This window comes from Podarcis muralis, chromosome 14 (assembly GCF_964188315.1).
Source record: "Podarcis muralis chromosome 14, rPodMur119.hap1.1, whole genome shotgun sequence".
In the NCBI taxonomy this organism is placed as follows: Eukaryota; Metazoa; Chordata; class Lepidosauria; order Squamata; family Lacertidae; genus Podarcis; species Podarcis muralis.
Window position 1 is genome coordinate 8,909,807 of NC_135668.1, and position 72,089 is coordinate 8,981,895.

Here is a 72,089-nt window from a genome sequence, read left to right on the forward strand (position 1 = left end):
TTTTGTCTGCGTCACTTTGCTGCTGCTGCAGCCGCCCCACATCTTTCTGAACGACAATCTACGGGACCTTGATGTTGACAGCGCACACCGAGAGACGTCCCTCAACCGTCCCTGCGCACACAGCTCTGATCAGCATCTGATAGGAAGATCACATTTGAGATGACGATAAAGGAGGGAGAACTGAGAACACGCCACTCAGCACGGCAGCTGAAAGGGAAAGCAAGATCAGTTTCCCTGCACCGTCGAGCTTTAGAAAAGAAACTTACGAGGAAAAGACAAACAAGACTCCGTTTCAGTGCAGGTGGGAGTAAGAAGGGATAAAACGGTAAAGGAATGGAACTACATCTGACGGGCTGTGACCTCTACAGGAAGGATGCTTTGATAGCATCCGTGCTACAGGTGTGCTTTCTTTCTCTCCCTTCCAACAAAGGGGGCCTTGAAGCACAGTTTGTTTGTTTGTTTGTTTCTTTGTTTGTTTGTTTGTTTGTTTTCATTTAGGGATAATGGGATCTGGAGTCCAATGGCATCAGAAGAACCACAGGTGACCCACCCCTGTGATCAGGAACACTGTGTTTTCTCATCCACACTTCAGTAACCACACTATGGTTACCAGATTTTTTCAATGAATCCAGGGACACTTTTTTTTTTTTAAGCTGAGAAGCAAGAGGGATGTATGTAGTGGTGATGGTGAGGCAAAAGATCCTGGGCCCAAGCATACATGCATATTGTATAAAGGTGCAAACCCCTTCTTTCACACCCTGTGAAACATAAATGCACAGAGTTGTTAAAAAACTGGGCAACGGCCACCCGTCAGCAACTCCCGAGCCTCCCCCAGTCAGTCAAAACAAAGGGGGAAGGGGGCAGAAGATCATACAAGACACATCATATGCGCACAAGGCACATCATATGGGGACTTCCAGCGAGGAAAAATGGTGGGAGCCACGGCAGAGAGCAGCTCCTGAAGCCAGCCATCTGTATCTATTCACTGTTCATACAGGGAGCTTTGTCCACAACAAGGATAGAACCTATTAGGACTGGAGATGGTTCACATTTTTTACATAATCTTCTAAAATATCATGTCTTAAATAAATACAAGAAAAGAATAGACCAATGCCTTATTATACAAAAAGAAGTCAGGGTAGAAATTTGGTCCAGTTCACATTTTAATGTGAATTTACCCAGTTGTCACTTTTTGAAACAATACAGGAACCAAAATGCAGATATCATGTCAACTTCACATTACTCTGAAATTTGCAATAAAATTCTTCAATCAAAAAAAAGTGTGCAGAACTTTGAGGGGAGAGGATATGTTGAAAAAAAATGCTCATGTTACTGAAAGTATTGTACAAAATTGCATTATATTCAAGAAAGTTGCTTGCAAAAATGTGTGTATTAGGAGAACTGCCCACTAAAAGGCTTGCATTTAAAAAATAAATAAATTGTGAAAGTGATGGAGAAATGTGGTGAGCTGAACTTATGACTGGGGGAAAAATGAGAAACAGAGGGGGAAAATTGGCAGCTTCTTTCATCCCTAGAGACAACCTTACCCTTTGGCAAAGTGTAAGTGTTTGCATGCTTGCACACGTAATTTGCACTCTTGGTCAACATTGGCATGATGTACCAACATATCAGAAGGACATAAGTAGCCATATAAACTTTAGAAAACATCTGAAGGCAGCCCTGTATAGGGAAGCTTTTTAACACTTAATGTCTTATTACGTTTTTATAGAAGCTGCCCAGAGTGGCTGGGGCAACCCGGTCAGACGGGTGGGGTACAAATATTAAAAGTGTTGTTGTTGTTGTTGTTGTTGTTGTTGTTGTTGTTGTTGTTGTTGTTGTTGTTGTTGTTGTTATTTCAGTTCCAGGACAATTATTTCTCCCCCTGAAAGAGGCAGGGACTCCAAACCCAAGCTTCCCATTCTTTGGCACTGTCAATAACACAGCTTGGATCCCTAGGCAAATCACTTCTGCCTTCTGTGCTTCAGTTTCTTCCTTAGAAGGTAGATATGAAAATACTTTTGAGATACTCCAGATGAAAAGTGCTGTCAAAATGTACATGAATTATTATTGTTATTTACTCATTAATCTTGGATGAAAAGCAAGCTGCCCCGTTTCTAGGAAAACGTGTCCCTGGGTTTAGGAATCAAAGATCTGAAGAAGTAGATCAAGACAAAGTCTGTTTCTTTCACCACCAGGTTGTCCCCAATGGCATGAAAGCAAGAGTGCGCTCAAACTCTGCTTGTGGGCTTCCCAGAGGCATCTGTTTGGCCATCATAAGAACAGGATGCTAGACTAAATGGACCATTGGTCTGATCCAACAGGACTTGAAGGTCTTTGTGGTCAGGATGTAAGATAAGAGCCAGACGCGTCATCCCTGCTCTACTGGAACTGGCAAGGCCACTCATTGCCGTCATGGACTGATAAGGGAGAGAGCTTTGAGCACTTGTTTATACAGCTGGGTTTTGGCTCAAACTGTGCAGTCAGTTTGAAACTGACCCCAAATCCCCATTTTCCCTGCTCCAAGTGAGCATTTCTTAAATGCTCTAACTTGAGCTCTTGAGCCAAAACCCAGCTGTAGAGCAGGGATGACGCGTCTGGCTCTTATCTTACATCCTGACCACAAAGACGCACAAACCTTGTCAAGTCTGACAAGAGACCCGGGAACCGCGCCAGGAGTTGGTGACCTCCTGCCCCAATATAAGAGTATAGGAACAGGATTATGGTCAAGAGTACAGAAAGAGGAAAACCCTTTTATGGTTAAGAGTACCAGAGCAGGAACATATGTGATGTCAACCTGCATGTATAAGCTGATGTGGCTGGATTCCTGGGGAAGGGGGGAGAGGGTGCCTGGAGGATATATATACTGCATGAAATTTCTCATTTCTTTGGACTTGCTGTGGACTGACCACGCAAGTGCCTTCTGCTATCCGGAGAGCAGAATAAACTCTTTCTCTGAATCAACCTCGGTGTCATTTGACTTCCTTCCTCCCTCCCGGGAGCAACACAGACCCCACCAGTCGGTAAAGGCTAATAAGGCTACAGACTCTTCTCATGTTCTTGGTATGGTCAGAGTGTTGGATTGAGACCAGAGAGGCAGTGGTGCAGAATTTTGCTCTGCTGAAAAGCTTATGGATAAAGAACCTGAGAATAACCCTCTGGGTCAGGCCAATGGCCCTTCTAGTCCAGCATTCTGTTCTCACAGAGGCCAACCATATGCTAATAATAATAATAATAATAATAATAATAATAATAATAATAATAATAATTTATTATTTGTACCCCGCCCATCTGGCTGGGTTTCCCCAGCCACTCTGGGCGGCTTCCAACAAAGATAAAAAATACACTAAAATGTCACATATTAAAAACTTCCCTGAACAGGGCTGCCTTCAGATGTCTTCTGAATGTCAGGTAGTTGTTTATCGCTTTGACATCTGATGGGAGGGCGTTCCACAGGACGGGCGCCACTACCGAGAAGGCCCTCTGCCTGGTTCCCTGTAACTTGGCTTCTCGCAGTGAGGGAACCGCCAGAAGGCCCTCGGAGCTGGACCTCAGTGTCCGGGCAGAACGATGGGGGTGGAGACGCTCCTTCAGATATACTGGACCAAGGCCGTTTAGGGCTTTAAAGGTCAGCACCAACACTTTGAATTGTGCTCAGAAACATACTGGGAGCCAATGTAGGTCTCTCAAGATCGGTGTTATATGGTCTCGGCGGCCGCTCCCAGTCACCAGTCTAGCTGCCGCATTCTGGATTAGTTGTAGTTTCCGGGTCACCTTCCAAGGTAGCCCCACGTAGAGCACATTGCAGTAGTCCAAGCGGGAGATAACCAGAGCATGCACCACTCTGGTGAGACAGTCTGCAGGCAGATAGGGTCTCAGCCTACGTACCAGATGGAGCTGGTAAACAGCTGCCCTGGATACAGATTTGACCTGTGCCTCCATGGACAGCTGTGAGTCCAAAATGACTCCCAGGCTGCGCACCTGGTCCTTCAGGGGCACAGTTACCCCATTCAGGACCAGGGAATCCTCCACACCTGCCCGCCTCCTGTCCCCCAAAAACAGTACTTCTGTCTTGTCAGGATTCAACCTCAATCTGTTAGCCGCCATCCATCCTCCAACCGCCTCCAGGCACTCACACAGGACCTTCACCGCCTTCACTGGTTCTGATTTAAAAGAGAGGTAGAGCTGGGTATCATCTGCATACTGATGAACACCCAGCCCAAACCTCCCAGTGGCTGCATGTAAATGTTGAAAAGCATGGGGGAGAGGACAGAACCCTGAGGCACCCCACAAGTGAGAGCCCAGGGGTCTGAACACTCATCCCCCACCACCACTTTCTGAACACGGCCCAGGAGGAAGGAGCGGAACCACTGTATGACAGTGCCCCCAGCTCCCAGCCCCTCAAGACGGTCCAGAAGGATGTTATGGTCGATGGTATCAAATGCTGCTGAGAGATCCAGCAGAACTAGGAAACAGCTCTCACCTTTGTCCCTAGCCCGCCGGAGATCATCAACCAGTGCGACCAAGGCAGTTTCAGTCCCATGATGAGGCCTGAATCCCGACTGGAAGGGATCCAAATGGTCCGCTTCTTCCAGGCGTGCCTGGAGTTGTTCAGCAACCACTCGCTCAATCACCTTGCCCAAGAATGGAAGATGGAATGCTGCCAGGGACTGGGCAGAAGACGAATGGTGGAGACCACCTCCCTAGCCTGACCCTTCCAGAGAAGAAGACAGTTCAGAATTACAACAGGGGTTGGAGGGAGGTCACAGCTCAGAGGCAGATGAGGAGAAAAGCTGGGAAATAATGGGAGAGGAGGAGGAGGAGGAGGAGGAGGAGGAGGAAGAAGAAGAAGAAGAAGAAGAAGAAGAAGAAGAAGAAGAAGAAGAAGAAGAAGAAGAAGAAGAAGAAGAAGAAGAAGAAGAACCAGTAGGGCAACAGCTGACAGACACAGTGTCTTTAGAAAGCATCCCAGACACACACACACCCGAACCCGGCGAGCCTTGAAAGTAGTAGAGCAAAGGGCTCAGAAGCAAAGGGCCCTTAGCACCACCCACAGGGGAGATGATGACCAATGAGGAAGTGGGAGGAAAAGGGGAGTCACTCGAGACAATGCCATTATTCCAAGAGGAATAACCCTCTCTCTGTAAATATTGAATAAAAAGCAGGTGGTAAGGACCTTTCCTTGTCTTATCTGTTCCTGGCAACCTGCTGTGGGAGCTGCTTCCTCTGCCAGCTGACAGATGCCTGTGGGAAGCCCACAAGCGGAACAGGAACACAAGAGCACTCTCCACTGCTGCGGTTTCCAGCAGCTGTCATCCAGAAAGATATTGACTCCAACAGTGGAGACAGAGCATAGCCATCATGACTTGAAGCCATTGATAGCCATATCTCCCATCAATCTGTCTAATCCTCTTTTGATGATGGTGGCCAAGTTGGTGGCCATCACGGCCTTGTGTGGCAGTGAGTTCCATAGCTTAACTATGCACTAGGACAGGATAGTAGCCTCAGGTGAGCCCCTCTCTCCTTCCACCTAAATGACATCACAGGTGTGTTGGTAAAGTTCCTGGAGGAAGAACTGTGAGGGGAGAGACTCCATCAGGCAAGGCCTCCTTCCATCTGCCTTGCTCCACCCTCTAGTCTCTGCTTCCCAATTTGTATTGTATTATTTTATGTACAGTGGCTTGCCATTGTTTTATTGATTATAGTTTAGAAATTATTTATTGTAACTGTTGAGAGAATTTCCATTTAACTTTTATATGTTGAAATTATTATTATTTTATACTATCCTAATGATTCATGAATGTTACTTTTGTGATGTAGGTTGCTTATTTTAAAGTTATATTTTGTGTTGTTTTTATGAAGTTAACCGCTCTGAGCCCAGCCTCGGCTGGGGAGGGTGGGATACAAATAAAAAAATATTATTATTATTATTATTATTATTATTATTATTATTAAAGATGTGAGTTGATCTACAGTGGCTATCCATGAAACTAAATAGGAATGTGGCCTTCATTCAAAACCCACCAATGAATCATATCAATCAAGGGGGGGGGGATTTTAGACTACAGTTGATTGACCTATTGCTTGAATAATATTTTTTTTTAAAGCTTGCTGCGCAAAGAGCAGTATTTCAAACGTTATTTTTGGTGCAGCCTCAGGAGATAAATGTACAGCCATCTCAACGTCCAGCTCGATCCAAAAGCAAGTTTCTTGATGCTACAGCATTGGGAAAAAAGTAGGTTGCTGATGTCAGGAAGAAAAGGTCTCATTTAGAGCTTCCTCTCGGAGCCTTGGCTCAATCTGGCCACTAGACCCCTTCAAGTCTTTCAACATGACTGATGCCGAAGCAGCAATTTGAGAAGCTCAACGTTTATTATTTTTGTAAAAAAAAAAAAAAAAAAATCAATGGGGGAAAAATAATCCTCCCTCTTGATTTTCATCTCTTGTGTTTCTTAACTTTTTGGGCCACATCCAACAGCTCCCTTAGAAGGTTAACTGAGGGCGACCTTCTTCTTTTAACTACAGGAATTTTATGGAAATGAAGCCCACATTGATGGGAAATGCTGCAAAAATGGAGAAAAACGTGGAGGATAATTTAGAGATTATAATCTGACTATGCGATGGTGGTGGCTGGGGGTTATTGGAAATGCAGGTGGAGCCAGAGCTGATGATTATTGGCACTGTTGACTACCGTATTTTTCGCTCTATAAGATACACTTTTTCCCGCTTAAAAAGTAAGGGGAAATGTGTGTGCGTCTTATGGAGCAAATGTAGGTTGTGCAGCTATCCCCGAAGCCAGAAGAGCAAGAGGGATTGGTGCGCACCGATCCCTCTTGCTCTTCTGGCTTCGGGGATAGCCACGCAAAGCCTCTTGAGCGCAGCGGGAGCGCTCCTGCCTCTTCACTCAAGAGGCTTTGCGTTGCTTTCTTGTTTCTTGTTTTCCTCCTTTAAAAACTAGGTGCATCTTATGGTCGGGCGCGTCTTATAGAGCGAAAAATACGGTAATTCTAGCTTTGTCTCCATCCTCCTTGGTGGAGCCTGTGAGGGCAAAGATGAGACAATGGGAGATGGAGCTGATCTCTCCACTCTTGGTCTGGTTGTAAGAAAGCAGATAGAGGCAGGCACACCAACTCTATATTTGTTTGAAGGGGGCCCAGCCCAATATTGAGGGGGCCTGGAGCAACATCGTGCATCCCCTGACACTGGGGGACTGGCGCAGCTAGCTGAAGGTTGCAACCGCCTGCGCCATGTCTCCCATCACCTCACAGGCCTTTGCAGCCTTCCGATGGACTGCACCAGTCCCCGCTGCGTTTCCCAATGCTGCCGAGACTGGTGTGGCCTCACAGAAGGCTGAACCAGCCTGCATGGTGCCGGGCAACATGACACGTCACTCACTGTCTGTCTGATGTCACATACGTGTGCCACGCACCAACCCCTCCAGTCTTGGGGGCAACCCGGAGCCACTGGACAGAGGTTGGTGGACTAGTGCCTCATTCACTTGAATGGGCAAGCCTCCACAGCTATTTGATAATTGAATTCTACCAAACACTGGGAAAAGGCAAAAACTATATTTATTACACCATCCTTTTCTGTCTCTAGCCCTCTCTGTGACTGGCATGCAGCCCCCAGAAGCTTGCCCAGAAGGAAATATGGCCCTTAGGATGAAAAGCTTTCCCCACCCCAGTTTTAGCAATATAAGAAGATGCGGGGATACATAATCACTGCTCTTGCATCCCACATCGCATCAACTCTGACCCCAATTTTAGGAGGTTATCAGTGTATATCCTACAAGCAGAAGCGAACCTCAAGAAATGACAAAACTTCAGCAAACTCACTCCCCGCCCGTTTTTGGCTCTTGCACAAGGTTCCCTGCTGCTGCATCTCTCACCGTGGTCAAAACTGCTCGGAAAAGCAAGTTTCTTCAAGGCTTAATGTGCCAAATCAGCAACAGGGAAAGTGGAAAAACTTAAAATTCTGGAACAGCCTAATTTCCAGTCTTTGGACACAAAGCTCCATTAATCTTTCATATTCTCTCTCAAACTTGCCACCAGCTTGTTCAGGTGTTACTAGGAAATGTGCAGAAATGGGGGTGAGGGAGGCTGGGAGAGAGTATAGAATAGAGGAACAAACTTAGCAAGAGTAGATAATGCTGATCTGCCCCCACAACACCCGCTCTACTTTAGATAGTGATAGCAAAAAAAGTTTTTGTGGTTTTTTAATTAAAATAACCTTTGTTGTTGTTGTTTAGTGGTTTAGTCATGTCCGACTCTTCGTGACCCCATAGACCAGAGCATGCCAGGCACTCCTGTCTTCCACTGCCTCCCGCAGTTTGGTCAAACTCATGCTGGTAGCTTCGAGAACACTGTCCAACCATCTCGTCCTCTGTCATCCCCTTCTCCTTGTGCCCTCCATCTTTCCCAACACCAGGGTCTTTTCCAGGAAGTCTTCTCTTCTCATGAGGTGGCCAAAGTATTGGAGCCTCAGCTTCAGGATCTGTCCTTCCAGTGAGCACTCAGGGCTGATTTCCTTCAGAATGGAGAGGTTTGATCTTCTTGCAGTCCATGGGACTCTCAAGAGTCTCCTCCAGCACCATAATTCAAAAGCATCAACTCTTTGGCAATCAGCCTTCTTTATAGTCCAGCTCTCACTTCCATACATCACTACTGGGAAAACCATAGCTTTAACTATACGAAAATAACCTTAATGTGGACCTAAGGGCCAAAATGCCTTGGGCAGTTCAGGGTGTGGGGGAGGCAAGGATCCAGCCCCAAATCAAGACCTCTCTTTGTGCAGTAGGCTGGCTTCTGCACACACATTCACACACCCCTCTCGAGCCTCTACCCAGGCAGGCAAGTGGTATTATCAGAGTTCAAAGATACCTTTCAGTCAGCCAAAACGCTCGAGGAGATTTTGAAGCAGCTCTGATGGGGGGCGGCGTGCCTTGAGGAGAGGAGGTAAGGAGTGCGTGGGGAGTTTTGAGGGCCGGGGGGGGGCAGATCAGCCCCGTGCTTTAACCAACCGAGCTATCCCTGGTCTTAGAGAGGACCACTTTTGGCTCCCATGTCCAGGGCCAGATTTAGGTTTGATGAGGCCCTAAGCTACTGAAGGTAATGGGGCCCTTTATAAAGCAGTACCTATTTATCTACTTGCACTTTGACGTGCTTTCGACCTGCTAGGTTGGCAGGAGCAGGGACCGAGCAACGGGAGCTCACCCTGTCGTGGGGATTCGAACCGCCAACCTTCTGATCGGCAAGCCCTAGGCTCTGTGCTTTAACCCACAGTGCCACCCATGTCCCTTGGAGTATTTATTAATTAGCTATAAAAAGATGGTCCACAAGGACACAAAGGACACCAGGAAATCTGCATTTTAGTAGCTACATTGAAATGTATTAATATAATATGTTATATCATATTATTCTTTTTAACAGCAGGGTAATATGGGGCCCTCTAGGTGCTGCTGGACTCCAACTCACAGCATAACCAATAGCCAGCAAAAGATGGGAGTTGTAGACCAGAAACATATCTATTTGGACCACAGGTTAGCCATCCGCATTCTACAAAGACTCCTGGGCTATAGACCGAACAAAGGTCAACAGCAATGTTGCCCACTGTTTGTTGACTTTCATCCCTATCAACCTGAAAATTTTAGGCACTTTCTCCAGCGTAGTCACATTGATAGCACCCTAATTACTCTAAAGGAGCTTCCATTTTTGTTTCTGGAAAGCTTGCGTGTGTCCCCAGCCAAAACAAAACAAAACAGCCCCCCAAACTGAAAGGTGTGAAGAATTCACTTGGATTTGACTTTTTTACTGCACGGATATAAAACTCTGGCTTTACCTTTGCTTCTTTTATAAATGTAAGGAAATTGACTTGGGTGCTGATGGAGAAATAACTAAATAAAAAGGCTTTTAAACAATTTATGGGCCCATAAAAGGGTATGACAAAGGAGCAGAGATATCTCAGGGAAGGTTCGCTTTGTGCTTCAGCTAAAGGTGACCAAGGGGATTCAGAAGCCAAGGAGACAGATAAGAATGTAAGAAGAACTCTGCCAAGTCAGGTCCAAGGTCCATCTAGTCCAGCATCTTCTTCTCACAGGGGCTAAACCAGTTGCCATGTATGGGAAAGCTGCAAGCAGGACCTTCAAGCAACAGTGTTCTCTCCACCTGAGAGTCCTCCACACCAGCCCGCCCCCTGTCCTAGGACTGCTAGAAAATAGTTAATGGGAAGATAAATGACACTTGCACCTCAACTGTTATGTTAGTGAACATTCCATGACATAGCAGCAGTCAAGCCAATGAGGTCGCAGGTAACGGGCAATGAGAACATAGCATATATTACAGACAAAATATGCTTTCTGATTCTCCCACATCTGATCTTTCTGAACTGTTCTCTGGTAAACCACACCAGAAGTGCAGGCCCATTCTGCCATTGTTTGTGGATGACACATCAACTGCATTATCATCACTTTGACATGATTAGAGCATCTCTCCACTACAAATGAAGTCGGGTAGTTGCACCTGTGCCTCTGATTTGGGGCTTTTCAGGACTTGGGATTGCCCCCCATTCCTTTGTCATAGGCAGGGATGGGGGAACTTTTTCAGCTCAAAGACCACGTTCCAATATGGACAACCTTCGGGGGGGGGACGACACATAACATTGGTGTGTGAGGCCAGAGGCAAAAGCGGGAAGAGCAATGGATGTGAATCAGACTTCATGTAAAGGGCTGCAGCTCCTCCAAACACATTTCACTATTGTTGATCCAGAAGCATCAGTGCCCTTTGAGGACACATTCCAGCCAGTGGAGCAGACACAGTGAGGGGTGTGGCCCGGAGAGAGTGGGTGCATCTTCTGGGATGGGGGTGTAGCTAGGCAGAGTCCTGAGGGCCATGCCTGGGGGGTTGCATTCAGCCTCTAGACCTGAGGTCCTTCAGCCCCGTAATAAAGTACAGCCTCGTTCTTCTTTACACATGTTAAGAGGATGCTTGGCATTCCCATCTGTCTTGTCTCATCTGCTGCGATCACTACCGTTGATGTCTACTGCTGCAGGTGTTGCAGCTGTTGTTTCTTATGGATCCTCCTCCTCCTTTTCCTTTTCTGTACCTTAAATCAAAAATGAGATGTAACAGGCATGGGCACATCTCTTCTGAAGAGCATGCCCGTCCCTCGACAGCTGCAGCATCAGTAGGCACCTGTGATGCATTTGCTGGTCTGGTGACTGAAGGGATTTCCCTTTGGATTCCTCCGCCGTGGATGGCAAATGAGCAAGCAGTTGGGGGCTTTGCAGGAGTTGGGGATGGGAAAGGGGGGACACAAAGAATCCATCGGAGAACATTCACCCGGAGAGACTGCATGTCAGCCTTTGTAACAATGACAGCTTTATTACAAAGAAAAAGCGGGCTCCCCCCCCCCCCCCACTCTTCATATTCCTTCAAGTCTGCTTCGAAGAAATAAGCTCAATGACTCACTGCCAGGATTTTCAACTCAACGGAACCCCAACCGACAGCAAAGCCACTGGTCGCACCCACACCGTATATTTATTTTTTAATTTTAAAATTTATTTTTCTTACCTTTTACATGACAAATTTAAATTCAAACAAATCATTCACCTCTTCATCTCAGATTCTCTGAATCTTTTGGCTTCCCTCCGCCCTTCCATAGTTACCATTATCAATCTTTTTTTCATCTGCTTTTCTTCTTTTCTCTAATTTGTTAAAGAAATAATAATCAATTTTTCCATAGTTTTATGTATATTACAAGCATTACTCAAATTGTGCCAAAGTTTTTAGTTGTTTACAGTGTTCTCTTAAGTGCATTGTAATTTTTCCCCATTCCTTCTTGAAATTCTTTTCTTTCTGGTTTCTGATTTTCCCAGTCAGTTTCATCATTTCGGCATAGTCCATCATCTTCATTGGCCATTCCTGTCTGGTTGGAACTTTGTCTTCTTTCCGTCTCTGGGCTAGTACAGTGGTACCTCAGGTTATATATGCTTCAGGTTACAGACTCCGCTAACCCAGAAATAGTACCTCAGGTTAAGAACTTTGCTTCAGGATGAGAACAGAAATCGTGCTCTGGCGGCGTGGGAGCAACAGGAGGCCCCATTAGCTAAAGTAGTGCTTCAGGTTAAGAACAGTTTGAGGTTAAGAACAGACCTCCAGAAAAAATTGGGTACTTAACCCGAGGTACCACTGTAGTATCCTCGCTGCTGTCATCGCTTACATGAATAGTCTTCTGCTCCCTCGAAATCTCTGAACCTAAAATACCTAGCAAAAAAGCCTCTGTTTTTCCCCACAAATGTCATTTTAAACATTTTTTTCAACTCATTGTAAATCATTCCCCAGAATGCATTTCTACCACATATGGTAAGAGGTGCCTTCTTTCTCCTTACATTTCCAGCAAACATTGGAAGCAGCTCTATACATTCTTGCTAGTTTTACAGGTGTCATATACCACTGATACATCATTTTCATATAGTTTTCCTTCAACGCACAGCAGGCTGTAAATTTTAAGTCTTCCCTCCATAATTTTTCCCAGGATGAAAATTGAATATTGTGCCCAATGTCTTGTACCCATTTTATCATTACTGATTTGACTTCTTCGTCCTTAGTATGCACACCGTACATTTAAAGCACATGGCATCCCCACCCAAGAACCATTGGAATTGTTGCTTGTTAAAGGTTCTGAGAATTGGGTTGCTGCGATGGGGCAAACTACAGTTCCCATAATTCTTTGGAGGGAGCCATGTGCATTAAATGTGTTTCAAGTGGATGTGACTTCAAGGGGAATCATATTAATGTGATGAGTTTCTATGGTTTTGCTAGAATTGAATAAGACCAGCGGACAAACATGGCACAAAAATGCCATCTCTCTCTGAGCCACATTTAGGCCAAAGTTAGGGAGTAGTGAATTTGTCAAGCTTTGGTTCTCTCCATTTTTCATTTTCCCAGTCTTCAGTTCAGTTAGCCATATCTCTGCATCCGCTGTCATTTTCCCAGCCACTCTGGGCGGCTTCCAACAAAACACTAAAATACAATAACCTATTAAACATTAAAAGCTTCCCTAAACAGGGCTGCCTTCAGATGTCTTCTAAAAGTTTGGTAGTTATTTTTCTCTTTGACATCTGGTGGGAGGGCGTTCCACAGGGTGGGTGCCACTACCGAGAAGGCCCTGTGCCTGGTTGGGATTTTAGTGCATATTCTCTCACCCAGTGGTCTCAGGGTGTCCTTCAGCCATCAAACACCCAGGTAAACAGGGGTGTTTTCAAATTCCTCCTGAAAGTCATTAATAATAGAGACAGACGACTCACCAGGGAGGGCATTCCAACAAACAACGGACCACCATCAAAAAGACCCCGTCATGAGTCAACGCCAACCAGGCACGTCCATTAATTTCCATGGGTTTAATCTGAGTAGGATTAACACCGGCTACAATCTGAATGTCAGTGTTAGGCTTCAAAATAAATATTGAGAGGAACCTGGAACTCTATTTACAATGCTTGAACCAAAATCAGAGCATCGCTTGGGAAGAACATTAGGATAAAAACGGTCAAAACAGAAGGAAATCAGATTTGTGCCAAATCCTTCAGCGGGCTTTTCTTTAGGACACTTTTTGCAGGCAGGCAGCAAATGAATTGCTTATCAGTTTTGCAGCAGCAAAGCTGTGCATTGATAGCAGCGGTTAGCTGCTTGGCCCTCAGTGCCTGGATGAAGCGCACAAGTCCCTCCCCATTCCACTCGCCTCTTGCCGGCACTAAATAACCAAACAATTCTCTCAAGCATTTAAAAGTGGAAGGAGAAGAATTACGAGAGAACATTAAATTTTGTTAACTGGGGAACATTAAACTTTGATGGCTCCGTGTTCGCTCTGTGCAAACCTGTGGGCAGAGACTTCTTTGGCAATTTCCCATTAATGCATCTTCCAGAGTGTTGCCGGGTGTGTAAACTTTAAATAGATGGCTCAGCAGCTGAGAACTGAGCCTTTCATAGATCTCTTTGATAGAGCAGTTTTTTTGTTTTGTTTTTTAAGGATAAGAGGTTTTTGAAAATACAGGCAGGGAAAGGAATACTCACCGCCTTCCATCCATTCGAGATGGACGAGGCTGTCAGAGAAGCTAAAAGAGTTATTGTGAATATGCTGGATCCATGAACTTGCAATAAGAAACTCACCAGCACCACCTCCCCTTTTACCTGGTGGCAAGATTCTGCTTGGTCCATGGCTTCACTGTTTTCATGACATCTGGGTAGCTAGTTCCTTTGCAAGCTGTTTTCTTTGGTCAGACATTGAATCCTGCAAGACTGGGAGCTGGGTACATTGGAAGCTGCCTTAAATTGGCCCATTTTGCTCAGTGTTGACTGAGACTGACAGCAGCTCTTCAGGAATTCAGGCAAGGGATATTCCCAACCCTACTTGATGTCAGGGAAGCACAATTTGCACCATCATATGTAATGCATGCCCCCATATCTATTTCACTGTACCTACATTAGGAAGTCATAGCCAATTGCAAGCTGCCATAAGTTTATCAATCTCTGTGATTTTTCCCCTTGTCCTAACAGGTCTCACCAAAGATGAACTGGAAAGTCTTAAATGAAGTGCTTTGGATTTAGTTGACAGCTGTCTACTCTGATTTTGTCAGGTGCTGTTTATGAAGTCTAACATGCCACCAACCATCAAATAGTGTCCATACCATTGTGTGGATCAAACCTGAGCATTAAATGCTATTTCATGTCTGCTATCAAAGACAGGCAGGTCCTAATTGCCCTTCAAGTCATATATCAACCTCAAATGAAAGCTCATGTACATCTGTTATTGAGGATTTGGGATATATTCACGTCAAATATTTGAATATTCAGAGAATTCCCAGTGACTATATGAAATCAGGGATCCTGGTGAAAAACTGAAGGGAGACCTTTGGGAGCAAATTGGGTGTTTAGTTTTAGAAAGAAGACTGAAGCCCTACTGGAAAGGGTGTGTTTGGGGTGAAGATGGTCCCAAATTCAATCCCTGGCATCTCCAGGCAGGACTGAAAACCCTAGAGTGCTGCTGTTAGTCAAATGAATAGAGTACTGAGCTAGATGGACAAATGACCCAACTCAATTAGAGGACAATGAGCTATCACCATGATTTCCTTGATGTTTTCCCTTGCCTGAATCAGCAAGCATATTGCTAATTTCTGTTTCTTCATCATCGCCCCCCCCATGTTGTTTGCAACCCAGTGATCGAAGCGCCAGTGGAGCCTGTGGAGGTCTAGTATCCTCTCCCATTTTGCTTTCTTGAAATGAACATTACTAGCAAAGTGCATTATTTTTCCATTAAAAATTCATTTTCTAGTGTATCACTTTCAGGGCAGGTAATTAACCAACAAGCAACACTGCCGTCTCCATTAACTGTCTCCAGAGTTTAAAGAGGTCCTCTGCTTCTGCTGTTTTTCCTCTTTTCTTCTTCATTTCCTCTTCATTTCATACTCTTCCAACCCATTTGCAATTTCTTTCAGCTTCTATGGCAAGAGTATCAGCAAGACTTCACCACTGAAGCTTCCTGAAGCCCTAAAAGCTTCACTGGTGATGGCATCATCATCTAATCTGATGGGTTTGGGGCACATCAGATGCATCCATAAGCATCAATGAACCATTATCAACCTCCTTTTAGGGCTCCCTCAAATAAACCACTTATTATTTATTTCATTTATGAGCATTTATTGAGCAATCATCCTAATTTGCTTCCACAAAGTTTATGCACAAGTTACATTATATTGAGCATTCATTCTGCTTCATTATGCACTCATCCTGATTTGCTTGTGAGGTATTTATGCATCTACCTGTATAAATACCTATCATTCCTTCCGTACTCCTCGAAGCATTTCCCCATGGCTTCCCTAACCACAGAGTCAGGCAGCAGAGGATCCAACCCCCACAGCAGCTTGCCAGGAGCAGATAAGACAAGGAAAAGCCCTTGGCATCTGCTCTTTATTCAATATTCACAGAGAGAGGCTTGAGAATGCAGCCTCTTGGAATAATAGTGTTGTCCTGAGTGAGTTTCCACCCTCCTGTCTTTCCCACTTCCTCATGCGTCATCAATATGGGTGCTGAAAAGTTCCCTCTGCCTTTGAGCTCTTTGCTCTCCTTCAATGCTTGATGGGTTCTGGGAGATGGAGGGTCTGGAATGCTTTCTAAAGACACTGTGTCCATCAGCTGTTGCCCTCCAGGTGCTTCGTCCTCCTCCTCCTCCTGTCCCATTATTTCCCTGCTTTCCCCCTCATCTGCCTCTGAGCTGTGATCTCCCTCAAACCCCTGCTGTAATTCTGAACTGTCTTCTTCTTCTCTGGAAGGGTCAGGCTGGGGAGGTGGTCTCCACCATTCCTCCTCTGCCCAGTCCCTGACACACAAAAGGTTGGTTGTGCTTGGATGAGGTAAAGGTAAAGGGACCCCTGACCATTAGGTCCAGTTATGGCCGACTCTGGGGTTGCAGCGTTCATCTCGCTTTATTGGCCGAGGGAGCCGGCGTACAGCTTCCAGGTCATGTGGCCAGCATGACTAAGCCGCTTCTGGTGAACCAGAGCAGCGCACGGAAATGCCATTTACCTTCCCGTCGGAGCGGTACCTATTTATCTACTTGCACTTTGACGTGCTTTCAAACTGCTAGGTTGGCAGGAGCAGGGACTGAGCAACAGGAGCTCACGCTGCCGTGGGGATTCAAACCGCTAACCTTCTGATCGGCAAGTCCTAGGCTCTGTGGTTTAACCCACAGCGCCGACAAGACTTCAATTGCACTAATCTAAATTTCCTGCTTTGCACTTGAATCCCTTTTGCAAAGTATTAACTAATTTACCTTTGTGTCAGTATCCTCAATAGACGTGGCAACCAAAGGGCACACAAATAGGGATGTGTGGGCCACAACTCATGCACAATTTGTACTTATCTATGTTGCCATTTTTACCAGTTTCCAAAGGAAGCGAGTCACTATAGACTATTCTGTGATCCATAAGAACATAAGATGACTCTGCTGGATTAAGCCAATGGCCCATCTAGTGACCAACCAGGTTCTTGTGGGAGGCATGTGATCAGGACCTGAGTGCAGTGGCTGCTATTCTCAACAACTTATATTCAGCGGCATACTGCCTCTCACACGTGCATATATGCCGGAATATCTATTGATATCTACATCCAGGAGACTCACAAGGATCCAGCAGCAATGAACCCGATCTCAGAGCAAAGACAGGATTCTAAAACATACTCAGGTGGAGAGTGGCAAGAAGATTATGGGCGAAACTGAAAAACAAAAGGCTACAAACCAAATCTGTGTGATTGTAGGGTGTGGAGCCTCAATGTTTGCAGAAGTATGGAAACAATTTTAGGAGAGAAAACCTAAAGGGAACTCCATTAAAAGACAAGAAAGAAAGCAGATTCATGAAGACCGAGCATTCTTGGTTGCCATGCAATGCTGTGTGTGTGTTGGGGGGAGGGAATCTTGGAAGATGACATGGCAAGCTGGGACAGGAACCCTCTAACATTTTGTTGCAGGGCCCACTTGTACAACTCAACATGCCCAAGATACACACTCTCTGTATGTGCAAGAGCATCAGTCACCACCAACCAAGTAAAGCAAGCCTGCAGAAGACTTTGTCCCTGGTGGAGGTAGGGTTGATGTTACACCAGCTAGTTTGTCTTAAGGACAGTGACCCACCTCATCCCACCAGTAAGCCACTTCTGCCCATTTTCTAGAGCAGAGATGGATAACCTGTGGCCATCCAGGTGTTATTGGACTCCATTTCCCATCAGCCCCAGCTAACATAGTCAGTGGTCAGGGATGATGAGAGTTGAAGTCAAGCAACATGAGGAGGCCACAGGTTTCCCAACCCTATTCTAGAAATATAGAAACATCTCTCACACTAAGTATCTCCAAATGCCCTTGCCCCTTGAGAGAACATCCATTCTGCAAATCCTTTCTTCATCCAGTGACCTCATGCCTCTGTGACCTCATGCTACTATGGTAACCACTTTCAGTTCTGCAGGGGAGAACAGTTGACTTCATCTCCATGAGTCTCATTCATTTGATGGAAAGACAAAGGAGAAGATCAAGGGAGCCTTTGGCTTCTCTAAGAAGTGTAAAGGGAATTCAGATCTGATCAGAGTGATATAAGACTATTTTTTGTGGGACAATGCAGAAAGGGATTTCTACAGAAAAGGTTGAAGGCCCAACGTCCTCTGAAGAAAATATTGTAGGACTCAGGGCTTCTATCTCAACTCTACTGGTGAGTTCCCCTCCATTAGCATAATGAGGACCAATTGGGAGAGCTGGTGAAGGGGAAATCATGATAAGGCATGATAACAGTCTTCAAATATCTGAAGGGGTGTCATGCAAGAAGATGGATCAAGCTGTGTTCTGTGGTGCTGCAGATGGAACCAAGGGGTGGGAATGGCATGGAAGCATATTTTGGGTAAACATCAAGAGAAACTTCCCTGACAATTGGCCAGAGATGCCCAGCAAGATGTTGTCTACCCATGGTGTAAACTATAATAAGCCAAATGGACCAGTAGTCCGACTCAGTGCAAGTATATGTAATGGTGATGGTGCCAGCAAGGGCTTCCTGTTTGGTGTTGACACACCCCCCTTCCTATTTGTGTGTTCACCTGTTGAATTTGCATTGTCATCATGGGAAGCCTTGCAAATACCCAAGGCTATCAATTTATCAGTAGGTATAAATGTAGCATTCTCTCCTAGCAGACTTTGGCCAGCTCTCAATTTCCCCGTCAATGATTTTTCGACCCAAAGAGATTCCTGTGCCTTGAAAATCCCATAATTTCTTTTTCAATTCCATAGGCCACAGAGCTTCTGTGATTCTGATGAGATTTGCTTAAATGGCCCCCTCTGCCCGGTGCCATTGATTTTATTTCCTCAGTCCCTCTCATCAGGTTGTTTGTAACTAATTATACATTAAGTCTTGAAGCTCCTTTGTAACTAAACCTAAGTACAAATATCCCAGCTCAGGTTTCCCAATTGGAAAATGTACCATTTGAGAAGGAAGTGAGAAGAGATATATATGCACACAACGTTTATATACTATTTGACTGTAATAAAACCTCAGAGCAGTCATATAAACATTTTGTTTGTTTGTTTGTTTGTTTGATATACCACCCTTTATCCAAACATCCCAGCGGAGTGTACAAAATTAGGATCATAATTTACACAGCATAATAAAAACATAATACACCTAATACAGCATAATAAAATAATAATAATAACAGGCCCTCCACACCACATTTAACAAGCCATAGATTATTTAATGGCTGAAGACCTGGGTAAACAGGAATGCTTTCACCCGGCACCTAAAGAGAGGTAATTATGGCACCAGAATAGCCTCTCTGGGGAGAGCATTCCATAGACAGGCAGCCACCACAGAAAAGGCCCGTTCTCGTGTTGTCACCCTCCAAACCTTGAATGACAAGCGCAGGGTCCTGGTTCGTTCATATAGGAAGAGGCAGTCCTTAAGGTATTGAGGTCCTGAGCCATGTAAGCCTTTATAGGTTAGCACCGGCTCTTTGAACTGGGCCTGGAAACTTATTGGCAGCCAATGCAGTCAGGCCAGGTTCAGTGTGATATGTTCAAACCATGTTGCTCTGTTGAGCAACCTGGCTGTCAAATTTTGCAGCAGCTGCAGTTTCTGAACCATCCTCAGAGGCAGCCCCAAATATAACACACTGCAGTAATCCAACCTAGAGGTTACCAGAGCGTAGGCCACAGAAGGTAGGCTATCTCTGTCCGGATAGCGGCGTAGCTGGGCCACCAGCTGAAGCTGACAGAAGGCACTCCATGCCCCTGAGGTCACTTGGGCCTCTAGTGACAGTAATAGATCCAGGAACACACTCAAGCTATGTACCTTCTCCTTAAGAGGGAGTGTAACCCCCCTCAAGGGTGGGCAACCTGTCAGGATGCTGTCAGCGGCTCCCGGCTGGTTGCCCAGGAAAGTGTAAAGACAAGGAACATTTTCTTACCACCCTTTTTTATTTCAATTTACAGGGAGAGGCTATAGAACCCAGCCTCTTAGATAATGGCATTGTCCCGAGTGAATTTCCACCCCTGTCTCTCCCACTTCCTCATTCATCACTTCTATGGGTGCTGCTATGTGCCCTCTGTCTTTGAGCTCTTTGCTCTCCTACTTTTAAGGCTCGCCAGGTTCTGGGAGATGGAGGGTCTGGGGTGCTTTCTAATGACAACGTGTGAGCTGGGTTTTGTTCTGGCTCTCACATGATTTCCCAACTTTCCCCCTCATCTCCCTCTGAGCTACCTCAAACCCCTGTTGTCAATCTATACTGTCTTCCTCTTTCTCCTCCCTGGAAGGGTCAGGATGGGGAGGTGGTCTCTGCCATTCCTCCTCTGCCCAGTCCCTGACAATCTGGTCTAAGGAGCCACCTACTAACAGTGCCTCTGTCTTATTTGATTTAAGTTTCAGTTTGTTGGCTCTCATTCAGTCCATTACCTGAGGCAAGACAGCAGTCCAGCACATCTACTGCCTCACCTGCAGATGTAAAGGAGAAGCAGAGTTGTGTGTCATCAGCACACTGCTGACAACATACTCCCAAACTCTGGATGACTCCACTCAGAGGCTTCATATAGACATTAAACCACGTGGGGAATAAAATATATTTGAGGCTATTATATGACTCCACAGCAAACTTTTTCTTTGACAGTTTTGCAGTGCACTGTAGAAAATGACACGGCCCATTTGGAACGCTGAAAGCTTTTGCAATACCCTTAGATCGGTCAATGAATGGTGAGGATCACCCTGTGGAAGGATTTAAAGCAATGCTCAAGGCAAGAATGGTTTGTGTGGCCACATATGAATTGCCACAAAAAGTGGACACAAATTGGCATACAATTTGCATTTGTGAATTTTATATGCCTCTACACAAGTTATAGCTGAATAAGTACAATAAGTCCCCTGTCAGGTTTTACACTGTAGGTTTTAAATCTGTATTTTACCTGCCCTAATTTAACAGAAGCCATATGCCACATACTCCACAGAAAGCCTCTAAGCAGTTTACCAAGAACAATTCAAATATTCATTAAAAAAAAATACTGATAAAAGCAAGCGCTAAAAACAAATGGGCATAAAATGCCCGTGTGTGTTTGAATATTTGTTAATTTAACAGATTCCTTCTGAAAAGGATATAAATGCCAGGTAATGTCTTTTAATTGTGTTTATCTTAGTCTGCTAGAAACCATTTATTTATCATTTATTTATTTATATTTCGGTTTTAATGCACGGAATCGAGAATTTAAAAAATTGCAATACAACAGCTGCAAAACAAATAGAGAACTCTTTCACACAGATAATTGTCCTCTCTTAAGTAGGACACATGGCCACCTATGCAGCACACCTTCTAATACGTCACACTCTCTTAACATCCTTCTCATCCTAAGAATTTTTGTCCAAACCCTTCTTTCCGTGACATATAATTGCTGTCTTCAGTGCCAGTTCCTCCCAGCAACATCCTCAGGCAATGGCAACATGTGGGACCATGAATTAACCCTGGGTGGTGAAATACCATTTTAATTCTGCAGTGTCCCCAATGTAGCATTGCTCCAAGGCACTGCGAGAAATTGAAATGCTAGGAACAATGGGGAGCTGCCATTTTAATTTCCCACAATGACCCCTATTCCCCACACAGAGCTACCTCTGGCATTGCTCACCCATTCTGGAAACTGTAGCTCTGTGCAAGACTATGGGGAGTCTCCTAGCGACTCTCAGCACTCTTAAACTGCATCTCTCAGATTTATTTGTCAGAAGCTGTGACTTTTTACAGTGGCATCATAGCACTTTAATTGTATGATTAGAAGGTGGCTGTAGACACCAGGGGGAGGTGAGCTTTTTTTATTCTCTTTTGATATATATCTATTTGCTGTTTTACTGGGTAAACCTCCCCCGAAAGGCAACAATTTGAAACACGCAAGTGGGTTTGAAAAGAACATTGCTGCTGTTTCCTCAGTGGAAGGAAGGAAAAAAATCTTGGATTGGAGTTACTGTATTTTTCGCTCTATAAGACGCACCAGACCACAAGACGCACCTAGTTTTTGGAGGAGGAAAACAAGAAAAAAAAATATTCTGAATCTCAGAAGCCAGAACAGCAAGAGGGATCGCTGCGCAGTGAAAGCAGCAATCCCTCTTGCTGTTCTGGCTTCTGGGATAGCTGCACAGCCTGCATTTGCTCCATAAGACACACACACATTTCCCCTTACTTTTTAGGAGGGAAAAAGTGAGTTATAGAGCAAAAAATACGGTACTTTGTCCTTGGGAGTTGGGAGATGGTGCAAGACTATGGAGGAGTATTCTGGACAGCTGCCCAGAGCAAATGGTGTCTTTTTGTCTGGGATCTGGCATATTATGGCTCATGTTGGCAGAAACCAAAAATGGAATTGCTGGAAGTGGACAATATTAGGGGAAAATGTTTCACCAGAATTATGAAGACCAGTGGTTGCACACTTAAATGAAAACTAAGCGAAGGATTGACATCAGAATGGTTTATTGACTAATTAAGACTAATTAAGAAATGCAATGTGATATTAGATTATTAGCATTCCGTGAAATTCAGGGCATGGGAAGTCACCTAAAGATATATAATTTGGCAATATATTTGGCTTTTCTTTTCTTTTCTTTTTTGGTTGTATTGTATTTTGGAATGTTATAGTCTTGTTTTTATTGGATTATTAAATTGGAAAACTCAATAAAATATTATGTTTTAAAAAGAAAGAATGTGGCTGTACACACCTTTTGCATTGCATCCTGGTTAACGGCAATCCCTTGACTTTGTTTCCAGAGTATGAAGAAGTTGCCCATTGACAGTTCAGAATGGGAAAGTTATTTTGATGAGAGCGGCCAGTTACTCAAGTCAAAAGAGTTCATTTCAGCCAAAATCCTGGAGAGGGTGAGTGGTAGCTGGGAACCTCTGCTTGTAGTGTGTGTGTGTGTGTGTGTGTGTGTGTGTGTGTGCGCGCGCGCGCGCATAGTGTTTTTTATTTGCACTGTGGGCTTAGTTGAGTTTCATTTCTCATTTTATTTGCACACCACTTGGAGAGCTTTTTTTTATCAAGTAAGTGGACGCGGGTGGCACTGTGGGTTAAACCACAGAGCCTAGGACTTGCCAATCAGAAGGTCGGCAGTTCGAATCCCTGCGACGGGGTGAGCTCCCATTGCTCGGTCCCTGCTCCTGCCAACCTAGCAGTTCGAAAGCATGTCAAAGTACAAGTAGATAAATAGGTACCGCTCCGGTGGGAAGGTAAACGGTGTTTCCGTGCGCTGCTCTGGTTCGCCAGAAGCGGCTTTGTCATGCTGGCCACATGACCCGGGAGCTGTACGTCGGATCCCTCGGCCAATAAAGCGAGATGAGCGCCGCAACCCCAGAGTCGGTCATGACTGGACCTAATGGTCAGGGGTCCCCCTTTACCTAAGTAGTTTATAAATCTTCTAAATAAATAAAGATACAAGACGGCAGTTTCGTATGCGCAATGTATGCAGACTGGAGGTGATGAGGCAGTTTCCATTCTCATGGTTGTTGCTATCATTTGCCATTTTTTACATGCAATATTAGATCTAAATGTTCCCTTGCAATGCTGATGGTGTGCCCTTTCTCTTGGAAGCTGCTGTTTTTACTCTGGGCCAATATGGGGCATCGGTTAGCATGTTGAATAGCAGCTGGGAAGGCCTGGGTTGAAATTCCCACTTAGCAATGAAGCTCTCACTGGGTGACATTGGGCCCGTCACATTCTCTCAGCCAAACCTACCTCACAGGGCTCTTAGGAAGATAAAGGGGGGAACCATGTACACACACAGTGTTGAGTTTCTTGAAGGAAATCTAGGATAAAAAAAAGTCACACTCCCCATTGCATCCAGCCAAACAGCATCAAAAGTTTTTAATCATGGAGAGAAAAGAATAAAATTAATTTAATTCAGGGGAGGGTTCTGGAAGAGACCTGAGAGGACGAACTCTAGAGTGGCCACTCAAGATGGGTGGGGTATTAATTAATTAATTAATTAATTAATTAATTAATTAATTATATTCTAATAATAATAATAATAATAATAATAATAATAATAATAATACAAAAACAAACAATGATACATCCAAATAGTGGTATAATATCATGTGCATATCTAGCACAGGTTCATTTTCTTACAAATTTGAAATAACTCCAAACAGACCTAAAATCAAAGGTCTATCTCTCCACCCAACCTCCATTAGCCTGGAGCTGTTTTGTCTTCAGGAGAGACTTCATTAGCACACCTTTGTCTTCGGTGGCTTTCAGAGAAAGAAACACTCTTCAAAATGACAATTTGCAACTGAAGAACCCTCTCACATGATCTAAAGTTAAGCACCACGAGAGAGGTAGCAGAGCAGATACATTAACAGTTTATCTGAAGAAGTGTGCATGCACACGAAAGCTCATACCAAGAACTAACTTAGTTGGTCTTTAAGGTGCTACTGGAAGGAATTTTTTTTGTTTTAACAGTTTATTAGTAACTGATAAGGTTCCCGGAGAGCTGCTCTTAGATTCAATGGAATTTTCCATGTTAAACTTTCAGCAATACACATTCAAACACATTTCCCATTTCAGTGTCAATTAAACATTTAAGACTGGGAAAATGTGAACCGCAGAGAACTGAAACTGTCAGACTTCTCCATCTCTACCTTTTGGACTGCTCAGTCACCCTCAAGGCCTGTACTACTCTGTCTTCTTCAGGTTCTTGATCTTTAAACCAGACTTGGACCAACCAACCAAGTTGTGCTCAGTAAAGCAGACTCCCAAAGCACACACAAATACCCCCCATAGCCTGCTACAGCCCTGCATTTATTTATTTATTTATTTTATTTTGCAAACATTCAGAATAATACTCAGAAGGAAGGTAAAACATATAATGAAGCTGACATGGGAGAGTGGAGTGGTTTCCTGGGAGTATTGTTACATGATTCATCGCTTCAGATTTTTTCTGTAAGGAGGGGAAATAAGCCTTTTAGAGGCATCACTGGGGCAAGGACACGATGGCCTTGTTTCTACATCCCTGAATGGCCGAGTGGGACTAAGCTGTCTATGAGCATCTAATACATGTGAAAGATTTGTGACTTTCCTTCCGCTAGCTCATTTAGCACATCTCCAGAGCCAAGGTGAGGTTGCCATAGTAATCAGAAGCCCCGGCAGCTTCGGGAAAGGATTCTTCTCCAGGGAAGTTTCTTTTCGTGGCAATGGAAGCGGTCTTGCCCAGCAGATGTAGGTTTGGGGTCAGAAGGATTTTCCGTTCACTGGCGTTCCAGCAGAACCTAGAGAGAACTGGAGAAATCCACCTTGGGGGATGATAATCATCAGTGTTGCAGAGCTGCCAACCAATTAAACTTGGATTAAACAGCTACATTTTAAACCAACTAAACAACATGTGGGAGTTGCAGCAAAATGTTGTAGTGTAGAGTGCTCCTTTTTTAGGATTCCTGCCATTCACTCCCATTTCCCCCCACCACCACATTTTCTTCCCCATCCCAACAGTCAGTCAACCTTCCTTGCCCACTGAGTATGCTCATTCATCATTAGACTTGGGTTTTGGGGGGAGGGGTTCCCCTCCCCTTATGTTCCCCCGGCACAGTAATGTTTCTTTCTACTTCAAAAAAGCTTTTGTTTCCTGAAGCCCTCTTGTTCATGGGTGATTTCCCTCTTGTTCATGGGTGATACTGTTTTGCCTACATAAACTATGGCACTCATAGTCTAACCCATGGGTACGCAAACTAAGGCCTGGGGCCGGATTCGGCCCAATTGCCTTCTAAATCCGGCCCACAGAAAGTCCGGGAATCAGTGTATTTTTACATGAGTAGAATGTGTCCTTTTATTTAGAATGCATCTCTGGGTTATTTGTGGGGCATAGGAATTCGTTCATTATTATTTTTTCAAAATATAGTCCGCCCCCCCCCCCACAAGGTCTGAGGGACAGTGGACCAGTCCCCTGCTGAAAAAGTTTGCTGACCCCTGGTCTAAACTTTGGAAATATGAGAAATCATCATGCAGACGCTCCACAAACGTTTTAAGCAGGATGAATCTTGTTCACAGGCACACAGTGTAAACCATGGATGGTTCTTTCACATGTGGTGGACTTGTAAAAGGGTCAAAGAGTATTGGGAAATAATCCATAATGAATTGAAAAAAAAATGTTTAAAAGTACATTTCCCCCCCCCCAAAAAAAACCCAAAAAAGAAAACAGAGTCCTTTTTGTGGGGATAATCCAGACGGAAATTCACAGGAGCCAAAAAAGATTATTTATGTATGCCACTACTGTGGCCCATGTTTTGTTAGCCCAAAAATGAAAATCGAGCAGGGTCCCAACCAAAGAAGAGTAGCAACTTAAGCTGACAGAATATGCACAACTTGCAAACTTAACATAAAGAATAAGAGAACAAGAAGAACATACGTTTAGAGAAGATTAGAAAATCTTTATTGAATACATGGGGGGGAAATTGTGTACACCTGAAAATGTTGGCAGCATTAAGATAATTTAATGTAAGTGTAAATAAGTTTTGATGAATGTAATACAGTGGTACCTTAGGTTACAGACGCTTCAGGTTACAGATGCTTCAGGTTACAGACTCCGCTAACCCAGAAATAGTATCTCGGGTTAAGAACTTTGCTTCAGGATGAGAACAGAAATCGTGCAGCGGCAGTGCAGCGGCAGCGGGAGGCCCCATTAGCTAAAGTGGTACCTCAGGTTAAGAACAGTTTCAGGTTAAGAATGGACCTCCAGAACTAATTAAGTTCTTAACCAGAGGTACCACTGTAATGGAATATTGAATGGTTTAGTTTTTGTAAAATATGCAGGGATTTAAGATATGTAAAATGAACCATGGAAAGAGAAGGGAAGCCATTGATATTTTAAGGATGTTTAAATGGGTATTTTAAATTGTAAAACAGAAAAGATAATAAAAATGAGAGAGAGAGAGAGAGAGAGAGAGAGAGAGAGAGAGAGAGAGAGAGAACCATGGATGGTTGTTGAACTCCTTCAGCTCCTCTCATCTCTGCCCGTGACCCCTGGTTGTGGCTCATGGGGCTGAATTCCAACAGCATCTGGAGAACCCTAGGTGTGGTCAAAACCTTTGCAATCCAACCCTCTACACATTGCCTTGAAATAATTCACATTAAAGACAGTGAGATGTGCTTCCAAGTAAGTGCTTTCTACATGTTGTTGGACTTCAGCTCCCATAAAGTCCAGCCAGCATAAGCCAATGGCCAGGAACGATGGGAGATCCAACAGTGTAATCTCCAACCAATCCATCTGCCAATTAATCCGATGAAAAGCTGGAACATTTTGCATCTCCCTATCACGTCTTTGGCAAATTAGTTTCACCCATCATGCAAGGGGTTTTTCAAGCAGTCTACATGTTCTAAAGTTGTTTCTTCAGTTGGTGAGAAGTGCTTTTCCACCTTCACTGGAGGGAAGGAGACAGCCACCAAAGCCCAGATGAACCCAGGAAAACCTAGCACTTCTGAAGAGAGCTGTGAAAATGTTCTCTCTCCCCCCTCAAGAGCTCCACAGTCTGTCATAAATGTTAGTCTTTGCCTTGATAAATTTAGCCAGTGCCATGACCTTGGCAGATCCCATTTGTCTCTCGTGTAATTTTATCAAAATTGGCAAGTTATTCCACATCTGCATGCTTTTCCCTTCTCATCTAAACCACAGCATCTGTCTTTGGGACTTGGAGAGTGCTTATTCTCAACCTCTGAACTTGTTGCTTTTCTACCTGGAAAAGCAGTTTGATTGCCACTGATTGCTTACTCAAGTTTAATTATTCTCTAGCGCTTTTAATTTGGCTTCGGGTGAAAGTACTCTATTGGTTAGTTTCTGCCGGCATCAAAACACAGCTAAGCTGTTGAGGGTATGGATGCAAGAAGGCATCATTTTCCATTCCACCCTTTATTCAGCACATGCAGCACTGTTTCCATTCCACTGCAGTTCACCTTTCACTGGAAAGGACGTTATTTTTTCACCGTCTGCTATGGCGCAATTTACACAACATAATTTACATTGTTATTTTATTATTCCAACTCATTCATGTCAGTGCAAAGGAAACACAATGCAGAGGGTGGGCAGGATGTAATCATTTGCAGACTGAACGCAACAACAGTGAATACCCAAGGTATTGGCTGGGTTGATTTATATTCCAAATAAAGGACAAATAAATGAACATTGACAATTTCTCCTCTTGTTTCTGTTTTCGTTGGAATTCTCTGACATTTCATCCCAGTGAAATGGGGGGATCCAGCTGTAGTCTCAGACTATGAAGCTGTTCCTTCAGGGGGAATGCAAGCCCTCCCAGGATAGGACATCCACCTAATTTTTGGAGCTACCTCAACCACAACACCTCTGTCTTATCAGGATTCAGCCTCTTACATAGCCTTTCACTTCTTGCCTAGACTATAGACCAGGCACCCCCAAACTCAGCCCTCCAGATGTTTGGGGACTACAATTCCCATCATCCCTGACCACTGGTCCTGCTAGCTAGGGATGATGGGAGTTGTAGTCCCAAAACACCTGGAGGGCCGAGTTTGGGGATGCCTGCTATAGACCCTTGTGGTTGGTGGGGGGTGAGGGAGATGGATGAGTAAGCTACCTGATTCACCTTTTTTGGCCTCACCCCCTCCTTTTGTTGTTGTTGCAGGGTTTGGATCCCTCTGTGAGATCAGAAGCATGGAAGTTTCTCACAGGCTATTACTCCTGGAGGAGTTCCTGTGACGAGAGACTGACAGTTGACAGCATGAGGCGGTGTGTGGATAATGTCAACATACAGTTTAGTCACTAAATGGCACTAGGCTTAGTTGTGGCTGGGTGGAGGCAGGAGCTTCCTGTGGCTGTTGTCTCCTCCCTGGAAGGAGACTATAAAGTTCTTGTACAGAGTCCTGTCTTAGATGACAGTAAGAACATGAAACAGGTCTGTTCTTCTCCCACCACATACACACACAAATGCACACATGCACACACACATGTAGCACAGATCGGTCCATTAGGGCAAATGGAGCAATGTCTCACTCTTCCCTCAGCCACGCCCACCAGCCTGTCTTCTTAGCTACAGCCAATCAGGGTGTGGCTCTGCCTGTCCTTGGCTCTGGCTCCACTTACCATTGGTCTCCCTGCCTTCTGCCCCACCAATCAATGGGCACCAGCCACTGCTGCACATATGAGCTTGGGGCAGTCCTGAAAAGAACTTCGCATCAACTAAAATCCAAAATATCCCACGAGCAATAAAATCAGAGAGCATGCTGAGTTGTATGCAGAATCGTACAATTGTGGAGTTGGAAGGGCCCCTGCAATACAATTGCCTGCAATGCAGCAATCTCAACTAAAGCATCCAGATCGACTCCTTTCCTAAGGAGTGTTGCATTCAGTTTGACAAACCTTTGTACAGGGGAGGAATGTGTCTGCTTTTGAAAGTTTTAAGGCCCTGGGGGAAAGAGGTGCACCTATGATGATCGTCCAGCCTCCTGTTCTGCCCATAGCTGTCAACCGTCCCTTATTTGGCGGGAAAGTCCCTTATCCCAGCACCGTGTCCTGCTGCTGTCCCTTATTGATGATGTCCCTTAAATTTCCCGGGTTTCAAAGGAAGCAGCTCCTCTCCCTCCCTGCCTGCCGGCCAGGGAGGAGGGAGGCTCCAACTGTGTTGCTTGGCTGCGTTGCTCACCCAATAAGGAGTCTAAGAACGACTGGGGGGTGGAGCATGCATGCCTTGAGCCGATCAAATTGGCCACATTGCCTGGGGACTCACCTTTGCTCAGCGCTTCCCAGCAGAGAGGTGATGGTGGTTTTCCTTGCTGCATCCCCTTTGCCAGGTTGCTGCGCTCTGGGAACCACCGCTTGAGGCTTTGTTTGGCTGCTGGCTGGGCTTTCTGCCTTTGGCTTGGAGGGGCTCAGAAGTTGAACATACCTGTGCTCTGAAAATCCCTTATTTTGGCTACTGATCCCTTATTTTCGAGGCTGCTGGTCCCTTATTTTCAAATCTGTAAGTTGACAGCTATGGTTCTGTCCCTGTTGCTGCCTTTGCCCACAGGAGGCCAAAGAAGTATGTCTTGGGAAAACAGATGAAGGAACAAGCAAACCCAGTGGCAGCACTTAATTCACCAAGGCGGTGGCAGAAGTCCCAGCTGCAGGTCTGGCTGATAGTGGCAGCCTTTTTAATATCCCCACAATGCCCCCACAACATCACTTCAATCTGGGCAGTGTAGGAAATTCAAACAGAGGAGGGGTCCACCAGAGGGCACTGGGTTATATTCTGTTCTGTGCAGTGACTATTTCCTCCCTTCCTTGCAGGAAAAGTTACGAATCTTTGTGCAACATGTGTGAAAAGATCCAACCTCTGCTGGAGACTGAGCACAGGGATTTCATGGAGGTGCGAAACATCATCAGTGAGTAGTCAGGAAGGCAGCGATCAAAATGAAGAGAGCTTTCACAATAAATAGGATCTGGGTTTTTACCTAGGTGGCTTAAATGGACACAGGAAACTGACTGATCCTAGGTTAAACCATTGCTCCATCTAGGCTGGGGGTAATGAACATGATGCCCTCCAATCCAGATGTTGTTGAACTCCAAATCCCATCAGCCTTAGCCAATAGTCAGGGATGATGGGAGTGGTGGTCAGCAAGATATGGCAGGCATCCTTTGCCTACCCCAAATCTAGCCCAATGTTTTATCGTGTTTTTAATATTCTGTTGGGAGCTGCCCAGAGTGCCTGGGGAAACCCAGCCAGATGGGCGGGGTATAGATAATAAATTGATGATGATGATGATGATGATGATGATGATGATGATGATGATGTTATTTGACTGGCAGCAACTCTTTGGCAGAGGTCTTTCTCATGACCTGCTATCTGAACCTTTCTAACTGGAGCTGCTGGAGACTGACCCCCTAGACAAAGTACAGATTCTACCACTGAACTATGGCTCTTCCCCAGCCACATCTCTTGTAGGTCTAGCATAAACATGCTTTTATTTACCCTTGTCTTTGTTTTGAAAGCTTTCTAAGAAAGGTCTGTTAAATTGGAAAGTATCTCTGGCCACCTCCAACCACCTAATCCTGGGGCAGCTGCCATGGGGCCATCTCAATGTTTTGCAGTGCAACTCACATCCCTAACCATTGGCCATGCTGGCTGGGACTGATGGGTTTGGAGTCTAACAACATCTGGAGGGCCACAGGCTCACCACCATGATTGGTTGTCTCTGGCTTGAAAAGAGACCTCGTTTCTACAGGATTACAGCCTTATTAGTAATGAAGAATTGTGTTACTGAATGCACCGTTAACTCTGAGTGGTCTGATAATTCTTTTCACCATCAGCACACCAGTGCTAAACTATGGAGAGAAGACAATCCTTTCTGTGTTCATGGTGAAGTCATCTTCATTGTAGATTCAGTGGTTTCCCTCACCACAGGAACACACTTTGCCTTAGTTTGCATGGCTTAGTGCGAATGTGTGGTCTCCCAGAGTCGTACCAAGTTGCTGTTTCTTGAGTCCTCCCATTGTCTTTTTGTGCGCTAACCCACAGTTTGGCTTAGCACATTGTCCAAACGGCTATGGCTTAGCCATTGTTTGTCTTAGCCTCTCCTCTGGATTGGGTTATTGAAATGAATTTTTGAAATAAAAATCTGTTTAGATAAAAACTATTTTTTAAAATTGTGAATAAGTTTGAGAATACAAGACGTAAGGTCACAGGAATCACAAAAAGCAATTGATAAGCATAAAAAGTGATTTACAAGGAACAGTTTACGACTACATATGACGTGAACATACACACACACACACACACATGAATGATGGCTACTGTAGCGTGACAATTTCAGTTTTTTCAAACACTTCAAATATTACATAAGATCTGCTGGATTGCATCCAATTTCATACTTCATCAGAAAGAAAATGGGTAATTTCTTGCAGTTGTCAGCTGTAGATCCCCCTAAAGCCGATTATTTGATTTTTCCAAATTGTATCTTGTTCAGCCAGTATGGTTCTTCTAAAACAGGTATGTTCAACCTTTTCAGACCCAGGACCCCTTTCTGAAACCTTTACCCTATACAGTGGTACCTCGGATTAAGCACTTAATTCGTTCTGGAGGTCCGTTCTTAACCTGAAACTGTTCTTAACCTGAGGTACCACCCTAGCTAATGGGGCCTCCCGCTGCTGCCGCACCGCTGGAGCACAATTTCTGTTCTCATCCTGAAGCAAAGTTCTTAACCCGAGGTACTATTTCTGGGTGAGCAGAGTCTGTAACCTGAAGCGTCTGTAACCCGAGGTACCACTGTATTTGCCTGGTGGTTGAGCTCCTGCTGTGACCCACCTTTGATCAGACATGACCGACTGGTTGAAGACCAGTCTTCCACAATACCTTAAATCATTGGAGCTCTGCTACAAATACTTTAATACAAATATAGCATTGCCAAATTTGCAAAGGAGTGGTTGTGTCTTGCAGAAGGTCCCAGGTTCAATCTCAGTGGGGCTGAGAGAAACCCCTGCTTGAAAACCCCAGAGAATTGCTGCTGGTTGCTGTAGTCAGTACTGAGCTAGATGGAGCAATGATCTGACTCAGTATAACACAGCTTTCTGTGTTCCTATGGTGTTCAAAACATGTGGCTGCTGCTCACATGATATTTCGCACATGAGTATCAGCAGTGTGGCTTTGTCTCTTTTCTCCCTCACTCTTGGGCTACTTCTCCTTTGTTGTTTTGTGTGCATAAGGCTGTTTCGCTTGCCCATACCTGAAATAGAGCACCCTGAGCTTGTTAAGAGGCAGGAAAGGGTTAACAAAATCTGATTATACAAATGTAATGCACACACAAGGGACGCGGGTGGTGATGTGGTCTAAACCACTAAGCCTAGGGCTTGCCGATCAGAAGGTAGGCAGTTTGAATCCCCGCAATGGGGTGAGCTCCTGTTGCTCGGTCCCTGCTCCTGCCCAACTAGCAGTTTGAAAGCACATCAAAGTTCAAGTAGATAAATAGGTATCACTCCAGCGGGAAGGTAAATGGCATTTTCGTGCACTGCTCTCGTTCACCAGAAGTGGCTTAGTCATGTGGCCACATGACCCGGAAGCTGTACGCCAGCTCCCTTGGCCACTAAAGCGATCTGAGTGCCTTAGACTGGACTGTTACCTTTTTAATGCATACATATGTGAGATGAGAGAGAGGCTCCACCTACACTGTCCATTTAAAGCAGTATTGTACCACTTTAAACAAGCATGGCTCCCCCCACCACAAAAAACTCTGGGAACTGCAGTTCGTTCAGGGTGCTGAGCGTGGTTAGGAGACTCCCCATAGTCTTCTCACAAAACTACAGTTCTCAGAGTGGTTTGACCGTCAATCCCCTCTTCCCAGGGAATTGTAGCTCTGTAAGGGAAATAGGGACGCAGGTGGCGCTGTGGGTTAAAGCCTCAGCACCTAGGACTTGCCAATCGAAAGGTCGGCGGTTCGAATCCCCGTGGCGGGGTGCGCTCCTGTCGTTCGGTCCCAGCTCCTGCCAACCTAGCAGTTCGAAAGCACCCCCGGGTGCAAGTAGATAAATAGGGACTGTTACTAGCGGGAAGGTAAACGGTGTTTCCGTGTGCGGCTCTGGCTCGCCAGAGCAGCGATGTCACGCTGGCCACGTGACCCGGAAGTGTCTCCGGACAGCACTGGCCCCCGGCCTCTTGAGTGAGATGGGCGCACAACCCTAGAGTCTGGCAAGACTGGCCCATACGGGCAGGGGAACCTTTACCTTTTAAGGGAAATAGGACGTGTCTGGGACGCGGGTGGCGCTGTGGGTAAAAGCCTCAGCGCCTAGGGCTTGCCGATCGAGAGGTCGGCGGTTCGAATCCCCATGGCGGGGTGCGCTCCCGCTGCTCGGTCCCAGCGCCTGCCAACCTAGCAGTTCGAAAGCACTCCCGGGTGCAAGTAGATAAATAGGGACCGCTTACTGGCGGGAAGGTAAACGGCGTTTCCGTGTGCGGCTCTGGCTCGCCAGAGCAGCGATGTCACGCTGGCCACGTGACCCGGAAGTGTCTCTGGACAGCGCTGGCCCCCGGCCTCTAGAGTGAGATGGGCGCACAACCCTAGAGTCTGTCAAGACTGGCCCATACGGGCAGGGGTACCTTTACCTTAAGGGAAATAGGGTCTCCTAACAACTCTCAGCTCCCAGGCTTCGTTGGGGTAAGCCATGACTGTTTATATTGGTATGGTACTGCTTTAAATGCATAGTGCAGATGGGGTCAGAGTTAGAAAATGATGTTCCCAAAGTCCAAGGCCACAAAAGCACCAAAGAGTATATTTTCTCACAAATGACAGGAAGGCAGCACGTAAGTGATTATTATGATTATATTCAGATTCCCATGCAAGTGTCTCCCAGTTGTATAACAAAAAGAATATTAAACGATACCGCGGAATTAATGTTACAAATCAATGTAATGGTCATAAATCTGGCCAAGTGAGCCTAGAGAAAGATTTACAGCTTAGGTGGGACCCAGGCGGGACCTTCAGAAGTAATAGATATTCCATCTCGGCCGAGGATTCCTTAAGCAGGTCACATACCCAGGGAAATGTTCCCCTTTATTACTGCCCTTCGTTCTCCCAGGAATTGGTCTAAAATGAAATCATTTCCCACTTTTATAGAAAAAGATAACGTGTTAGATAGCAGTTCCTCAACGATGCGCACTTCAAGGGCACTCGGGGTTTCAAGACATCTCACCTTCACCATTAGATTTTTGAAATTTCCTGTCTTGTTTTAAATCGCCTCACTGCCTTTTATTTTAGATGCCCCCCTTTTTTACAATCAGTTTCTTCACTTGACTATGCACTCTTTAACCTCTAGATGTGTGGATGAATTAGCATACATAAATGAGCGGTTTTCACTTCTCTTGCTCTTCTGAGAAAGACAGCAACTCTATTGGTTGCTAACATATAAATGTAAAGGAACCCCTGACCATTAGGACCAGTCATGACCGACTCTGGGGTTGCGGCGCTCATCTCGCTTTATTGGCCAAGGGAGCTGGCGTATAGCTTCTGGGTCATGTAGCTAGCATGACTAAGCCGCTTCTGGCGAACCAGAGCAGCACATGGAAACACCGTTTACCTTCCCACCGGAGCGGTGCCTATTTATCTACTTGCACTTTGACGTGCTTTCGAACTGCTAGGTTGGCAGGAGTAGGGACCGAACAACAGGAGCTCACCCCGTCACGGGGATTCAAACTGCCGACCTTCTGATCGGCAAGTCCTAGGCTCTGTGGTTTAACCCACAGTGCCACCCTTAGTGGTTGCTGACATAGGTAAAGGTAAAGGTACCCCTGCCCGTATGGGCCAGTCGTGTCCAACTCTAGGGTTGTGTGCCCATCTCACTTAAGAGGCCAGCGTGGGTCACGTGGCCAGCGTGACGAAGCTGCTCTGGCGAGCCGGCACCAGCGCAGCACACGGAAACGTCGTTTACCTTCCTGCTATAAAGCGGTACCTATTTATCTACTTGCACTTAGGGGTGCTTTCGAACTGCTAGGTGGGCAGGGCAGGAGCTGGGACCGAAAGATGGGAGCTCACCCCACCGCGGGGATTCGAACCGCCGACCATGTGATCAGCAAGTCCTAGGCACTGAGGTTTTACCCACAGCGCCACCCGCGTCCCTTCGGTTGCTGACATAGCCATGCGCTAATGTGTCTTTTTTAGCAAACTGACTAACTGGGAATCATGGTGAGGAGGGAGTAGCGAGTTGCAACCCAGCTGGAATGGATCTGGAATGAATCTGCAGTTTTTGCCTGTGTCTGTCTCTGGAAGTAGTGGTAGGGTAAGGGAGAAGGACTTCTGATTGCAGTAGCTGCAGATCCATTCCAGCCTTTTTCTTCACCCTACATCTATCTCTGTTTCATGGCTCTGTCTCTATCAGAGCTCTACTCAACACCTTTCATGGACAGCAGTCTGTGGGGACGAGCAGTGCCAGATTTACATATAAGCTAAACAAGCTATAGCTTAGGGCCCCACTCTCTTGGGAGCGCCAAAAAATTTAAAGGAAAAAAAACCTGGATGTACATTTCCAAAATATAAGCTAAAAAACAAATAAAATAAAACCTACATACAGCAACAGTGTTTTTTGTTGTGTAGGCACCTGTGATGTAAGTAATGCAGTTTAGGGAATACAAATTTCACACTTCTGAAGAAGAAATAGAAAAGGCCATGTTTCTTAGAAACTGTGCCCACTGGCTGAAGAGTGTGCATATTGCCCAGAGAATGCACAAAATGCAGTTGAGATGTGTCATTCCCCAAAGCCTGTTGGAGGTCATGCATAATGGCCAGATGAGGAACAAAATTCAATCAATATATGCATATTACCCCAAGACCTGGTTGGGGATTGTGCATAATGACTGGAGAATGTACTAAAATCTAGTCAATATATGGGCATTTGGAGTTGGAGGTGTATGGAACCCACCAAGACCCAGACCTCACTTGGGTCCATTGTCAATCTGGGAGCCTCCTGAGCAATTGCAACAGCAGGGAGGGCACTCAAAAAAAGGGGGGGACACTGAGAGAAGCTTGCCCTACCCCACAAACAAAAAACAAACTACCCTGGGGCCATTGCTGAAAAGCACAGTAGGTGACATTCATGAAAAGATCCAAAGATTAAAAGGAGACTGTTGGAATGAATTAGGAGAAAGAGGAGATACTAATGTGCAAATGAGATGTTTTAATGCATGCTGTGAGACCAATCAGCAAGTGAATGTACTGCCTGGTTCACTGGCATCTACTACAGCATAAATTATAATGGTTGAGATTGAATCCAGGTCTTTGCTTGCAGCAAGCTGGCAATATCACTCAGAGGGGTTGCAGCACCTTTCTCTCCTTGTACTCTGGCTTGGTTTGTGGCAATAGCTCCATGTGGCCATTTCTTTTTCCACAGAATCTGATGTTCAGAGGCTTTACATCAAAGATGCACAGGGCAACACACTTGTAGACAAGAGCCAGCTGGAAAAGATCCTTCTGCTGAACTATGTGTGCAATGTGAAAGCTGGTAAGCAGATGAACAGAAAATCCCATCATATCTGGCCTTTGTAGAGGTTAATTCTGATGCCATTGCCAACCCACAATATTTTGGTTTTTTCTGGTTTTCCTCCCATTTCCCCCAGACCAGATTTCTGGCATAGACAGTTGTTGTTTAAATACAATTACATTTCCTACTTGTCTCATGGTAGACAGGCAAAGTGCTGTTGATTTTTTTTTTTTTTAAGGCTATTGTACCCTTAGTTTAGGGACGCAGGTGGCACTGTGGGTTAAACGACAGAGCCTAGGATTTACCGATCAGAAGGTCGGCGGTTCGAATCCCCGCAACTGGGTGAGCTCCCATTGCTCTGCCCCAGCTCCTGCCAACCTAGCAGTTCGAAAGCACGTCAAAGTGCAAGTAGATAAATAGGAATTGCCCGGCAGGAAGGTAAACTGCATTTCCGTGCGCTGCTCTGGTTCGCCAGAAGCAGCTTAGTCATGCTGGCCACATGACCATGAGCTGTACACCGGTTCCCTTGGCCAATAAAGCAAGATGAGCGCTGCAACCCCAGAGTCGGCCACGACTGGACCTAATGGTCAGGAGTCCCTTTACCTTACCCTTAGTTTAAAACTTCCTGGTTGACCTGAGCTAAGTCTGGCAGGACAGCTTACTCTATGGTCTTAACCCCCTTCATGCATTAATTAGACTTAAGCTTGTTGGTTATATGAGACTGGTTATCCCACACTTGTGGCATGGGAGTGATGTGGGCTCTCCTGGGAGGAAGTCTTCAGAATCAGAGGAGGCTGGTACAGCAGTGTCCTCTGGTCTGGAAGGACGATAAGAGGCACCACATCAGTGGTGCTTGAGTGTGGGTTGTAACTGGGGAAAAGTTGTAACAATGAATTATCTGGTTAGAAAAATGGGGAACTAGAATAATTATAGAACAAGAGTGATGGACAGAAAGTTTCATCTCTATCTCCCCATCCCACACTCTTTCTGCTCTCTGGCAGAATATCAGCAAGGCTTCCATGAGATGCTCTTGCTTTTCCGCCTACTTGTGGAGAAGGAGCATGAGATCTACTGGCTCTTCCAGTTCTTCCTCCAAAAAACAGTAAGTTGGTTGGTTGGTTGGTTGGTTGGTTGGTGGGTTGGTTGATTTGCACTTTGCCTTTGCAAGAAGAAGTGTCCAAAGCAGGTTGCAATATTTTTAACTATTCGAGAAATTTGCAAAAATCAGAATGGAGCCAATAAAAGAACTCACCAGCAGAAGAAATCAAAATACAGCAGGGAGACTAAAGACTCAGAATGCTAAATGCTTGCTGAAAAGTACATTCTGTAAAGAATGATAGTGATAGTGCGCTTGGGTGGCAGAGTTCTGCAGTCTGTATGCTGTTGTGCAGAAGACCTTTCTCCTTGTTTCTCACCAACTGTACAACAGCTGGTAAGAACACAAGAAGAGTGCTGCTGGATCTAGTCCAGGATTCTGTTGTAACCTTCTGGAAAGCCCAAAAGCAGGGCCCAGGTGCAACAGGGCTTTCTCCACTTGTGATCCCCAGCAACTGATATTCGGAGATATGGTTTCTATCAGGTACTGTTAGCCATTATGGGTCCACACAGTCTCCAGAGTCAAAACACTTTAGAGCTGGTAGGGACTTTGGAATTTGTACTCAACCCTCTGCTCAATGCATGGTCTGCAGTGCAGGATTCTACAGAATCCCCGAGAGATGACTATCCAGCCTCTGTTTAAATGCTTGCACCAATGGGGAGCCCCCATCCCCACTTAATGCAATCCATTCCCCTGGTAGAAAGCTCTTACTATTAGGAAGATTTGCTGAAAACGACTTCCTAGCAAGTCCCACTCCTTAGTTCTAGTCCTGGAACAGCTGATAATAAATCCATTCCATCTTCTACTGCATGCTGAAATATGAGAGGCCGCATCAGTATTGGCATTCCACCGGCTCTTGAATACACATGTTTACATAAGCATTCTCCTGACCTCCTGGCTGGAATTCCTAGCTTTGATTGTGGTTTTTGCTGTTACACTGTTTTAATAGGCTTCTTTACTATGTATTTTAATTGGCTTCTTTGTTAATGTATTTTAATTATAGATGTTTTAATGTGGTTGTTTTACTATTTATTTTAATTACAGGTAGCTGTATTTTTATAATTGGTTTGATACTCATTATTTGGCTGTGTGCTTTTATTGCTTGTGAACTGCCTCTGTATAAAGGTAAAGGTAAAGGTACCCCTGCCCGTACGGGCCAGTCTTGACAGACTCTGGGGTTGTGCGCCCATCTCACTTAAGAGGCCAGGGGCCAGCGCTGTCTGGAGACACTTCCGGGTCACGTGGCCAGCGTGACAAGCTGTATCTGGCAAGCCAGCGCAGCACACAGAACGCGGTTTACCTTCCCGCTAGTAAGCGGTCCCTATTTATCTACTTGCACCCGGAGGTGCTTTCGAACTGCTAGGTTGGCAGGCGCTGGGACCGAACGACGGGAGCGCACCCCGCCGCGGGGATTCAAACCGCCGACCTTTCGATCGGCAAGCCCTAGGCGCTGAGGCTTTTACCCACAGCGCCACCCGCGTCCCCTATTGATCTGTATATCAATTCTAATAACAACAACAGCCACCCTTCAGATATTTGAAGACAGTATACCACTGAATACCAGTATGTTGATGAGCAGCAGGGCTATTGTGCTTATACCCTGCTTGTGGACTTCCACAAGCCCAGCCACTGTGTGAAACAGCAAGCTGGATCCTATCGATAGACATGTATTCTGATACAACAAGGTTCATGTGCTCTAACTCATTTATATGTTTGTTAAGCCATCTTGTGGGTCCTGATGGATGGGACGCTTGGGGTGGAAGTCTTTTTAAAGAGTGAATTTGCTTGATGTAGGAAGGTCTCTGAACTCCAAAGAAATGCTGGGGATTTTCTTTATAAAACAAAATAGAAGACATGGGGTAGTGCACAGCTCCAGTTACAATCTCTTGGAGCAATGAGGCTCCAAGGACTTTCTGTTGAAGCAGAGGTGCAGGAGTGCCTGTTCTGCATTCTGTGCTGGGGAACAGAAGCTAGCACATCCAGCATTTTGCTAGATATCCTCAATAGGGACTCTTCCCATACAGGTCTGGGCAGAGTACAAATGTGTCCCTGGAACAACTATATATTTCGGTTTCCTGGGTGTCTTGGGGAGGACTTATTCCCATCATGTGGACTGACCTATGCAAGATCAGGACGCAGCCAGCCCGCACCATCTGGTCTCATCATGCTCCTTTGAATATTTTCACAGCCCAGGATTCTTGTTTTCCAGGAGAATAGCTGCATTATGAACGTTGGGGTGGAGAAAAACCTGATCATGCTTAGAGCCTTGATTGCATTTATGGATCCAACCTTTGCAAAGCATTTGGGTAAGTTCTGCCACCTGCCCAGTTTCTTCAGATATCACGCCACATCAACATGCCTGCAACAGTTTTGGGCTTGCCAACCACTCTAGCAGGCCACAATATATGGGTAGTGAAAAGTATTGTTGGCTTTAAGGATCAGAAGTTATACAGGCCAAGATATGTGTGCAAACAGTCCCTATTACTGATATTTAGTTACAGAGACAGATTCTTTTCCTGATTTTCTTTTATTTATTATTTTCAATTTTATACATTTCAGTAATTATTAGCAAAAGCACACCTCTAGTTAAGAACAGTTTCAGGTTAAGGAATGGACCTCTGGAACAAATTAAGTTCGTAACTAGAGGTACCACTGTATTCCACAAACCATTTCCATTCTTTTTTAACAAGCTTGTTATCTTGATTTCTTATTTTTTCCTGGTAAGGTTCACCATTTCTGCATATTCCATAAGTTTTTGTATCCACTCTTCTTTCGCTGGGACTTCTTCATCTTTCCATTTTTGGGCAAGTAGCACTCTTGCCGCTGTAGTTGCATACATGAATAAATTTCTATACAATTTGGGTAGTTCTGTCCCTATAATTCCCCAAAGGAAAGCTACAGACAGATGTGTTCATGGTAAGAGCAATTGGATCATGGAATAATTTGCCTAAAAGGTTGAAGGTCTTCAAGCCAAGGCTGGACAGCCATCTGTTGAGAATACTGTAGCTCTGGATATCCTGCATAGAGCAGGAAGCTTAAGCAGATGATCTACATGATTCTATGTCTCTACCTTCTGTCCTCAACACAGAAGACAGCAGGACAGGAAGTCTTGTACCTCACTGTTCCAAGATGCCATCAGCATCATTGATTCACAAAGCAACAATAGGAAGGCATTCCCAGCGGTGGTGGGCTCTCCTTTGCTGTCAGTACTTAAGCAGATGCTGGTTGACAGGGCATCCTATCAGGGATATTGTTGTCGCATCCTGCACTGCACTGCAGATCCTACATGGATCAGGAAGTTGAACTAGATGAGCTCAAAGGTACCTATTTGTTCTGTTAGGGCAATCAGCCAGTCCCTCTGGGTTGAGATACAATTCATGGGTTCTAAACTTCCATTTCCTTAATATTTCTAGAAGAGAAAGGTCGAGTGGTACAGTCCTTGTTCCCTTGGTTCTGCCTGTTTTTCCAGCGAGTTTTCAAGTCTTTTGACGATGTCTGGAGACTTTGGGAGGTGAGTGGTTTTTGCTATTTACATGGCTGGAAGTTTATGCTCCTGAAGAGATGCTGGATATAAAACACCCCTCACAGTACCTGTTTGGGTGACTGAATGGACAAATCGTCTCGCCTGGTATAAGGCAGCTTCATCTGTGCATCTTAATGCATTGGCATATTTTGCTTGCTACCATGCTGGCTAACTGGATTTAGATTGCTTCCACATGCCATTCCTAAGAGCAACAGTGATAGAGAGGCAGTTCCTAAAGCAAATGCATAATTAAATGAGAATATATATCTAGAGAGAGAGGGAGGGAAAGGGAGATTCTCAGCACAGTCCTGGAAACCTGCATTCAGATTCCAGTGAGCAAAATCTTCTCCGTGCAGCGGATGCCACAGTGGATTTTAAATGCAAAATCTGTTTCACTACGGCTGGCAGTTTTCTCCGTTTTGTTGACTCTCTGGGCAAAAATTAGGGGGCTTGGCAGCCTTGCCAGACGAGAAACAGCCTCTCCATGGTGCTGTGCCAGTTGCCTCCCTGATGCTGGCCAGTGATTCCTGCCAGCTACACAGCTGGTGCGCATTAGTGGTTGTGCCACAGCTCCTCTTAAAGCCTTTTTCTTTTCTTTTTTCTTTTTTTGCCTTTTTAAGTCGAATCCCAAATGGAGGCCAGGACTGCTGCTGTAGCAGGATGTTCTGACCCCGCCAAACAGCAGCCATTTGTTTAGCAGCCTCAGCCGCCCCTCCTGTACCCCGGCGCCTTTTATTATTTCAATTAATATGTGCAGAGAATTTTCCCCTTGTGTTTGTCCTTCCTGCTGAGTCGGCTTCTGCACACCAGCCGTTTGCCGGTAATTATGTGGAAGGGAGGTGAAAGGGCAAAGCTCCATCTGGGTTGGGAAAGGAAAGTTCTTCGCTATCTCCAAAGAAGCTCAATTAATCCAGGCCATTAGGATTTGCGTTGGTGTTATTGTTGTAGCAGGTAGGCCTCCTAGCCAGTTCCTCTAGGGGTCTTTGGGCTTCAAGCAGTTTATTGCAAATGCTGAATATCCTTCCTAGGGTTGCCAGACCACAGAGTTTGACCTGATCTTTAAATGGTTCAGGGTTCTTCTATGGGTCTCTAGTAGAAGGAGTAAAATTTCAGGGTGAAGGGTCAAAATCAAAGGGACAAGCTCCTTTCCTTATGGCTTAAGAGGTTTCTTTTTTTTTTCTTTTGTAACCCCCTCTTCTCATATGTCTGTCAGTCTCTGTCACCAAGAAACCAAGCAAAGGACGGACTGTGGACCAGTGGTGGGGTATCTGCTTTGTCAGTGTTTGAAAAGGAAAAGGTTCTGACCTCCTTTGTGAAATATACTTGGAATCAAGAGTGGATTTCATGCTCTTTATTCAGCTCATAGTGGTGAGGAGGAATGGAAGCTTCCCACAGAATGTCTGCTTTATATACATTACAGTGGTGCCTCGCAAGACAAAAAGAATCCGTTCCGTGAGTCTCTTCGTCTAGCGGTTTTTTCGTCTTGCGAAGCAACCCTATTAGCGGCTAAGCGGATTAGCGCTATTAGCGGTTTAGCGGCTATTAAAGGCTTAGCAGCTTAGCTGCTAAAAGGCTATTAGCGGCTTAGCGGCTTAAAAAAAGGGGGGGAGCGGAAAAAAATCGCAAGACTAGCAAGACATTTCGTCTTGTGAAGCAAGCCCATAGGGAAAATCGTCTTGCGAAGCAACTCAAAAACGGAAAACCCTTTCGTCTAGCGGGTTTTCCGTCTTGCGAGGCATTCGTCTTGCGGGGCACCACTGTATTTACGCAATGGGCCCCTTGTGATTGGCTAATTCCGGGATGCACCTGTAGGCCAATCAGGTTGCAGATTCACTTCCACCTGGAGCTGGATTGGGTGGCTCCCGTGGACCAATTAGACTGCTGCATTCTGGACCCTATTGTTCTAGGACCAATCAGACTGCTGCATTCTGAATCCTATTGTTCTAGGACCAATCAGACTGCTGCCTTTTGGATCCTATTCAACTCAGTACATAACACTTTGCCTCCTTTGCCTGGTCCTTGAGAAAGAGAATGCGGCTTTTATTCTTAAAAGTCGTCTTCTACAACCACGACCAACAGCTTTATACATATCAAACGCAACCAGCTTTCTACCATCTGACCAACCCACCGCACACACAACCAATGACAACTCTATATATACAGGCATACGCAGGTGAAAAGTTGTATGAGTCATGCAGGCTTTGCCGATTCATGCTAACTCAGTTCCTTTTGTATTAAAGAAACAGCAGCTAATTTTTAGCCGTGACATGCTTTGCATGTAGAAAGTCTCGCTCCCAATCAGTGCAGACAAATACTGAGCTTCCTACATGCCTTAAGTCAGGCTTGCTCCAGCTATGTGCATTCCTTTGCCCATGTCATAGTCAGGGCCATCTTTACCCGGGGGTGCGAGTGGTGCGAGGCACCCAGGCGCTGAATTCTGGGGGGTGCCAGGCGCCCGCCGCTGAAGTTGCCTAAGCTCTTAACTGTCTACCTGTTATGAAATAATAAATAATTTTGATCAAGCTAGAAAAACAAAATACATATATACCTAGGTATTACCAAAATGTACACCTACTGTTTCACTAAAGGACTTTAGACTTTCTGCACTCATTTACCAAAAACGCACCACGCTTGTCATTCACAACGGCAGCGCTTGTCAGACTCAATGACGGCGCTTGTCATTCACAACAAGAGATAAGGCATAAGCGTGGTGTCTGACATAAGCATAATAAAAGTTAATTTGGGGGCGCTGGGTGGATCTTTGCACCCTGGCGGTGGATATGCTAAAGACAGGGCTGGTCAGAGTTGGGTTACAAGCAGAAGTCTGGGATGAGCCAGGAACCTTGAGTTACTAACCATGGAACATAGCTGTCAACGTTTCCCTTTTTTAAAGGGAAATTCCCTTATTCCCAATAGGATTCCTCGCAAGAAACGGGGGAAGTTGACAGCTATGCCATGGAACCAGTCAGTAATCAGGGTTGAAGGACTCACTGGAAAGCAGAGTTGAGGAGCATGCCAGAACCAAACAACCACCAAAGAAACATGGACACACTACAGCACAAGAAGACATTCCTGCTCAAATAAAGCTCATCTGGAACAGGAGTCCTTTTATACTCTCTACTGCCCAAAATGATCCAATGACCAGCCTGAATGGGCAGAGTCAATCCAGAGCATGAAGAATCCAGTGAGAAGCTACCACCTGTAGTCCAGTAGTTCACCACACCAATCCAGATGTTCCTGAAAGTGTCACTAGGCTCCACCCCCTCCCCTAACAGCTTCCGCCCCTTCTGCACCAGCTGAGACCACCCGTCCCCTGAGCCACAGGAGACCTTAGTACAGGCTTCCTCAACCTTGGCCCTCCAGATGTTTTGAGACTACAATTCCCATCATTCCTGACCACTGGTCCTGCCAGCTAGGGATCATGGGAGTTGTAGGCCACAAACATCTCGAGGGCCAAGTTTGAGGAAGCCTGCCTTAGAAGCAACCTTGTCCCTGCCCTCTTTCCTCCACCAAATAATGCCACATTCATTTTCCCTGCACTGGTTTAGCTTACCTCTGTCTTGCTTAAGAAATAACCAAAGGTCACCTTCTCTGTTGTACTGGCTATGTGGCAGAATTGGATTTAGCTAAGCTCTATTTAAAAATATGCATGCGGAAAAAACTTTTCAGCCCAGATCAGTCTGTGCTCCACAGGAAATCTGAGTTTTTTCTGTTCATAAAGGGCTTTGCTTCATTTCCTGAAGGCTGCAGTGACTCAGTATCCTAATCTTGGGCAGGACATGGAGTGGGAAAGGAAAATATGGGGAAGGGAAAGCACCTGAACAGTAAGTTATCTGGTCTCCTCCAAATCTTGAAGGTGGGCCTCATTGTGGCTGGAAAAACCCACAACGGTCACATCCACACCCAGGATTCTCATCTTCCAATTTTGTCCCAGCATTTTAGAGTTCTGGAATTGCCTGGCTTTGCTTCCAAAGTAGATTCAATGCATTAAGAATTCTCAATTTTTCTTGGTTTTTAAACTCTCCAAATGTTGCATGTGCCACACAGTGCATGCACATTCTGCTACAACTTTCAGTGACTGTTGCATTCATATCTTCCTCCCCAACCTTCATCGTTAATTCACACGCAAGCCTAGATAAAAGATGGAACAAAAAAGCCTTATTAATAACAACAATAATAAATTGTAAATAAACAATAATAAATAAGCTGTCCTAGGGGCCCTAGGGGTCCTAAGGTCCTAGGGGAGGTTACAACAATTAAAACATAAAATTAAAAGCAGTTTAAAAGATATTGCATCCTAGAAATAAGGTGAGTTCTTAAAATATACATCCCACATGGCAAAAGTGGGGGTAAAGAGTTGCACCTTCCGCACCAAATTCTGTGTTGCAATGCAATAACTAATGAAGATTCTTCTGGTGTGGTGTTTTACTAATGCACAAGACCAAAGCCCCCCCCCCCCCACACACACACACAAAAAATATTCTTGATGTGCAACCACACCAAGAGAGCCATTTTGCAGTGTTTTGTCAATGCACCTGTGTGCACAGGGGAGGGGTCTAAGAGATGCAAATTCTCTGAAGGAACAGAAAGCTGTGAATGAGGCGTGCTCCAATTCGGAAATTGTTGTTTGCCGTTTTCCTAGTTAAACCAGAATCTGGGATGAGTGGCACGCAGAGCAAAACAAATCAGGAGAAAAACAAAGGAAGTTACAGAGGAAATTGACTCATTTCTAAGGTTCTAGGTGCCTTGTGGTTCCTGCTGGCACCCAGCTATGTGTCAGACTAGACACTTCCTTGAATGGTGTGCTGAACTACTCCTTCTATACAGATCTTGATAAGTCAGGGATAAGATTCTTTGCAGTGTGATCTTCTGGTGTTACAAAACAGGCATCTTCTATAATAACTGGGCATCGCAGTGTGGCTCATATCACCTTGTTGTCATCCTTTCTCCTTCAGACATAGTGCATGTCTGACACAAAACAACACTTGGGTGCACACATTGCTGTCGACCTAAAATGACTGATGGGGAAGAGAAAGTAGAATAAATGCTAAGCAGAGATTTCAAACGGTTCAGCCCTCTCCCACTCCCGCTCCCCCGTGACATCCACTGATTCTAGTGAGGTTCGCTGGAAGAATTCAGCTTCTGTGCATTCCGGTGCAAATTGATCTGATCTGCAGCAGCTCCCAGACCAATGTGCTGAGTGAGATGGAATAATCCTTCAGATCTTACACTTCTCTGAATCTTTCGGTACAATTTTCAGCTCAAAATGTAGCAAAGTGTGCCCCAAATTGCAGAAATGTGTTAAAATATGTACAGTGATAAAGAACACATACTTAAATAAAAACTTTTGTCCAGATCTTTTTTTAAAACAACAACCAGCAAGTGGCAAATATTTGGGTTGCAGGGAGCATTTTAGTAGCCACATATTCAGAAAAGGACAATCAAAATAATCCAGGGAATGCAGTGACTCCCCTACGAGAAGAGGTTAAAGCATTTGGGGCATTTGAGATTAGAGAACAGGCAAGGAAAAGGTGGCATGATAAGTTTATGGAATTATGCGTGGCATTGAGAAAGTGGATAGAGAAGGGTTTTCTCCCTCTCTCACAACACTAGAACTTGCGGGCATCTAACGAACCTGAAAGCTGGACCATAAAGAAGGCTGATCACTGAAGAATTGATGCTTTTGAATGATGGTGCTGGAGGAGACTCTTGAGAGTCCCATGGACTGCAAGAAGAACAAACCTCTCCATTCTGAAGGAAATCAGCCCTGAGTGCTCACTGGAAGGACAGATCATGAAGCTGAGGCTCCAATACTTTGGCCACCTCATGAGAAGAGAAGACTCCCTGGAAAAGATCCTGATGCTGGGAAAGATGGAGGGCACAAGGAGAAGGGGACGACAGAGGACGAGATGGTTGGACAGTGTTCTCGAAGCTACTAACATGAGTTTGACCAAACTGCGTGAGGAAGACAGGAGTGTCTGGCGTGCTCTGGTCCATGGAGTCACGAAGAGTCGGACACGACTAAATGATTAAACAACAACAACAAACCTGATTGATGGAAGATTCAGGACAGAGAAAAGAAAAGACTTCTTCACACAGTGCAACACAGTTAAACTCTAGAACTTGCTCGCACAGGAGGCATTGAGGCCACTAACTTGGATGGCTTTAAGAGAGGATTAGACAATTTCATGGAAGATCGGGCCAATCAATGCCTACTAGCCATAATGGATACGGGTGGTGCTGAGGTCTAAACCACTGAGGTGGCTCCTTACATGGGTCTCCCACTCCTCATTTAACCCCTGCATAAACCCTGGTGTCAGGAGACGATACAGAACAACAACCCCCTGTGTTGCAAACTTAACACAACAAACAACACAAGCGACACGAAGACCAGTATACTAGATAGCACTGCAATTCTTATTGCATAAAGGTAAAGGTAAAGGGACCCCGACCATTAGGTCCAGTCGTGACCGACTTGGGGGTCATCTCACTTTATTGGCCAAGGGAGCCGGCGTACAGCTTCCAGATCATGTGGCCAGCATGACTAAGAGCAGCACACGGAAACGCCGTTTACCTTCCCACCGGAGCGGTACCTATTTATCTACTTGCACTTTGACATGCTTTCGAACTGCTAGGTTGGAAGGAGCAGGGACCGAGCAACGAGAGCTCACCCCGTCACGGGGATTCGAACCACCGACCTGTTGGTTTCTGCTTTCTTCACTGTGCAGCGAAGTGCTTGTCACGGGACAATGTTTTGCATTCCACAGTCAGAGTACTGTTGGGTTTCCCACGGGAATGGGAGACTGGATGTGACGTACACTGGTTTCCTGTTTTTCACTGCTCTCTTGGTGTTCTTTGTTTTTCCGAGGAGAAGGAGTTGTTGCTTCTCTGCTCTCGCAGAGGCAAGATGCATGTTTGTAATCTCTCAGCATTGAAGTGTAAATAAAAAAAAGTTAAGTATGTGGCACGTACTGCTCATCCTTCCGCGGTGTACAGGACTCTGCAAATACAACACGACCTTCTGATTGGCAAGTCCTAGGCTCTGTGGTTTAACCCACAGTGCCACCTGAGTTGCATAATATACAAAAAAAACAAAAACAAATTGTGTACACTTGTAAATTCTCTAGTATATTTGAAATCAAATGAACACACGTCTGTCAATCTTTGAAAGTCCGTAGAAGTATAATGAGTCTATAGTTGAAACAAAGTGATAAATGCTATCCTGTGGGCTAAGTGGTAAAACTTTTTAGGTGTTCATAGTGCCGAAGTAGTAAGTGAATAACAATGTAAGACAGTGATCCCGGATAATCTGACTGTTTCGCTGGAATTTACAAGTGTACACAATTTGTTTTTGTTGTATATTATGCAATAAGAATTGCAGTGCTCTCTAGTATACTGGTCTTTGTGTTGATTGTGTTGTTTGTGGTGTCAGGAGCCGGCCAGCAGTAAATGACACAGAGTTAAGTGAAGCTAACTCTTCATTAGAAAAATCAGGATCAGCACAGGAGTGCCAGGCCTAATGAGCACACCAACTCTCTCTGGTAGGTCTTGCCCCTATGAGGCAGTTGTGGAAGCTGTGCCTTCACACAGCTGCCTAAGTGCCCTCCTCTCCCAGGGTCTCCAAGCAATCTGAGACTCTGCTAGCATGCCTGTCCTCTGCTCCTCCCGCTTCATGCCTCTGTGGGTTCTGGGAGACCAGCGAGGAGAGGAGGCTGTCGCAGCAACAGCAGGAGACACCTGTGCCTCTTCACCAGCCAGACTTTCTTCCTCTTGGACTCCTTCCTCTCCTGCTTCTGATTCTGGACTTCTCTCTGCCACAGACTCTCCCAGCTCACCAAGCCCTATTTATCTCTTTAGCTTTGTCGCTGTGGTCTAAACCACTGAGCCTCTTGGGCTTGCCGATCAGAAGGTCGGCGGTTCGAATCCCCCCGGCGGGGTGAGCTCCTGTTGCTCTGCCCCAGCTCCTGCCAACCTAGCAGTTCGAAAGCACACCAGTGCAAGTAGATAAATAGGTACCGCTGTGGCGGGAAGGTAAATGGCGTTTCCGAGTGCTCTGGTTTCCGTCACGGGGTTCCGTTGTCCCAGAAGTGGTTTAGTCCTGCTGGCCACATGGCCTGGAAAGCTGTCTGTGGACCAACGCCGGCTTCCTCAGCCTGAAAGCGAGATGAGCACCACAACCCCATAGTCGCCTTTGACAGGACTGAAGCGTCCAGGGGTCCTTAACCTTCTTTCTTTCTTTCTTTCTTTCTTTCTTTCTTTCTTTCTTTCTTTCTTTCTTTCTTTCTTTCTTCTTTTGTCCTCGCTCCAGGGTCGGAGGCCTTTCTGAATGCCAATTGCTGGAGACCACAGCAAGGGAGAATGGTCTCCAGCAATTGGCATTCAGAAAGGCCAACCAGATGCCTGTGAGAAACCCATATGCAGAACCAACTCAGGTTCTGCATATGGGTTTCTCACAGGCATCTGGTTGGTCCCTGTGAGAACAGGATGCTGGACTAGATGGGCCATTGACCTGATGCTGCAGGTTCTCCATATGTTCTTATTGGGGTGAGGGGACAAGCCAGTGTGGTGTAGTGATTAAGAGTGGTAGACTCGTAATCTGGTGAACCGGGTTCGTGTCTCTGCTTCTCCACATGCAGCTGCTGGGTGACCTTGGGCTAGTCACACTTCTTTGAAGTCTCTCAGCCCCACTCACCTCACAAAGTGTTTGTTGTGGGGGAGGAAGGGAAAGGAGAATGTTGGCCGCTTTGAGACTCCTTCGGGTAGTGATAAAGCAGGATATCAAATCCAAACTCCTCCTCCTCCTCTTCTTCTTCCTCCTCCTCCTCCTCCTCCTCCTCCTCCTCTTCTTCTTCTTCTTCTTCTTCTTCTTCTTCTTCTTCTTCTATAAAAGAATGGGAACCAGGAATTTGGCACAGGATTCTATGGTATAATGTATCCCATTATATGAAAATATGGGAATGAATGTTAAATAAGTGCAAAGATTTGTTAAAACTGTGACATAAGCTAATTTTTAAATGTCATAATAAATACACAATCACAGGACAAACTGTTTTAGAGGTTATATAACAACAAAATGTGTTGGAGATAATATTCAAAATGTATAGTTCACCCAAGAACAATAGATCATGTGCAAGCAACATTTGTTACAACACCCTCCAGAATATTTATAATGGTGGTATTTTACTTTTCTTTTAACTTTTTTGGGGGAAAATCTTCTGTGTCTATACAAAATTAGAGTTCAGATTTTTTAATGAAAAAAAATATCACAGATGAATGCAGAGATGGAACAGACGTATGACTGAGCACACATATAATTGGCACAGGCTGGGAATAGACTGATCCATTCACCCCTAATTCTAGCTTGTGTTGGTCTCCTCCAAGGTGTTTCTGACTGGGCTGCCTTGCAGAAACTTTCAAGTGATTGTAGCCTACACAATGTTGCAGACAGTGAGAGATCAGATCCTCAGAGAAGACATGAATGGAGACGACATTATAATGGTGAGTCAGACTATCAGAACACCTAAAAGTTACATGATATGCAATTAAGCACCAAGACTATAATCCAGGGTACCCTGGATTCCCACATAGGCAAGCTACCTACAAAAATCTTGGTGAACATTGTATGCTGCGCTGATATTTTATGATACAGCGGCATACACATACTCTTATAAATAAATAAATGTTGAATGGTGAAGTTGTAGGGTTGGAAGGAAAGCAACAGAGCATACCTAGGGAACTTCTAGATGTTTGCTGCTGCCTGCCACAAAGATTATACAGTGGTGCCTTGCAAGACGAAATTAATTCGTTCCGCGAGTTTTGTCGTCTTGCGATTTTTTTCGTCTTGCGAAGCACGGTGTTGGGAAAGTTTGGGAAAAGCTTCAAAAACCTCAAAAAGCTTTAAGAACCTCAAAAAAGGCTACCACACCGCGTGCTATGAGTTGCTCCTCGAAGTCAAGTCACAACTGTATTAATGGTGTTAAGAAAAAGGAAACAAACTTGCAAGACGTTTCCGTCTTGCGAAGCAAGCCCATAGGGGAAATCGTCTTGCGAAGCAGCTCAAAAAACCAAAAACCCTTTCGTCTAGCGAGTTTTTTGTCTTGCGAGGCATTCGTCTTGCGAGGTACCACTGCAATGCATCAATACAACCTAACCGTATTCAGCAACCATGCTATAAACAAGGGGTAGGAAACCTGTAACCCTCTGGATATTATTGACCTCTAACACCCATCAGCCCCAGCCAGCCTGGTCAATGGTTAGGGATGATGGGAATTGTTGTCCAGCTACATCTTGAGGGCCACAGATTTTTTATCTCTGCTGCCGCCAGTTGGTTACTCTCCTGGTAAAAGTCACCTTCAAAATCATCTTCAAGTTTATTCTTTTACATGTGCTTTTTTACTCTTTAGACTCTTTGGTTCAAGCCCTATGGTGGGCAAAAAAGATTCCTGAATTGGGGGGGGGGTTTGAACTAGATGATACTCATGGTCTCTTCCAACACTACAATTTTGTTATTCTGAGAAGTTTGTAATAGTTGGGGGAAATTAACAGATCACATTCCACTGTGTGTATGTTTTAATGTTTTATTAATATTCTTAAATATGCTTTATACATCAACCCAGCAGATTGTAACAGCCTGGATCCTGGGAAAAATGCCAACGATCATTTGGATGAACTTGAATTGAACTGTGAACTGAATGTGAATGGACTAGTTCATTTTGTGAAGGAATGAGCACGAACCAATATTAGTTCCTTTTTAGACATTTTGAAAACTAGTCCCTAAATAACAGCTTTCTAAGCTATATAACAATCAATATAACAATCAATGAGTGCACAGTCTGGGCACACAATAGTTGAGTAGTACAAATCAACAAGTCTAACCCTTTTATGCAAACACATAGACCTGTGTTTGGTGTAATGTGTGAACGAGACTCAATGACAGCAAGGAAGAGTAATAGCAGAGTTGGGAGGTTCCAGGTGTTGGCGGTGCCATCCTGCAGGACTGGTGGGCATCACCAGTGATGCTTCCCACTGGTGCTGGAGCCGACTGACTTTTAGTCTGATCACTCCACATTCTTCTTATATTCTAATATTTTCATATCAGAGACTGCAATACATTTGCAACCAAACAGAAATGGCAATATAATCTGTGAAACAGCAAGCCCGGCTGACTGATAAGCTGTCACTTTTCTTCTCTGTTACAGCTGTGCAATAACATCGTAGATCTGGATGCCGATGAATTGATCTCCAAATCCTGTAACACATATGAGGTTCTCCTGAAATATAAAGATAAGGTAAGGGGGGGTGGAATAGGAACTCTCCTTCCAATATAATATTTCTGGGTTCAGAGAAGGATTCCATTCACAGGCTTAAGCTTTTTCTTAAAAAAAAAAGCCTGTTCTCACAATAACAAACAAAGGCAGCTCAAACTCAAACACAACTAGACTTTGTTACTAATCAGGCAAAAGCCTGAGAAATGTCACTGTTGGGGGTACAGCTGGTGCAAATACCCCTGTTCACCTTTGTGAGGTCATTTGTTCCCTGCCACTTCAGGCAGTTTCCCTAGTTAAATAAAGGGTGGCAGGAGGTGAACAATGATATATTCTCTTTGTTATATATATTGCTGATGTGTCCTCCATTTGTCCTCAGGTTCCGAAGGAGTTCAAGGAGTTCTTTGGTCAGCCACTGTAATAAAGGTGCCTTGTTATAAAAGTCGAAAGAGTCATGTGGCCTGAGTGGTGTTAGTGACACAGAATGGAAATCAACTGGGGGCAGATGTCCCCTCTCTGCCCCTATTGACGTGGGTCAGAGCAAGAAAGGTAGACTAACTGCATGCACTGTTGCCTTAGCACCAAATGGAGCATTATTATTATTATTATTATTATTATTATTATTATTATTATTAATACCCCACCCATCTGGCTGAGTTTCCCCAGCCACTCTGGGAGGCTCCCAATCAAGTGTTAAAAGCAATACAGCATTAAATATTAAAAACTTCCCTGAACAGGGCTGCCTTAAGATGTCTTCTGAATGTCAGGTAGTTTATCTCTTTGACATCTGATGGGAGAGTGTTCCACAGGGTGGGTGGAGGCCCTCTGCCTGGTTCCCTGTAGCCTCACTTCTCGCAATGAGGGAACCGCCAGAAGGCCCTCGGAGCTGGACCTCAGTGTCTGGGCTGAACGATGGGGGTGGAGACGCTCCTTCAAGTATACAGGACCAAGGCCGCTTAGGGCTTTAAAGATCAGCACCAACACTTTGAATGGTGCTCGGAAACGTACTGGGAGCCAATGCAGATCTCTCAGAACCGGTGTTATGTAGTCCCGGCGGCCACTCCCAATCACAAGTCTAGCTGCCACATTCTGGATTAATTGCAGTTTCCGGGTCACCTTCAAAGGTAGCCCCATGTAGAGCACATTGCAGTAGTCCAAGCGGGAGATAACTAGAGCATGCACCACTCTGGCAAGACAGTCCACGGGCAGATAGGGTCTTAGCCTGCATACCAGGTGGAGCTGGTAGGCAGCTGCCCTGGACACAGAGTTAACCTGCGCCTCCATGGACAGCTGTGAGTCCAAAATGACTCCCAGGCTGTGCACCTGGTCCTTCAGGGGCACAGTTACCCCATTCAGTACCAGGGAATCCATCAAGCTAGTTGAAGCCAGACCAGATCAACAGACGGTGAGAAAGATTCCATCCTGAAGAGGATACCATGTTCATAAAGATGGTTGAAGCTGTGATGTGGCTGGCTCCCCTACTGAGCATAAGGAATGGGCAGAGTTCAGAGGCAGAGTAACTCTGCACATGCAGAAGGCTCCAGATTCAATCCTTATCTTCTCTGGGTAGGATGTCTTGACAGTCATAGTGGACAACACTAAAGTGACTGCTCCAAGGGTCTGGTAGAGCAGCTTCCTCTGTTCCTCTGCACCACTTTATTTAAGATTCTGTTTCACATTTCTGCATGGCAGGATTACCTGGAAATATGTTAACAGCCCTCCTTTTGAGAAAGGGATCAGGTAGTAGCAAGGACCCATCTCTGCCTGAGCCCCCAGAGAGCTGTTCCTGTCAATGTAGACCAGGGATGAGGAAACTGTGATTTTCCAGATGTCATTGGACTCCAAGTCCCATCAGCCTCAGCCAGCATGGTTTATCGTCTGAGATGATGGGAGTCGGAATCCAACAACGCTTGGAGGGCCACTGGTTCCACACCTCAATGCTGGGCCAATGGGTCTAATAATAATAATAATAATAATTTATACCCTGCCCCTCTGGCTGAGTTTCCCCAGCCACTCTGGGTGGCTTCCAATCAAGTGTTAAAAACTATACAGCATTAAATATTAAAAACTTCCCTAAACAGGGCTGCCTTCAGATGTCTTTTAAAGAGAAGATAGCTGCTTATTTCCTTCGCATCTGAAGGGAGGGTGTTCCACAGGCCCTCTGCCCCTCTGCCTGGTTCCCTGTAACCTTACTTCTCACAATGAGGGAACTGCCAGAAGGCCCTCAGCGCTGGATCTCAGTTTCTGGGCTGAACGATGGGGGTGGAGATGCTCCTTCAGATATACTGGTTTGAAGCCCTTTAGGGCTTTAAAGGTCAGCACCAACACATTCGGAAACGTACTGGGAGCCAATGCAGATCTCTCAGGACCAGTATTATGTGGTCCCGGCGGCCGCTCCCAGTCACCAGTCTAGCTGCCGCATTCTGGATTACCGTAATTGCAGTTTCCAGGTCACCTTCAAAGGTAGCCCCACGTAGAGTGCATTGCAGTAGTCCAAGTGGGAGATAACTAGAGCATGCAAGACTCTGGCAAGACAGTCCACAGGCAGGTAGGGTCTCAGCCTGTGTACCAGATGGAGCTGGTAGACAGCTGCCCTGGACACAGAATTAACCTGTGCCTCCATGGACAGCTGTGAGTCCAAAATGACTCCCAAGCTGCTCACCTGGTCCTTCAGGGGCACAGTTACCCCATTCAGGACCAGGGAGTCCTCTACACCCACCTGCCCCCTGTCCCCCAAAAATGGTGCAGCATGGCAAAAAGCGGCTTCCCAATTCAAGCTGCTTCCGTCCTCTGGACAAAAACTTCAGCACTTCTTTTGAGACTTTCCGGCTCTCAAGTAGCACAAAACGCCAACCGACTCCATCACGTGCACTTTCATTTGAAGGGAGATGGGGAGATGGGAGCAGGTCCTTGCCGAGTAAATGTTTCCATTGGCCTCCTCACCCCCCAGCCTGCTCTTTCCTTCTGCCCTGCTAGCCTCTCCTGGAGCTGGAAGCGCAGGCATCGGTTTCCGTGGGCGCCTGGCTACTTAAAAGCCAAATAAACAAACACGAAAGGAAGAAAATTGCAAACGAAGTGGAGCGAGGCTGCCCGCCGAACTGTGACATGTTGAAAGTGACCTTGACAGACTCGGTAGAACCTTGATTTGACACTTATCAAATGCGACAGAGGGAGACGCAGCGGGAGGGAAGGGAGGGGCACCTTCTCAACATTCCCCCCAGGACTTGCTCAGCTCTAGAGCTGAAGTAACTCAGTGTGTCTTAGGGTGGGATTTCTGGTTACAGAAATGGGCTGTGGCTTTGCTTGTTGTTGCTGCTTTGCTTAGAATGAGGACGCATCCTGCTTTTCAGGAGACAGCCCTCTGTTTCAAAGGTGAGCAATTAGATTTGGTCAGCAGGGTGGATCCTGATACCCCCAACCCCTGTGGACCACTTTGACAGGTGATCAGGCCCGCCCACCTATCAATTACCTGATATCATTATGGCATCAGGTGGCAAGTTCAAAGGGGCTCACTGCCAGCGTCAATCAGCTGATTGACGCTGACAGTGAGCCCTTCTTTGTCCTTTTGCAGGCATGGTTGGGTTCACACAATGCCTAGAAGTAGGAGTTTTGCAAGCTGGCAGAGCTATCAGCTAGGGACGCGGGTGGCGCTGTGGGTAAAACCTCAGCGCCTAGGGCTTGCCAATCGCATGGTCGGCGGTTCGAATCCCCGCGGCGGGGTGAGCTCCCGTCGTTCGGTCCCAGCTCCTGCCAACCTAGCAGTTCGAAAGCACTCTTAAGTGCAAGTAGATAAATAGGGACTACTTTCTAGCGGGAAGGTAAACGGCGTTTCCGTGTGCTGTGCTGGTGCCGGCTCACCAGAGCAGCTTCGTCACGCTGGCCACGTGACCCGGAAGTGTCTCCGGACAGCGCTGGCCCCCGGCCTCTTAAGTGAGATGGGCACACAACCCTAGAGTCGGACACGACTGGCCCGTACGGGCAGGGGTACCTTTTAAAGCTATCAGCAGAGAGGAAATGTCCATTTGCAGGCTTAGTTTGAAGCCTGGTTCACTGTCATCATCAATCAGCTGATCAGCACTGTCAGTGAACCCAGTTTGCAGATGAATAATCAAGAGCAGGCTCCAAACTCCCAGTTGCTCCTTTGTAACTGCACTTTTACCTGCTGCATGCCAGATGTCATAGATGATGCTAGGTGTGCGGCAGGGGGACATGGTTTGAGGGAAATGGCCTTGCAGGTCAATTAGGATCCCTACTGGGCCCAGTTAGACCCTCAGGCTGGACGTTCCCCACCATTTGTCAAGCAGTGGGTTCTCTCTATTTGAAGGACTATCTGATCCAAGTCTGGTTTGACAATAAGCAACTGCAAAAGGTGAGATCAGAGGCCTTGAAGTTGCCAGTCCACAGTCAGAACCTGGACAGCGAATGGAGGAGGCAGGCACACAGGCCAGTCTTCTGCACTACAGTGAGATACACTGAATTCCTAAATGAATTATAACAATTGCTTCTAAATTTGTAGCTATACATATGAATTAACTTGTGCAAATTTTATGCAAATCTCTTTCCTCTTTGGTGGTGTTTTCCCCCCTATGCATTCCCTATTTTTTAGTGATGTGTCAGCAGCTAAGGTACTCCTGCTGATGTCTGTTTTTGTGCAAAGCAGACATTACTCAGTGACAGAGCGCATGTTTTGCATGTAGAGGATACACCCAGTTTAATCCTTGGCTTATTTGGTTAACAGATCTCAGCTGGAGTCAGGAGTAGGTCAATAAAAAACACCGGTGTCAGTGAAGTTAACACTTTATTCAAAGAAATCAAAACAGCACAGGCCTACTGAGCACAGCAACTCTTCCCAGTAGGTCTTGCCTACTAATGAAGCAATTGCAAGGACTGAAGGTCCCTGCCCTCCCAAGCGCTCTCAACCCAGTTCCTTCCCCAGCAGTCTAAGGCTCTACAGGAGAGGGATGCAAAGCAGACTCTGGCCAGGGGGCCATTTTGGCAGGTGGGTTGGGCCACCGTTTTTTGGAGTTTGGGGAGTTTTTTGGGTTTGATATCCCGCTTTATTACTACCCTAAGGAGTCTCAAAGCGGCTAACAATCTCCTTTCCCTTCTTCCCCCACAACAAACACTCTATGAGGTGAGTGAGGCTGAGAGACTTCAGAGAAGTGTGACTAGCCCAAGGTCACCCAGCAGCTACATGTGGAGAAGCGGGGAAGCAAACCCGGTTCACCAGATTACGACTCCACCGCTCTTAACCACTACACCACACTGGCTCTCACCGTGACACTATGTGACCCAAGCTTATTTTTTATGTAGCTGAAGATCCTTTGGATTGCCAACAGCAATTCCAGCTTACAGCAAGGGAAGTTGGGGAATTCTGATGGGGGGAAAAACCGGAGTGGAAAGTGACAATGTTCCCTTATTCGCCCCTTCTCCAGAAGAGAATTCAATCTGGCAAATCCAATTAGTATTTCCTGCTGTTGCTGCTTTCAATCGGAAAATGATACTTAATGGGATGTGGTGGGTTCCCCCCCTCCCTCAAATTGCATCGTTTCCCCTTTGCACTGAAAGTCCAGGGGTTGAAGGAGGTGATCACAATGTAACTTACATAATATATGTGATTAATTACGTAGGTAAAGGGTAAAGGGACCCCTGACCATTAGGTCCAGTTGTGGCCGACTCTGGGGTTGTGGCGCTCATCTCGCTTTATTGGCTGAGGGAGCCGGCATACAGCTTCCGGGTCATGTGGCCAGCATGACTAAGCCGCTTCTGGCAAACCAGAGCAGCGCACGGAAACGTCGTTTACCTTCCCGCAGGAGCAGTACCTATTTATCTACTTGCACTTTGACATGCTTTTGAACTGCTAGGTTGGCAGGAGCAGGGACCAAGCAACTGGATCTCACCCCGTCGCGGGGATTCGAACTGCTGACCTTCTGATTGGCAAGTCCTAGGCTCTGTGGTTTAACCCACAGCGCCACCCGCATCCCAATTACGTACGTAAGTTGCTGTAATTTTGCCACCACAGACAGTGAGACAAATAATGTTGTTTTTGGCAGAGGGCAAACTGCAGCAGAATGGAAATGGTGCTGCATGCGACGAATAGAGAACAGGGCAGGAAACAAGGCCTTCTTACATCACAACTTACCCCAAGCCACGCTTTGAGCAGGCTTCAATGAGGAACTCTGTGGGCTTGAAATAACAGCCAATCAACATTGGCATTTCCCACCAGTCCCACTTTAGGCAGGCATCGGCTGTGCTATGGAGTACCCAATAGGGAAGGCCAACTTTTATCAGTAAAAGACTCTGGGAGCTGTCGGGTGAACTTTTAAACCTCCCCCCCCCCCTTTCAAAGCTACTTAAATCAACTTTGAACCACCTCCATTGAAAAACCCATAAAGCTGTGGGCTGGATAAAATAGCCCTATTTATCTCCGAGTACGGAAATGGTACTTACAAGACAATGTTGCAAGAACTGGGGATTTCACCTTTACAAGCTGCAACAACTCCCCCAAAGAAAAAACAGGCCAAAATTTCAACCTACTTCCATCCCAAGGCTGATGAAGCAAATAATCCAGGAAATCTCCATTCTCATGATTGGTCTATTGACCACACCTGGATTAGAAGGGAGGAAAAAACTAAAGTTGGAAGTGAGGGAGTGGACCTGGCAACAGAACTAAAACAAGCTGAGCTAGCCAAAGAGGGACATGAAGCAAGTTTAGAACAGGAGCTATTCCTGGAAAACTCAGAAGCCATGTTAAACGAGCCTCCCCTCTCCTCCCTATCAGGAGAGAATTTAAGGTGCCCTTCCCCGACTGAGCCAATTGAGACAGCTTAAGGTTACGGCACCCGGCCAACTTTATCTTCTACCTGTCAGGGATGTTTGAGGAGTTACTCAAAACTCATTTCACACAGATAAGCAAAGAACTTGAGCCAATTAAAAATTTCCTTTCGGAAAGCTTGAACCTGCTTACCACCCTAACTGAATTGATTAAGAATCATGAGGCCGCTCTCCCTCACATGACATCTGGGACTAGGACTAATGGAGGTGAAACTAAGCCGGTACTCGATTACCCAATAGGGAGCACCAATCCCAAGGAGCTTGCTAGAAGTGTTGACCAGCTGGCTATAAACGTGCAGGGCCAGCCCTCTCATTAGGCAGAATAAAGGAACTATCTCAGGTGACAGATGTCAAGTAGCAATGGCGCATTGGACAACAGACCTGTGTGCCCCACTACATTGAGCCAGATCCCCTCAAGAAGACACAGCACTGTGGCTGGAGTCAAAAAGTAAGATTCAACTGACATTCTGGTCAGCTTCTGTAAGTGGAAGGTGAGGGAAACAGCTCCATCTTGTCTTTAGCCTCAGACAGAAAATTGCCTTGGGCCAGTCCTGGAACCAGCAAAGCAGAGAGGGAACCCCTTCATAATTAAAATGACTTTTTGAGACATGTAGGCAGGTGTTCTGAATCCTATATCCTGGTGCATCGTACATGAAAGACCACCTCTATGAACAAACAGCTGGCGGCTGTGCCATTGCCTATTAGTGAAGCTGTTCATTTTACGTGATTCTGCAAGCATGGAATTCCATGTGGAATCGAGTATCTGGTACAGAATTTTAATTGGTGAGATTCTTAACTTTACTGCTTGTTTATCCATTTGTTTGTTGAAAAATGTTTCCACGTAGTTGTGGAGGGATGTTTGAACATGTGCTGGGGGATGCTCTTCAAAGGGAGATGCTGTACTGAACAGAGCTAATTTATCTTTCTTCATGATCTCCAGCCATATTTTCTGACCCTTGTGTGAATTCAGCACATCTATTGCATACATGTCTTCTCCAGATGCTCCAGTGCTCCTTATGTACACATACAAGCATCTCAGCTGAGATCCTGGGTTCAATGTGCACCCGGGATGGGAAGCCTGTGGCCTTTCAGATGTTCTTGGACTCCAGCTCCCATCATCCTTGACAATTGGCTGTGCTTGCTGGGGCTGATGGGATTCGGAACCCAACAATAATTGGAGAGGCGCCATATTACCTACCACTGTTCTATGTGGTACATTCCAGGCAGCCCCAGGATCCTTCACACATTTGAACCAACCTCATTGAGCAACATATTAGTCCCAAGGAGGCACCAAAAGAGGGGAGTAGGGGAGGAGATGAGTAGCCATTACAAGCTGCCTTGTGTACCCAAGCTGAAAACAAGTGCATAAGTGAAATAAGCCCATCCAAAGAGCTGGACTGGGCTGCTATTTCTGTTCCTGCAATCCTTAAGACCCTTCTTTAAAGGAGGGAGGGAGGATGAAATATACTCAGAGTGCTTAGTACATAATAGAGGAAAAGCTTCCACTTCTCTCCATTGATTAACACTGTGTTTTTAAAAGGGGTTGTGTATGGTTTCTTTCCCCTTTGCTGACTGCTGTTATTTTAATTTGCCATTCAGCAGTTTTAAGAGTTTTCTGTTTTAATGGATGCTTTTAAAAATTTCCAGGGGAAGAAGTTTTTGCATGTCACTTTGAGCACTCTTAAGCAAGCTGGGAAAGTGGTCCAAGATTTTATCTAAATAAATAAAATACTGCACCCAGAGTAATCCCCAGCTCTGAATAGTGTTGTGAGTCCCATGTTGCATCTTGCAAAGGCAGAGTCTACCAGATAATTCACCTCTGCTCTTACCTTCCATTCAACACATCCATTGCTACTTTTTGTTCTCCTTCCTGGGAGTCAAAGCCTTCCCTAGGGTGGTCATTTACCCATCAGCAAAAGTCTGTACGATTTGCATATAATTTACAAATACTAATTTGTATGTATAAATTTCTTCTTGTTAAATCTATATCCCTCTCTTCCTCCCAAAGGAGCCCATATATGTGCATGGATGTACAATGAGAAACAATCGCGATGATTTTAGTAGAAACACAATCCATCTCATATGAGAGAAGACTGCGTGACCAGGTGACCTCTTTGCCTGCTCAGTTCTGAGTCCCTGTCAATGAGCAACTTCAAGGCCCCTCCTGCACTCTCTTCTCAGTTCTTTTCCTTTAACCCAGACTTGGATCAGCCAGCCCTTCAAATAGAAGACTCCTTTACAGGTACATGGAGGACTGTCCTCTTCATAGAATCATGGAATTGCAGAGTTGTAAAAAGAAACTCCAAGGGTCATCTAGTCCAACCCCCTTCAATGCAGGAATCACACCTAAATAATTCCTGACAATTGACCATCCAACCTATATTTATAAACCTCCAATGAAGGAGGGCCCACCACCTTCCAAAGTAGCCTGTTAACCGCCAAGCAGCTCTTAGTGTCAGAAAGTTCTTCCTAATGTTTAGCTGAAATCTCCTTTTTGCAACTTGAATCCATTGCTTTGGTTCCTGCCCACTGGAGCAGCAGAAAACAAGCTTGCTCCATCTTTCATGTGACAGCCCTCCAGATATTTGAAGATGGCTATCATATCACCTCTTAGTTTTCTCTTCTCCAGGCTAAATATTCCCTTCAAAAAGGAGGCTGCCCTTTTTGGGCACCTTAGGCCTTCCTTTTGACATACCCATTCCTACCAATTCTATTGCAGATATTAATATTGTGCAGCTTGAAGCAATAGGATGAATAAAAACTGACTCCTCTTGGAATAAAAATTGTACAGACCCAAAATACGGTTTCAAAGCTTTGCTAACAGAACTTTCTTCAAACAGACTTAAAACAATAAATGATACATCCAAATCATTGCATAAAATCATACGCATGTCCAAGCACAGACTCAGCTTCTTACAAATATGAAATAACTCCAAACAGACCTGAAATCAAAGGTGAGTCTCTCTCCACAGCCTCCATTACAGCCTGGAGCTGTTTTCTCTTTGGGAGAGACATTAGCACATCTTTCTTCTACAGAAACTGAAGAACAAAGACTCCCTCAATGGCGACTTGCAACTGAATACATTACTCATGTGATCTAAAGTTAAACACCACGTGACAGAGCAGAGCAGAGATATATTCTAACAGTTAATCATCAACCCATTAGGTGCTCAGAGAGCTCTCTAGCTCAATGGAATTTCTCCAATGTTCCCTTTAGCAATACTCATTCAGACCCATTTTTCCATTTCAATGTGCAGCAATTATATTTAACAGACCCTTCAATATGTTTCCTGCGAGGAGCAGCTTCTCATTGGATAAATTAATCATGTATCCTGTGTGGAGAGGCCTGCCCTTAGGATGCTTTCAAGAAATGCACAACACTTTTATCTTGGCACAATCAGCATAGAGAGAAGGAACCTGCTTTGTACCAGATCAGACCATGTTGTCAGACCATTGATGAGAGAAACACTACAACAAAATCCAGAGGGCACCATCTCGGCTTCCCCCATCTACTCAGAGAGGCAGTGGCTTCCCAGGGTCTCTTCCCTTTCCCATCTCTTGCTATCGCAAATCCTCTCAGGGAAATCCTTGCAGTGTGGCAGGCAGAACAGAAAAACTGCCGATATCATATTCAGAGCCACTAATAAGCTATGAAGGTGTCCAGTGAACATTAATATAGAGTTACATCTTCCTTTTTCTGGCAACTGGCTTTTATTATTCCGGACATTTTGCTGATGCCGGACTATTTGTTTTGCAACGGAAGCTCCCTGGGTGGGAATCAGGGGAGTCTCTGCTAATACAGCCTGACACATTTCATCTAGAAGGCAATACAAGTTGAGCAGGAGAAAGTGGCAGGAACAGGAAACCCCCCCAGGACAGAGGATCCGTCACATTCAACTCCAGGGTTGGGCAAAAGACCTTGGATAGCCACACCATATACTCCAAATGTCTCTATTTACCAGGGAGAGTATCTGTTTCCTCTTCTACCTTTGGCAAATTAGTGTTCCCATTATTTTGGCCCTTCATGCATCACAGGGCTTTTTGAGGGAGTTGCTGTGTGAGTTACCAAATGTGTCGTTGGATGGGGTTATGAGCAGGTTTGTGGTTAAGCACCTCCAGTTCACTAAGGAGTCCAGGAGTTCCGTCTCTCCACTGCAAGCTCCATTCTGACGTGGACTGATCTGGGCCTCAGACAAAACTGAGGGGCCGTACAAAGTCCCTAATTAAAGATGCAGCCGTCAACATTGTTTTCTCCTCCTCCCCCTCCTGACCACATGCTTAATTGGGGTTTCAATTAAATTTGGCAGCGCACCACTGAATACCAGCTTCTGGGGTGCAAAACTAGGAGTAGCTTTTGTCTCCAGTCTCTGCTTATGGCTGGGGTTGGGGGACCTCAAACCTGGAGGCCAAATACAGTCCTCCAAGCCTCTCCATCAGACCCTCGAGACTCTCCCCCAAGAGGATAAAAAGGTAAAGGAAAAGGACTCCTGGACGGTTACCGTATTTTTCGCTCCATTGGACGCACCGGACCATAGGACGCACCAGACCATAGGAGGGGGAGAACAGGGGGAAAAAAATTTTTCTTGTTCTTCCCCTCTAAAACAAGGTGCGTTCAAGGTACATTCACCAGAGCTTGTGGGGCTGGCGGTGGGGGGAAGCGCTGCTTTCCCCCACCGCCAGCCTCAAAGATCTCTGAAGCCTTTGGAGCGCAGCGCCCCGCTGCCCTGCAGAGGTTTGCGCGCAGCCGTCCCCAAGCTAGAGCAGTGAGACGGAGCCCTCCGTCTCGCTGTTCTGGCTTGGGAACAGCCTTGCTAGCTTCTGCAGGACAGAGGGGGGAAGGCACCCCGCTGTCCTGCAGAGGTTTGCGCTCAGCCGTCCCCAAGCTAGAGCAGCGAGACGGAGCCCTCCGTCTCGCTGTTCTGGCTTGGGAACAGCCTTGCTAGCCTCTGCAGGACAGCGGGGTGAAGGCACCCCGCTGCCCTGCAGAGGTTTGCGCTCAGCCGCCCCCAAGCTAGAGCAGCGAGACGGAGCCCTCCGTCTCGCTGTTCTGGCTTGGGAACAGCCTTGCTAGCCTCTGCAGGACAGCGGGGTGAAGGCACCCCGCTGCCCTGGAGAGGTTTGCGCGCAGCCGTCCCCAAGCTAGAGCAGCGAGACGGAGCCCTCCGTCTCGCTGTTCTGGCTTGGGAACAGCCTTGCTAGCCTCTGCAGGACAGCGGGGTGCCTTCACCCCGCTGCCCTGCAGAGGTTTGCGCGCAGCCGTCCCCAAGCTAGAGCACCGAGACGGAGCACTCCGTCTCGCTGTTCTGGCTTGGGAACAGCCTTGCTAGCCTCTGCAGGACAGCGGGGTGCCTTCACCCCGCTGCCCTGCAGAGGTTTGCGCGCAGCCGTCCCCAAGCTAGAACAGCGAGACGGAGCCCTCCGCAGTGCTCCGTCTTCCTGTTCTGCCTTTGGGCTTAGCGGCGCAGCCTGCATTCGCTCTATAGGACGCACACACATTTCCCCTTAATTTTTGGAGGGGAAAATGTGCGTCCTATAGAACGAAAAATACGGTAAGTCCAGTCAAAGGCGACTCTGGGGTTGCGGCACTCATCTCGCTTTCAGGCTGAGGGAGCTGGCGTTTGTCCACAGACAGCTTTTGAGGTCATGCGGCCAGCAGGACTAAACCACTTCTGGTGCAATGGAACACCGTGACAGAAACGAGGGTGCACAGAAATGCTGTTTACCTTCCCGTCTCAGCAGTACCTATTTATCTACTTGCACTGGCGTGCTTTCGAACTGCTAGGTTGGCAGGAGCTGGGACAGAGCAACGGAAGCTCACCCCATTGCAGGGATTTGAACCAATGACCTTCTGATCGGCAAGTCCAAAAGGCTCAGTGGTTTAGACCACAGTGCCACCTGTGTGCTCCCCCAAGAACACACCCCAAGTAGACCCTCTTTTTCCAAGCCATTCTTTGCACCCTCCTCAAGTGATTTAGCCTGGTTTGGTTGTATCCTTGAACTCTGAAAATGCCTCTTGTTTGCTTGGGTGGGGGCCAGAGAGGGCCAGGTGAGTCTGCGCAGAATCCAGGTGACTGTACAAAGATAAAGTCTGCATGTATTATACCTCACAGTTTTGCCTCTGGCTCCACCCACCAGTGGCTTGTTGCAATAAGAGAATGCAGCCCTCGGATTCAGAAGAGTTTCCTACAAGATGCTGGTTACCATTGTGGAAAACATACTAGACTAGGTAGGTCTTTGATCTCATTAGAACAGGTATGGGGAAACCTTGGCCCTCCAGATTTTGCTGAACTGCAACTCCCATTAGCCTTAGCAAGCATGGCCAATGACCAGGGGTGACAGGAGTTGCAGTTCACCAACACCTGGAGGGCTGCAGATTTGCCATACCTGCATTAGTCAGTGCTCTTCAATGCTAGTTCTACTCAGAGTAGACCAATAGAAATGCATGAGCCAAAGATAGTCGTGTTCATCAACTTCAATGGGTTAAATTCAAGTAGGTCTAGCAGTGGCTGCCGCTCCTCCTGTTGACAGGGAATGTTTCCTGCCACTTTTCTTTATTATTTTCGCCACTAATACTTCATATGCACATTCCTGAATATTTTTGTGTGAGAGAGAAAGATCTTGTCTGCCTCTCCCTTGATTGTTTGCTGCCTCGAATGATTAGGAAAGGTAGCAGTATAAATTGCTAGAGAAAGTAAATGTAAATATTTTTAAAGCATTGGTGGTTTGTTCACAGCAGTTTTCTGTTCGGAAAATTCCAGGCAAACAGACTGTCCCCGAACCAAAAAAAGCACTTGAAATCTCTGTGCAGTCCGACCCTTTGTTTCTGTAATTAAAACCTGCTTCTCCAGCTGTTTGGCATCCATGGGAGAAAGATTTTAATGAATGTAACTCTTTAAGATCTCAACGGGGGGTTCCTTGTCTCTCTCCTCCCCTTGCCCTCCCCACAACACACACACACACAAATCCACTGTGGGATAGACAAGAGGGATATATCAAAGCGAATTTTTGAAGGAGTCCAATCCTGACAAGGAAAAACAGCTTTGCTAGGAAGGTGAAGCACATCCACCCGACACTCTCTATAGGTCCATCCAAGAGATACAGTAAATGAGTAGATTTGGATTTCTGCATGCACACACCAGTCTCACCTCTGTCTATCTCCATCCCAGCATTCCTCAGATGCTCATCAATTGTTGCAAAGCATCCAGGACCGCTTTAGTAATGGGCTCACCCTAACAAAAACCATTCTCCCCTGGCCCCTGAGCATCACAATGCCATCACTCCCATCTCTTGCCCTTGTAGCAAAAGACCATGCGCAGCCACTGGGAATGAGGGAACGACTCGCGTGACCACCTTGTTTTCTAGCATGGGTCCCGCTGCCTTTATCAGCCAACAATTATTTTTTTAAAAGAATTTTATTGAGCATAACAACATAATATTTTAACAATAAAACATAGCACCCAAACGTTTCCCCCCTAATTTTTCCCTCCCCCCACCCCCCCAAAAACCCACCCTTCCCTCCCCTCTGGACTTCCCTCAGCTCCTCTCCCTGATTTTTCCATACTTATAATTCTCTGCATATTGTAAAATTGTAAAGATCCTTAACTTATCTGTCTATGTATTATTAGTAATAAATTTGTGAGTGTTTATTCAAAACCTGCCAAGGAGTGCAATTCATTTTGCTGTTTCTTTAAGTACTTTGTAAAAGGTTCCCATTCTTCTTTAAAGTCACAGTTGTCCTCGTCCCGCAGTTTGTGTGTCAATTTCGCCAGTTCCACGTAATCCATCAGTTTCTCTTGCCACAGTTCTTTAGTCGGGGTTTCTTCATTCTTCAGTCCTTGTGCTATTAAGACTCTTGCCACAGTTGTCGCATACATAAAGATATTCTTAAATTTCCTTGGCAGGTCTTTCCCAACAATCCCTAACAAGAATGCTTCCAGTTTTTTAACAAATGTTAATTGGAACATTTTCTTCAACTCATTATACTGTATATCGTTTCCTAAAATGTTCTAATCTTACTGCAGTCCCACCACATATGATAAAAATCAACCAACAATTAACAGATATAACTGCTTTCACAATATACAGCCAGAGTAAGAGTAAAACTGGCACCAGACGCACAAGGATTTCAAGCCTGCTTACTCCAAACACACTTTGGACTCCAAGGAATCTAATGCTGCTACTTTGTGCCATTACCTCTGTCAGGTAGGAGAGGGTTTTCTGCAGGACTGGTGACTTACCGAGCTGCAGCAATAGTTTCTCAGGCTTCAGATACCCTGCAGGTGTCCTGGAAAAAACGGGACATCCCATTTTTTTCTCACAAAAGAACAGCGGTCATTTTTGATGCCATGATCTCATGAGAGTTCACACCATGATTTCCCACCAAAAAAGGACTTTTTCTGGGGCCGGAATCTATATAGGGCTGCCTTCAGATGTCTTCTAAAGGTTGTATCGTTACTTATCTCCTTGGCTCAGGGGGGAAAAGCAAGAAAGCTATCACAATGAAACATCAACATGCACAAATATACAGTGGTACCTCGGGTTAAGAACTTAATTCGTTCCGGAGGTCCGTTCTTAACCTGAAACTGTTCTTAACCTGAGGTACCACTTTAGCTAATGGGGCCTCCCGCTGCCGCCGAACCACCACTGCGCGATTTCTGTTCTCATCCTGAAGCAAAGTTCTTAACCCAAGGTAATATTTCTGGGTCTGTAACCTGAAGCATATGTAACCCGAGGTACCATTGTATGTGGCATTCAGCAGTGCTATTTTTCTAAAAAAAGAGGTGCCAGAGCCCACTATAAACACCTCCCTTGTTCTTTTTGAATGGCAATGGTGCCCACCTGAGAGGTACCCAAACTCACCTGAGAGGTGCTGGAACTGAGTTCCTGTGAACTCAGGGGGGAAACCTGAAAAATTCAGCACCAACAAATCAGTACCAGATGCCAGCAGGGAAGCTGTGTGCTGCTTTGGTAGTGCAATATTGCAAATAATAAACTGCTGTCAGAATCTCTCTTTCTCCCTCTCCCCGGACAAGTAGGTCCATGAGTCTCCCCTTCCATCTTCCCAAAAGCCCAGTGAGGTAGGTCAGGTCAAAAGATGGGGACAGCTACATCTGCTCTTAGTTATCACACCATCCTAGATCTCTTCGCAGACTCCCTTCCTGGAACCCCCAAGGGGTTCCTTAACTTTCTGCGCTTGGCACCAATATGGTTTTCGCTTTGTGTTTTATGGCCCTTTTATACTTATCCCCTTATTCTTCTGGCTGGTCTTCTGCATCTTGGAGAGCAAGCCCTGGTTCTGATTTTGAAGAATCACCCAAACAGGAGAAAAATAAATTAAAATAACCCTTGTGACAGATCAATTATATGCGCGCTATAACTACACTGCCATAGCTCTGTCTTTTATATATCATGGTTTTATCACCCTGCAATATATTATAAGATGTACTTATAACAAGATGTGTTGTGTACATAATAGATCTGTCACATGGTTGATTGATTACTTTTCCCTGTTGGGGCGATTACTCAATATCAGGACTATTTCTTTCTTTCTGTCTTCTTTTGCAGCACTGAGAATCGCCTTTTTCCTTCTCGGTGGCTTCTGTTTTGAGCGGTATGCAAATATTCAAGAGGTGCAGTTTAACTGTACGGGTGGCCTAATTAACTTGGACAAGTGTGGCAATTTCTGACCCTCCAAGTGTCCCTATTTCCCAGGGACAGTCCCACATTTACAGGAGCTGCCCTGGTTTCTGATTTGATCCCAGAATATCCTGCTTTTCCTTTGTTGTTGTTGTTTAGTCGTTTAGTCGTGTCCGACTCTTCGTGACCCCTCGTCCTCTGTCGTCCCCTTCTCCTTGTGCCCTCCATCTTTCCCAACATCAGGGTCTTTTTCAGGGAGTCTTCTCTTCTCATGAGGTGGCCAAAGTACTGGAGCCTCAGCTTCACGATCTGTCCTTCCAGTGAGCACTCAGGGCTGATTTCCTTTAGAATGGATAGGTTTGATCTTCTTGCAGTCCATGGGACTCTCAAGAGTCTTCTCCAGCACCATAATTCAAAAGCATCAATTCTTCGACGATCCGCCTTCTTTATGGTCCAGCTCTCACTTCCATACATCACTACTGGGAAAACCATGGCTACTGGGAAAACCATGGCTTTTCCTTAGGAAGTCCCTATTTTCATCAGGTGTGTTGGCGGTTGTGGAGTTATGCTCAGAAAGGAGTTGCAAAAAGGTTCCACACCCAGTGGCAGATGGCGCCCAGCCACTAGGTGTGGTGAATCCCTTTCCTATGGGTGACCCACCCAACTTGCCACCACCACTGGCAGAGACACAGCTTCATTTCATCAAAATTGAACAAGATCTCACCAGAAATCAGGGTTGATACTGGTGGTGGCAGGGCAGGCGGCAGGCCCGCCATCTAGGGGAAGGCTGAAGGGGCTGAGGCACCCCAAAACTTTCAAGGAGGGGTCGGGCCCCCTCAGGATTCCAGAACTTGTGACAGGCCTCACTAGGCCTACCCGCAGCCGCAGCCGGCCCTGCTGGCTTATTCTGAGGCTGCAACGGGCCCCAGGGAGGCTAACAGTAGGTGGCACCAGAGCTACTGATAGGTGGAGCCCACTAATTCTTGTGTTGTCTCCATCGTCCTCCCTACTGAGCTCCGTAATGACAACATGGAGACTAAGGACGCGGAAGCTGACTGCTTGCACCACCTGCTGGGCCCTGATGAACCAGCCGCCACTGTTCTCTTCCCAATGTACAGTGGTGCCTCGCAAGATGAAATTAATTCGTTCTGCGAGTTTTTTCGTCTTGCGAATTTTTCGTCTTGCGAAGCACAGTTTCGGAAAAGTTTTGGAAAAGCTTCAAAAATCACCAAAGTCTTCAAAAACCTCAAAAAAGGCTACCACACTGTGTGCTATGAGTTGCTCCTTGAAGTCAAGTCGCAACTGTATTAACGGTTTTAAGAAAAAGGAAACAAACTTGCAAGACGTTTCCGTCTTGCGAAGCAAGCCCATAGGGAAATTCGTCTTGCGAAGCAACTCAAAAAACCAAAAACCCTTTCGTCTTGCGAGTTTTTCGTCTTGCGAGGCATTCGTCTTGCGAGGTACCACTGTACAGCAAAACAGACGTGGAGTGAAGCCTTCGGCAATGTGTGATTATGGACGAGGCAATGCACATCATGATCCGTGGGAGAAAAAGAGGCATGTTATGTGCAGATTTATATTTTCATTTCAAAGGGACGCGGTGGCGCTGTGGTCTAAACCACTGAGCCTCTCGGGCTTGCTAATCGGAAGGTTGGGGGTTCGAATCCCCACGACGGGGTGAGTTCCCATTGCTCTGTCCCAGCTCCTGCCAACCTAGCAGTTCAAAAGCACACCAGTGCAAGTAGATAAATAGGTACTGCTGCGGCGGGAAGGTAAATGGCGTTTCCATGTGTTGCTCTGGTTTCGGTGTTCCATTGCGCCAGAAGCAGTTTAGTCCTGCTGGCCACATGACCCAGAAAGCTGTTTGTGGACCAACGTTGGCTCCCTCGGCCTGAAAGCGAGATGAGCGCCACAACCCCATAGTCGCCTTTGACTGGACTTAACCATCGAGGGGTCCTTTACCTTTATTTTTAACCTGCTTTTCATCTGTGAAGCAACAGAGAGGGTCAGGCAGCTGTGGCACAACTTCATTAAACGGAAGAAGTAACTATCACAAAGGACAGGTTGGGCTTTAAATGGCTGCCCATCACTGCTCTTTTGGAACAACGAATAGCTCTGACAAGGGAGAAAATCCTTTTTTCCCACCTCCACCACCTCCTCCCAGCAAACAGCCTCACAATGACCTGTTGGGATCAGGGAGGATTTATTGTACTTGCAGTTTTTGTCTGTGTTAATTGTATCTGGCCTGGCAGCATTGGAGGGAAATGGCCCTGATTTATTGTGTGTTTTTTTTCAGTCTGTGGGAAGGGGTGGGTGCAATCTCACCCTTTGTGATTGAGAAATGAACTGTGTGACAGCTGTGGATTTATTTTGCAGGTGAATGAGGGATTGTTCCAAAAAGAATTTGCTCATATTAATTATGTTCAATCCCCGCTGAGATTTTTTAACAAGATTATTCTGTCTGAGCAGAGCTGCTTTGCTTTTTTAAAAAAAGAAAGAGAGAGAGAGAGAGGAGAGAGAAAAGAGAAATTCTGGTGTGTTAGAGGTTTTCTTTTTTAAAAAAAAAATCAATGGATAGGAATGGTTTTCCCCCCAGCTCTCCTAACTTGTAAGCAGAATTGAGCAGTGTGTAACAACTGCATAAAAGTTGAAATATGAACAGGTGTGAGACTGTTGAAGGGGGGAAATATATTGTGGTCGCCTGAAATCCGAACATTGCAAATTCATGCAGGGGCAGAAAAAAGG

The 72,089-nt window shown here is 45.7% G+C and overlaps 1 protein-coding gene across 1 annotated transcript; it reads left to right on the plus strand.

The window, feature by feature from the left end:
- The first annotated feature begins 18,024 nt into the window (after positions 1-18,024).
- TBC1D21 (TBC1 domain family member 21) lies at positions 18,025-56,018 on the plus strand. The gene is made up of 11 exons (XM_028706680.2): positions 18,025-18,241; positions 22,806-22,913; positions 28,677-28,780; positions 30,320-30,414; positions 36,902-37,012; positions 37,993-38,093; positions 40,297-40,393; positions 41,501-41,598; positions 50,992-51,108; positions 52,809-52,898; positions 55,851-56,018. Exons 1-11 carry the CDS (start codon positions 18,149-18,151, stop codon positions 56,016-56,018), a joined length of 1,182 nt encoding a protein of 393 aa, XP_028562513.2. The 5' UTR covers positions 18,025-18,148.
- The last annotated feature ends 16,071 nt before the right edge of the window (positions 56,019-72,089 follow it).

Excerpts from the sequence above, each read along its gene's own strand:
- TBC1D21 (XM_028706680.2), top strand. The coding sequence starts at position 18,149 with ATGCAGAAAGGGATTTCTACAGAAAAGGTTGAAGGCCCAACGTCCTCT. Across the intron at positions 30,415-36,901 it reads GGAGGTGCGAAACATCATCA|AATCTGATGTTCAGAGGCTT; the intron begins GTGAGTAGTCAG and ends CTTTTTCCACAG. Across the intron at positions 41,599-50,991 it reads ATGTCTGGAGACTTTGGGAG|GTGTTTCTGACTGGGCTGCC; the intron begins GTGAGTGGTTTT and ends GTCTCCTCCAAG.